Below are 67,587 nucleotides of genomic sequence, written 5' to 3'. Positions count from 1 at the left end.
CCTGTGCACAGGCTGGTCCTCGGGCCGGAGGGGAGGAGCCGGGGCTGCAGGCCACCTGCGATCCACCACCCCCGGACTGAGGCTTTCTCGCTGTCCCGAGGGGGGTCCGCGTGAGAAAGGGCGAAAGCGAGGCCCAAACCCACGGTCTGCAGCCGTCTCACCACCCCACGGGCTCTGGGGGGAGGACCGGACAGGGTGGCCTGGGGTGATCTCCGCTGCCGCCAGGACCAAAGTCCTGCGGGGCCGGCGAGCAGGGTCACGGAGGCGGGAGGGGACGGCGCTCCCTCTGCCCCATAACTCCTCTTTCTCACCTCGAGGCGGGGCCCCTGCATCAGGGTGTTTTCCGCTGCGGTTCTGGATGTCTTCCCGGGGAAGAACCAGGGAAGGGGCAGTGATGCAACCCCCGCCCCCCCCCAGCAGGACAGGCGGGGCTGCTTGGGTGGGTCCCGGCCCCTAAAGGGATTGGTCCGGCTGCAGAGGTGGCCCTGACAGGCCGACGGGCCGGGACCGGCACTCTGCTCCCTAAGGACCTGGGTGCGAGCCGCGCTGAACCTCCCCACCCCAGCAGCCGGTGCCCCCTCCCTGCCCGCCTGGGTCGGGAGCTGGGGCTCCACCCGCATCCCTGTCACTGTCACCGCAGCGACGCTCCTGCTCCGTCACAAGGCGGCCTCGCGGAGATCTTCCTGCCCCGCTGCTGCCCACGATGCTCGTGGCTCCGCTCGCGCCCCCCACGTTGGCATCGCATCAGCGGGGAACGTCCCGATGGCCGCCGCCTGGTGTGGGCCCTGCGGGGCCAGGGGCGCAGCCGCCTAGTGGAGCCGGTCGGGAGTCGGGGGGGCGCACGGCTCATCCACCCCGTCCTCCTGCGCTTCCCACCAGCTGGCGTGGGGCGAGGCCGCAGGCAGGGCCAGGCAGCCGAGGGGGCACGGCGGCGACAGTGCGCAGATCTGCAGGGCCCAGCTGCCGTGTGCACGCCCATGTGCGCCCGTGCGTGTGTCTCGCTGGCACAGCGGGTTCTCGGGGACTCAGCCCGACACTAAACAGCTTTGCTGGAACTGCTCCATGTACCGGCTCTTCCAGGGACACAGCCCCAGGCGGGACCAGCGGCAGGGATGCCATTTCCTCTTCCAGATACTCACCGTCTGGAGGTCACCCCCCTGGCAGGGGAAGGGACACTTTGCAGTTTGAGGCCAGAGGAAAAGGACGCCCGTTTGGCTAGACTCCTCTGTGGGGAGAGGCTGATGGGAAAGGGAACTTAGAGGGTGGGAGGGGGGAGTGAGGAGAAGGAGGAGTCCTTCCTCCCCTGCCCTCACTCTGTGTGTGTGTGTGTATGTGTGTGTGTGTGTGTGTGAGAGAGAGAGACACACACACGGCTCTCCCGGCCCAGGTCATCTTCCCAATCCTCCCATTTGGCCACCAGCAGCCCAAGACCACTTGCTTCTTTGGGGTTTTTTTCTGTTCTTTTACATATAGCAGCTTCTGGGGAAATACAGTCCCATGGTGGGGTGTCCAGAGGGCAGTCTCTGGCATGTTTTCCATCTCCCCTCCTCAGCTACTGGGGTACCTACGGGGACCAGATCCTGGGGGACCTTGCGGTGAGAACCGTGCCCAGGCAGGGAATGCTGTCGTCACCTGCCCCCTTCTCTCCCCCTAGCAACGCTGCTTATGTGTCCAGGACCCTCTACAGCCATCGCGTGCGCACACTTCACCTGGGCGTCCCCGCCACCGGGTAAAGCCCTCCGCTCCAGCCTTTTGTTATTATTGTTATTTATTTATTCCTGAGAGACGCAGAGAGAGGCAGGGACCCAGGCAGAGGGAGACACAGGCTCCCTGCGGGGAGCCCGACACGGGACTCTATCCCGGGACCCCTGGGTCACGACCGACCCGAAGGCAGACACTCAACGGCTGAGGTGGCCGGGGCCCCATTCCAGCCCTTCTGTGAGAATGCCCCGGAGCCCTGGCTTCTGCCTCTGAGGGCTGAAACAGGTACAGGTGGTGAAAGGAGAAGAGGCAAACCTTACCCAGCCCATTGCTCAAAAACCAGTAGTGACTTAAGGGGATTCACGTGGGTGGAGTAAAACCTTCAAAGACAGGAGAGAATTTAATATGTCCGCGACTTCGAGGAAAGCTAGTTGAAAATATGACAGGATGCAGCGCTTCTGCGATGCATTGATTTCTGCCTCTGACCGCCCTTCTCCATGGGCCAGGAGCGTGGGGTCTGCCCCCGGCCCTGATGTCTCAGTGCCATTCTGTCTTCTGCCCTTTTTCCTGCTTTGGTTCAACCCCTCAAGTCTTCCCAGTAGTTGGTATCTCACCAAGAGCCTTGGTGGAAAAAGGAGAAGAAGTAGGGGGAGTCTAGGGCCATCCTACGAGCAAGGTTTCTGGAGGCGGAGGAGTACCGGAGGGCTCCGTGTCAGCAGCCAGGAGCTAGATGGCACTTTAGAGAGGTGATGCCTGGGGTTGCCTGGGGTTGAAGAGTCCAAGCTCCCGTAGCAAAATTCAAAGTCTGCCTCAACACAAGGCAAAGCTTGGGAAGGGTCTCTCTCTCCCATCTGCCTCCTGTTTGCCATCCCACAGCGGGAGGCTGACGCCCCAAAAAAGTCCAGAACTGGGCAGCCTGGGGTGGCTCACAGGGGGTCAAACGCAGGGCGCGGGAAGGAGCCAGCAGGAGGGGAGATTGTCCTAGTAGGAATGACCGCGGCGCCCACCTGTCCTCCGCTCATTCTCCCTACCCATGTGTTCGAGCGGCACGTACCTTCATCAAGTCCTATGGCAATAGCCCCGGGATGCCACCCTCCTACGTCTGGGGAAATCCCAAGCCACAGAACAGAGATCCCAGGGGCAGAGCTAGCCCTGGGCAAGGCCGAGGAGCAGGCTCCCTGCCCCACAGTGCCCTCTGTAACAGGAGCCCGCCTCCAGGCCTGCAGCCAGCCAGCCCCAGGGCCCTGGACAAGACGCTGCTGGACGCTGTCCGGGGCCTCAATCCCCCGCCACCATCGTTCATGCACGTCAGCAGGACACACTGACCCCGCGCCGCCAATAAGACACTCGGGAGAGACCGACAGAGGAGAGGGCCACGATTTAGGAACCAAGGAGCCATGATTTTAGTCTTTTGGTTTTACAAACTGTGAGGCTATCTTGAGAAGCCTCCACCAAGAGCCCAAAGCTGCCTAAAGAAGTTAGTGTCCCACTAAGGTACCAGCTGGGTCTATGGTGCTAAAGAAGGTTCTCCCTCCAAGACCCATTCCATCCCACAATATGAATAAAAACTTACAAATAGGGATCCCTGGGTGGCGCAGTGGTTTGGCGCTTGCCTTTGGCCCAGGGCACGATCCTGGAGACCCGGGATCGAATCCTACGTCGGGCTCCCGGTGCATGGAGCCTGTTTCTCCCTCTGCCTATGTCTCTGCCTCTCTCTCTGTCTCTCTGTGACTACCATAAATAAATAAAAATTTAAAAAAAAAAAACTTACAAATAGGGCAGCCCGGGTGGCTCAGTGGTTGAGCGGCTGCCTTCGGCCCAGGGCATGATCCTGGGGTCCCAGGATCGAGTCCCGCGTCGGGCTCCCTGCATGGAGCCTGCTTCTCCCTCTGCCTGCGTCTCTGCCTCTCTCTCTCTCTCTTTCTCTGTGTGTGTCTCTCATGAATAAATAAGTAAAATCTTAAAAAAAAAAAACTTACAAATGCCTGAGGCTAATACCTGATAACATGCTTGATTCCTATTTATAAAACTAATTTCCCAGACCTAGACGAGCTCATTCTTGCTCTCAAATATATTCAAGGAGAGGAATTCATCTTTCTATTTGAATCCCAAACACTCTATCTTCCATCCCAAAATTTCTTTTTTTTTTAATAACTGGGATTTTTTAAAAGCTCTATGCTTTTTTTTTTTTAATTTTTATTTATTTATGATAGTCACACACACACAGAGAGAGAGAGAGAGAGGCAGAGACCTAGGCAGAGGGAGAAGCAGGCTCCATGCACCGGGAGCCCAACGTGGGATTCGATCCCCGGTCTCCAGGATCGCGCCCTGGGCCAAAGGCAGGCACCAAACCGCTGCGCCACCCAGGGATCCCTCATCCCAAAATTTCTGATTGTAAACATCCAGGTCTTAGTGAATCTTCAACCTATTTATGGGTCTATCCTTCGTCACTGAAAAAAAGTGTTAATCAGCACTTTCTACTTAGTAAGTCACCAGAAAGCTCCTCTTTTCCCAAGTGCACATAATCCCAATTCTTTTAGGAGATCCCTGGGTGGCTCAGAGGTTTGGCACCTGCCTTTGGCCCAGGGCACGATCCTGGAGTTTGGGGATCGAGTCCCGCATCGTGCTCCCTGCATGGAGCCTGCTTCTCCCTCCTCCTGTGTCTCTGCCTCTCTCTCTCTCTTTCTCTATCATAAATAAATACATTAATCTTTAAAAAAAAAATCCCAATTCTTTTTATCTTTTGACCCAAGTCTTACTTTATAGCCTTTGGTTGTCTCTTTGGTTTACCCCTGCATCAATTTATTTATTCATTTGGCAAATGCCGAGTGTCCACCCTATTCTAAGCAGGAGAATTTAGGGAGGTTATACGGCAATGAATAGAACATGATGAAAATCCCTTGGCCTCATGGAGTTTGTATTCTAAAGGAAGGAGTCAAGCCATGAGCACAGAACTATGGGATTACACAGTGGTAAGTGCTATGAAGAGAAATAAAACCGGGAAGGGGGCTAGAAAGTGCTGGAAGAGTGCAATTCTAAGTAGGGTTGTCAGGAAAGCCTCCCCGAAAAAAGAAAACAAGTTGAACAAAGACTTAAAGATTACGAGGCTGAGGAGCAAGCTCCAGCTGACGGATGAGCTTCGCAGGCAGGAGCACCCAGTGTGAGGACCTGGAGGGGTCGGTGCACAGTCAGCGATTGGGGAGAAACAGGCCACTGCTGCTGGAGCAGAGCCGACAAGGTGAGAGGCAGGCAGTGAGATCGAAGCAGTAAGTGGGGCAGGCGGAGAGGGTCACGGAGGGTCTCCAGGCCTCCCGCTCTCGCTTTCACTCGGAACAGGAAGACAGGGAGGGTCTTGAGCAACAGGGTGACAGCGTCCGGCTTCTCCGGGAACATGGTTCCCTCGGCTGCTGTGCTGGGAGCTGCCTCTGAGTGGAGGCTCGTAGGAGAGGACACAGCAGCTCCTGCGGTAACCCCGGGGAGGCTCCTGGCTACGTCCAGGGGGGCAGCACTGCAAGAAAGAAGAAATGGGATCTGGGATATACGTGAAGACAAGGTCCGTGCGACTTGATGACCTGGCGGAGAGGAGAAGAGGTGTCCGAGACACCAGGGCGCTTTTGACGCGAGCAACTGGGACGGGGTTGTCATTCACTGACTGACATAGGGAGGTCTACCGCCGGAGGAAGGGGAGAAACAAGGTTGTTTTGTGTGTGTTAAGTTTGAGACGTCTATTAGGCACCCAGGTTGAGATGCCCATCGACAGCTAGATGTTCAGAGCAGAAGTCTAGGTTAGAGCTAAAAAATTGGGAGTCATCCACCTTGAAATGGTTTTTATATTTATTATTTTATTTATTTATTTACTTATTTATTTATTTATTATTTAGAAATGGTTTTAATGTATGAAAGTGGATAAAATCACTGAATGTATGTGTGTAAATAGAGGAGTGGTCCAAGGACCAAACCCTAGTTTGGGGAAAATGAGGAGATAACAGCAAACCAGACGAAGAAAGAGTGGTCGGTAAAGTAAGAGGCGAAACAGAGAGCATGGTCTAGAGCCAGGTAAAGAAAATGTCTCAGGAGGGAGCGTGAGACGCCATGGACTGGCTGTGTGGGGTGCGCGGGGAGCGCCGTGGGGCAGCTGTGTCAAGCCCCTGGGGACGGTGCGGAGAGCGGCCTTAGCAGGGAGCCGGGGCAGAGAATTGGAAAGGACAGTTTGAAAATGTCTAAAATGTCTTGTTAAAAGTGGAGTGGAGCTTTACTTTACTTTAAAAAGCTTTTAAAGTAAAGTGGAGCAGAAAAACAGGAAGCCACTGAAAGCCACGAGGAGCCCACGTCTGTAAGATGAGGACGATGATGGTGTATCCATGTGCTGAGAGGAAGATCTAGGAAAGAAAGGGAAATGGTGACTCTTCAGAAAAGGAGAGAAAACTGTTCAGAGGTGTCCTGAAGGACACCTGCAGGGATGGGATTGACCATAGAAGTTGTTGGACGGGAGTATGGACAGGTTTTTTTTTTTTTAAGATTTTATTTATTTATTCATGAGAAACAGAGAGAGAGGCAGAGACCCAGGCAGAGGGAGAGGCAGGCTCCCTGCAGGGCAGGGGGCCCAAGGCGGGACTCCATCCCAGGACCCTGGAATCAGGACCTGAGCGGAAGGCTGACGTTTGGCTGCTTAGCCACGCAGGCGCCCAGGACAGGGTGTTGATAGCGGTCTCTCAACCTTGACACCACTGCCGTCAGGGCCTAGGGAATTCTGTGCGGGGAGCTATTCTCTACCCTGCAGGGCCCTTTGGGGCCTCCCCAGCCCCTCCCAGCAGCCCCGCCTGCCTCCCAGATGTGACAACAGCCGTCCTCTGCGGAGCCAGATGGAGCCCAGCTGAGCGGGTAGCCGGGTAGCCGGAGGTAGTACCAGGATGCTGCTAGGGCAGCCGAGGGCAGCAAGTACTGGAAGGTGGTTAGATGTCGCGGGGAGGGCCCGTCTGTGCTCTGGCTGCTTCTATTTTCTCACCAAAATAGGAGCTGAAGGAAGCGTGAGGATCGGAGCAGATACAGGAGATTTGAGGGGCCAGAAGGTATAAAACAAGTATTGAGAAGAGGGAGAGGGATCCCTGGGTGGCGCAGTGGTTTGGCGCCTGCCTTTGGCCCAGGACGCGATCCTGGAGACCCGGTATCGAATCCCACGTCGGGCTCCTGGAGCATGGAGCCTGCTTCTCCCTCTGCCTGTGTCTCTGCCTCTCTCTCTCTGTCTCTGTGTGTGTGTGTGTGTGACTATCATAAATAAATAAATAAATAAAATAAATAAATAAATAAATAATAAATAAAAGAGAAGAGGGAGAGTGAGAGGGCTAGGGACCAGCTGAGGATGATGGATTTAAGCATGAGGCGGGGCCTGGCGCATAGCCCCTCCAGCGGTGCGGCCCCAGGAATTGAGCCCGGGGAGACTCGGGGCAGGACCAGAGCAGGGGGCAGCGGAGGCGAGGTGCCCGCTGTGAAGGCTCAGGACTGGGATTCAGCTGGAGTCAAATGAAGACACGCAGGCGATGAGGCCAGCGGAGGGGAGGCCCACAGACTGGAGGGCCCAACCAAGAGACAAGCTGCTGGATCCAGCGCAGTAAGGGGAGAGCTGGAAAGACAGCGGATGTCGGACATGGGGATACGGAGGAGCCGCGGTCTAGACCAGGACCGAGGGCACAAGTGCCGCCGTCAGGGTGCAGGCCGAGGTCCAGGGAGGGGCACGAGCCGAGACCAGAGCGCAGAGGACAGGGACCCCCGCGGGTCCTAGGATGGAGACCTGACAGGCAGGGATGGTGGCCCTTGACCTCAGAGACCCTTAGGACCCGGGTCCCTAAGCTGTGTGGTCAGGAGGTGTGGGCCCAGACTGAACTCAGCTGGGGGGGTGGGGTGGACAGCCACCACCCAGGGCCAGCGGTACGGCGGGGGCGGGGACGGGGGCAAGACAGCAGCCCCAGCAGAGGCCGTGGGAGCAGCGCAGTCCTGGGGCCCAGGCTCGCAGCAGGGCGGGGCGGGGGCTCAGGCAGTAGAGCGGCTGTGTGCCTTCACTCCGTCCCCGCATGTGATCCCGGGGGTCTCCCAGCCCTGCGGGGAGCCTGCCTCTCCCTCTGCCACTCGCCCGGTCGGTCTCTACCTGTCAAATAAATAAAATCTTAAATAAATTTGAAAAAGAAAAAGACAAGACGTGGAGGAGAGAGATGACTTTACTGATCGCCAGCTTGTAGCTCCAGGTTGCACAGGATTCCAGGAGGAAGAAGGGGTGGAGAGGGTCACTGGAGCGCAGCGCTAGGAGGGAACGCGGTCACTGGGGACTTGTAACAGACAGGCGAGGTAAAGGGCAGGAGGACCCGCGAGCCAGCAGCCGGGGGCTCGGGGGACCCTGCAGGCCTGCGTGTGGGTGCTGGGAGCACAGTCCTGCTGGAGGCACAAGCCAGTAGCCTGCGAGCTGGCTCAGGCTGCCCCGCGGGAGTTCTGGGCTCCTACAGCAACGCAGCGCCGTGAGCAACACAAGCGGACAGCCCAGAGTGAGGCACGCCTGGCCACGGGTTAGGGCACCACGGTTACAGTTCTCAGAGGACAGAGCCTCAGGCCGAGCTCCATAGCCGCACCCCTGCTCTGGCCCTCCCCCCTGAGCTCCCCAGCCGCACCCCTGCTCTGGCCCTCCCCACTGAGCTCCCCAGCCGCACCCCTACTCTGCCCCTCCCCACTGAGCTGCCCAGCTACACCCCTGCTCTGGCACTCCCCCCTGAGCTCCCCAGCCGCACCCCTGCTCTGGCCCTACCCCCTGAGCTCCCCAGCCACACCCCTGCTCTGGCCCTCCCCACTGAGCTGCCCAGCCACACCCCTGCTCTGGCCCTCCCCCCTGAGCTCCCCAGCCACACCCCTGCTCTTGCCCTCCCCACTGAGCTCCCCAGCCACACCCCTACTCTGCCCCTCCTCCCTGAGCTCCTCAGCTACACCCCTGCTCTGGCCCTCCCCCCTGAGTTCCCCAGCCACACCCCTGCTATGGCCCTCCCCCTGAGGTCCCCAGCCGCACCCCTGCTCTGGCCCTCCCCCGAGCTCCCCAGCTGCACCCCTGCTCTGGCCCTCCCCACTGAGCTCCCCAGACGCACCCCTGCTCTGGCCCTCCCCAGTGAGCTCCCTAGCTGCACCCCTGCTCTGGCCCTCCCCACTGAGCTCCCCAGCCGCATCCCTGCTCTGGTCCTCCCCCCTGAGCTCCCCAGCCACACCCCTGTGCATGCAGCTGCGGCCCTGCTCTGGCCCTCCTTTCTCCCTGTCCACACGGCCCATCAACAAGAGTTTAGCCGGTGCCGACTCCAGATCACTCCTCGTTCACACGAGCCAGTTACTAACATACAAAACCAGAAATATTTTATTGCGGAGTCAACTTGAGGTTCAGATGATGCGGGCCAGGAGTGCCCAGGCCGGGACGGAGAGCAGGCCTGGCTCCCGCAGGCTCCCGGAGGCTGCTATCTGCTCCCTGTTAGTCCCTCCAGGTCACTTCCACTTCATCTGTCCGGTACCTGTGAAGCAGCACAGAAGGCTCGCTGGACACCTTGCCCTGAGAGCCCCCCATTCCCCTGCCCCCATGATTCTGGGCCCTCCGCCAGCTGATTTCTGCCTCCCTCCCACATAACCCACTGCCCCCCCCAGGAGGGTATCCACCTCTGCGTGATCCCAGAGTCACTGAGGGGGGTCCTGTGCCCTGCCCGAAACATCTCCCAGCCGGCCTGGGCTATCATGGCCCCGTTGTCAATGCAGAATCTGGGAAGGAAACGAGACATGGAATTTGGGAACTAAGGGTAGAAAATCACAGTATTGGAGAAAAAAAAGAAGAAACCAACACAGGGGAAGGGCCTTCACCTCTCGTCTGTGGCAAAAAGCCGGGCTCCACGTTCCTGGCACATGGTCTCCATCATCTCCTGTAGCCTCAAATTACCTACGAGGAGGGAGGGTTAGGGCTGGCTCGGCTTCAGCCCTTTCTGCGAGGTCCGGCTGTAGCTCAGGCGTGTGACTCACAAAAATGAAGCAGGCGTTCAGGGGGCAAGGGCTGGGAAGCAGAAACTTGTCATTTCCCCAGACCCTTAGATTTAGGGAGGAGGATGCTAACGCCCAGGAGTAGGAAAGAGGAGCGTGGCTGGACGATACATACAGCCCACACCTCCCACGATGAGGGCCTCCTGAGAGCCACAGTGTGCCATGGCTCGCTCTGTGATCTCGACCAGCATGGCAAACACTGTCTCCTGCGGGGCACAGAGAAGGTGAGGACGGGGTCTCAGCATCGTTCTGCTACATACAAGTCCCCCCACGCCCAATGCTCCATCCCATTACCTGCAGAGAGAAACACAAATCCTCAGGCGTGCACTCGCCTGTGGCCAGCATGCGCTGGGCGGCATCCTACGAGCAAAGGAAACACAGGTGAGACAGGGAACTGCGGTCTGGGGATGACCAGACAGCAAGGCTCAGGGCACCTGGAGGGCTGCGGCTCACCCCAACCCAGCGTAGCGGCACGTCCACCCCACGCCCGGCCTCTCACTGGCACTACGCTGAGCGACGGCCACAGGCATTGGGGCTCCAGTTACAGCCTGCCCTGGCCCCACCGCCCCCCCAGCCCCTCACTCGGCTTCGCTTTCCTCCGTGATGCTTGTCACCACCGGACCCTTTTTATGTTATTACTACCCTCCCCCACCAGCTCCTCTGTCTCTGTCTCACACACGCGCACACGAGAATTAGGCTACTGCCCAGAACATCGCCGGGCACACAGAAGACATTTAATAAATACTCGCTAAACGGATTTACTCAGCATCCAGCGTAGACCAGAACCACACTCTATGCAAGAGAGACGATGGTGAACCAAACGTACGCCTCGTTAAAGAGCAGGACAGCGCTGTCCTCACCTGCCCCACACTCACCTCTATGAAAGACAGGATCCCCGAGAACGAGACGTCCATCCCCTTTACGGTATAGGGCAGCTCAACCAGCTTCTTGCCTCTACGTGGGAGTGAGCGTTTGAGACTTCAAAGCCTTCAAAGCCACCCAACCTCCTTAACGCTCCTAGGGGAATCCTGGAAGCCCTACAGCCAGCCTCCTCCCACCTTAAGGCCCTTACCGCTTTGCCATCTGCTCGATATTGTAGCCTGGACTTGGGTCATTGGAAATCTAGCAGAGGGAAAAAGAGGATGGAATCAGATATCCAGGAAGCCTAAGAAGCTAACTTCCTCCATTCTCCTTCCGCTTCCACGGCTCCCCAGAAACCCACCCGCACCTTCTGTTTCCCCAGCCCCAGTTGCTCACCTTCAGCACTCGAGCAAAACGATCCAGACAATTCCCCACGGCGATGTCGATGGTTTCCCCAAAGATGCGGTAGCGACGTTCTGAGTATGCGATCACCTAAGGGTGAGGAGGGTGTCCGTGAAACCTCACGTCTGTAAAGAGGAGTATTTGGCTTCGGGGAGGAGCATAGCAGAGAATCAACGGGCCTTGGCAGCTTCCCGTAAGAGACAGAACAAAAACACTCACCCGCACCCTGCAGAGGGACTTTCTCACACTCTCCTCTCAAAAGCCTGGGAATCTAAGGATTCCCAGAGCAGATTCCTAACCTACAGAAGGCAGCCTCGGCCCGGGCAGAAGCCACTCTCATCTCGAATACGTCTTCTAGCTTGGAGGTTCCTAGTATGTCCTTTAAAGACCTCTGGATAGGGATCCCTGGGTGGCGCAGCAGTTTAGCGCCTGCCTTTGGCCCAGGGCGCGATCCTGGAGACCCGGGATCGAATCCCACGTCGGGCTCCCGGTGCATGGAGCCTGCTTCTCCCTCTGCCTATGTCTCTGCCTCTCTCTCTCTCTCTCTCTGTGACTATCATAAATAAATAAAAAATAAAATAAAGACCTCTGGACAGCATGGACTAGGAATGGGCTTTCGAGCCAGCGGGCAGGGAACCAGCCCTTCTAGGTCATCCTACCTGGGCAGTGCCATTTGGAAACCAGACGAGTAGCAGAGTTCAAAAACTGGAAAACCCCATGTAGGGTCACGCTCACGGGACGCCCAGCTCTACGTGGTCATCAGCTTACGTTCATTCTGCACATCTGACCGACTTTTACCGCAGAGAATATTTACCGCCCACTGACCCGAACGCTTCCAACAGTGGGCGCTTCCTCAGGACCCTAAGAAGTCCCTTTCCCTTTCTAGTGCTAAGGGTCTCCCTCCACTCCGGGGTAGACCGCACTCTGCTGTTAAAAGGCTGGCCACGGAAGGGGAAGGAAACAAACCCTGCCTCTCTGCGCCTGTGGTCTGCTGTCTCCCCAACCGTTTTCCCTCGTTTTCCCACCCACACAGGTCTTAAGAGGTCAGAGGATGAGCAAACCATCACCGCTCCTCTTCCTTACCTGCTACTTTCCACGAGCCAAGTCCCTAATTTTGTGAGTCATCCTTCAGACCCCAGCCAGCTATATGCCTTCTATCTATAAAAGTTCCCACATCATTTTCATGGGAAGTGGTGCTTCATCCTAAGTATCCTAACTATTTTGCAAAATGAAATTCTGAGCCTTTCGTAAGCTGGGGACGAGGACTTTTTCTGACAGTAACCCCAACAGGTGTTCTGCAGGAAAGGAAGGCTGGCGTTCTCCAATCACCACCACAAAAGGTTCTGTAAGATACCCCGAGCCACTTTGCCTTCCCCTATAAACCTACAAAGCCTTCTGCTACTTGTAAAGCATTCTTGAAATTACCTATGTTTGCACACTCTTGGGAGAACAACTTCTTTATTTACCCCCAAGAACGCAGACAAAACATGCAATTATCATAAAGAAACAAATCATGGTGCCCCTTAGCTGTTTTTTTTTCCCCTTAGTTTTAACTGCTAAGACACAGAGAAAAGATAAGTTCCAAAATAATAAAAGTAAAAACCCTTTTGTTACTTTATTTTTTTCTTTTGTTAGTTTAAAGGCCTCAATCCTTCCTATTCTTTTTTGAAATTGGAAAGTTCTCTTTAGCGCCACATGTCTAAGAATCATCTAACACGGTGACCATCTCACCCACATCTGCAAGGACGCCAACTTTTTTTTGTGGTTTTCCAGCACGTGAGGTTTTAGGTTCAGATGAGGGATGACATGGGAGCTGCTGGCACAGTGCCCTGGAAACGAGGGGGGCAGGAAGGAGTCCTCCAAGTACCTGCGTGTTTCCTCCGCTGACATATAGCACAGTCGGGCTGGTGGCTCCGGTGATGAGGCGACCCATCTCAATGTGGCCTATACAGTGGTTGACGCCCAGCAATGGCTTGTTCCACAGCTGGGCCACGGTACGGGCCACAACAGCCACGGAAACCAGCGGGGCACCCATGCCAGGGCCTAGGGGAACAAAAACGAGAGTCAGGTTCCTAAGGACGCTGGGAAAAATAGAGCCGGGAAAATGAGGGATGTGAGAGGTGGGGCAGGGGTCGAGGGGGGTGGGTGGGCAGAGTCGGGCTGGACCTAGCCAGGTCCCAGGTGTGTATTTCCGCTGTCAGCTGCTCTCCCAGCTGTACCTTTGGTGTAGGCAATGCAGTCGATCTCCTGGGACGTCAGTCCAGCCTCCGTGAGCGCCTCCTGTAGCAGGTCCAGGATAACCGCCCGGTGATGCCTAGCAGTATCCCCTGGAAGGAACCCTAGGGATAGACATAGGCCACAGATTACGGGGTTTTCCTACAGCAAAGGTAGGCGGAAGCCAAACGCAGGGGTTTCAGTAGCTACGACACTGAATAAAAGAAATTGTCGCCCTGCCTCCCCCCTCCCCCCAAGAAAAAAAAAAAGAAAGAAATTGTCTCTAAAATGGAGTCAGGAGGCCAAGAGGGGAGGCTTTCATATCCAGCCGCTCCCTCTCAACTGCAGACCCCAATGGCAAGAGGAATACCTTGCATCCCCGACAGGAAGAAGCCTCTAACTCCACACCCCAGCAAGAGGAAAACATTTTCCAGCCAATGAAAAGCAACTGCACTTGATACTCTCAGTTTATCTCAATGCACTTTATAAGGTTTTTTTTTTTAAGTCTTATTTATTTAAATAATCTCTATTTAACTCAACACGGGACTCCAACTCATGACCTCGAGATCAAGAGTCACACACTTCTGACCGAGCCAGGCAATTGCCCCATCAATGACCTTTTTATAATCACAGTCCCTCCCAACGACCCCGTCCTCCCTGTAAAAGATCAGTCCTTCTGCTTGTTCTCTGGACTTGCCTATGGTCTTGCCACAGCTTCCCGGATCCAAACTGCCATCCTCTACTACTCCTGAATAAACCCATTTTACCGGGAAAACAGAGGGCTGTGTGGCTTTTAGTGTCTACAAAGCATGGGAAAAGTCCCTTCCACTTCCCTCAAGCATCCTGTCTTCCAGGTTCTCGGATGCACGCTCTTGAGCCCCCAGCGAGGCCGACCAGCTCTCAGGAAGGCCCTTCTTCAAACCCAACTCCTACGCCGCCTTCAGGACTCCGTTCCAGTGGCGCCTACCTACCTCCTGCCCTTTGGTGACCTTCTCTGCGGCCCTACAGGCCCCACGCGACCACGTCGTCATCCTTCACGCAACATTAGAGAGATTACAATCAGAGCATCATAAAACGCTGGCTACCCTAACTCCGTGCTCCCAGGGCCAAAACTACCCCGAAGAGCAGAGCGAACGCAGAACAAAGTCCTGTTTCCTAGCGAGCCCCCCACCCCTAGTGCCCCCAGGGCACTTCAGAGAGGCTTTCCAGGTACATGCACTAAACTCATCTTTTCCCATAGGTGCAGGAGTTTAAGGGAGAGCGAAGGACAACATGGAAACTTGGGAACAATGTTGGTTAAAAGTCGTGCTATGTTCAGTGCTCCTGTCCGCTCGAGACCCAACAATGAGGCGTTGCCATCTGCATCTTAAGAGCAGGAATCACTAATCCAAGCCACATGTTGATGACCGCGAATGCCCCTGCTCCTAACCCTCCCCGCCACCTGGGGGGGGAGCTGCCTGCCCGTGGCCCTGCCCATCACCCTGGCCATCGCCTGCTCTGCCCATCGCCCTGCCCATCACCCTGCCCATCGCCGGCCCTGCCCATCACCCTGCCCATCACTCTGCTTGCCCATCGCCCTGGCCATCGCCCACCCTGCCCATCGCCCGGCCCATCGCCTGCCCTGCCCATCCCCCACCCTGCCCATCGCCCTGCCCATCGCCCGCCCTGCCCATCCCCCTGCCCATCCTCCTGCCCATCACCCCACCTGCCCATCGCCCTGCCCATCGCCCGCCCTGCCCATCCCCCTGCCCATCCCCCCGCCTGCCCATCCTCCTGCCCATCGCCCTGCCTATCACCCTGCCTGCCCATCGCCCTGCCTGCCCATCGCCGGCCCTGCCCATCACTCTGCCCGTCGCCCCGCCCACCACTCCGCCCCCCGCCCCGCCCGGTGTGGCTCCCGCGGCGACCGTGGAGCGGCACCCACCTCCCCGCCCGGCCCGGCCCGGCCGCGGGGCCCGCGCGCACCTGTGCCCGGGGGCGTGACGTAGGTCCGCCGCGGGTTCGCCAGCACCGCGCCGTCGCGCACCACCCCCACGCCGACCTTGTTGGCGCTGCCCTCCAGGCCCAGCACCGCCGGCATGGCCGCGCCTGCGCGGAGCCCCGGGGCGCACGCGGCCGGAAACCGAGGCCCCCTAGGGACCCGCCCTCCCAGCTGCCTGGCCCGGAGCGCGCCCGCTCCTCCCAGTGTGGCCCCGCCCCGCTTCCCGCCGCGGCCCGCCCCCTTCCCCCCACCTCCTCCCTCCCCGCGGGCTTCCTCCGCTCCCTTCTGCTTCCCCCGGGCGGCGGGAGGCGCGCGTCCGGCACATCCGTGAACAGCCCCGGGTGGAAGGCGGGGGCCTCGGCGGGGGCGGGGCCTCGGCGTCACGTGTCCCCGACGGCCCAATCACCCACAGTCCCCGCCCGAGGCCGGCCGGCCCGGCTCACGTGACCGTCCGGGTCGCCCACGTGGGGGCCGAGCGCGCCCCAGTCTTTGTGTCGGGCGAGGAGCACCGGGCCGCGGCCCGAGCAGGTCAGCCGCGGGGTGGCCACGGGGGCGCCCGGGCCCTAGCTCCAGGTCTCGATCGGCCGGAAGGCAGCGCTCGCGCGGACGGCCCCGGGGGTCCGGGATGCTCGGGATGCTCGGGCTCGGCGGCTCGGGGCTCCGCGGCCTGCGGCGCGGGGGATGGGGAAGGGCGCCGGGAGCGGGCCGGCGGGGGGGCCGGCCTCGCCCTCGCGCTCACCCGGTGCACGATGCCGTTTCGCCTGCAGGTCACGCGGTGCAGACCCTGCTCCGGTGGGCGGCGCGGGACGCGCTCAGGAGGCCGTGGGGCTCAGTGATGCCGAAGCGGGGGAAGAAGGCAGCCGCGGCGGAGGACGGCGAGCAGCCCGGGCCGGGTAAGAGCCCGTGCAGGCGGCGGGCCGTCGGGCCCCTCGGCGGACGGAGGTTGGCGCAGCGGGTGCAGAGGCCGCAGCCCCGCAGCGTCTCGGCGGGGCCCGGCGGGGTCGGGGCATCCAGCCCCTCGGCGGGGCCCCGCCCAGCGCCCGTTCCTCGTTTGTTCTTTATCTTTAAGAGCCGGAAACCAAAAAGAGCAAGACTGCAGCCAAGAAAAGCGAAAAAGAGGCAGCCGGGGAGGGGCCGGCCCTGTACGAGGACCCCCCGGATCAGAAGACGGCGCCCAGCGGCAAGTCGGCCACCCTCAAGATCTGCTCTTGGAACGTGGACGGGCTTCGAGCCTGGATCAAGAAGAAGGGTCTCGACGTAAGTTGGACTCTCGGAGGAGGACGTCCGCGCTCTGCGCCGTCGGGGCTCGCGGCTGCGCTCCCTTTCGGCCCCAGCGGCGGGTCTCGCCTGCTGCCTGCAGTTTACTTGTTGTGGGAGCGTTGAAAGGCGCGGCGTCGCCGATTTGGGACTGTCCCAGGGGCCGGGTGTCGCGCGCCAAGGCTCCGCCTCCCGGCAGGTTGCAAAACCTATTTCCTGGGCTGGCTGCGTTCCATCTCCAGCGTCTTCTCCAGTTAACTACTGCGTAGCGGTGCCGGGCTGCGTCGGCTGGGCGTCAGGGGTTGGAGCTCTGCCTCTAGTTCACTTAAGATTTTAAAAGTACTGCTTACACAGCCTAGGTGGCCATCCACTATGAAACAGGCTCCTCGGTGTTGCCTGTAACCGTGCCCTTTATCTCTCTCCGTTAGTTGCCAGTTAATGAATTTGCTTAAATATCATGCTTACTAGACTTTAAAAAAACCTTTGAGAGTGCGTACAAGCAGGGGTGGGGGGGCGTAGAAGGGGACGGACAACGTGGGGCCCCTCCCAGGACCGTGACACCTGAGCTGAGGGCAGATGCTGAGCACCCAGGTGCAGGGCTTGCTAGTCTTCCTGTTTAAGTGTAGGGACTCGGTGGCTCTAGGACTTGGCACTGGGTTCTCAGTAAACGTCTCAACTGACAGTTTTACTACTACTCATCTCGCTTACAGTGGGTAAAGGAAGAGGCGCCAGATATCCTCTGCCTCCAGGAGACAAAGTGTTCGGAGAACAAACTACCCACTGAACTTCAGGAGCTACCTGGACTGCCCCACCAGTACTGGTCGGCTCCGTCAGACAAGGAGGGGTACAGCGGTGTGGGCCTGCTGTCCCGCCAGTGCCCGCTCAAAGTCTCCTATGGCATCGGTGAGACCCTGCGGATGCCTAGTCCCTGAGCTCTTCCAGACCAACCACCAGTACCCCACTCTGGCCCCTGATCGGGATTCCTTGGCTTTTCCTTTTCTCTAACTTCTCAATGATGATTGTTTCCTCCCTCGTGCAGGTGAGGAGGAGCACGATCAGGAAGGCAGAGTGATTGTGGCCGAGTTTGACACGTTCGTGCTGGTGACCGCCTATGTGCCTAACGCAGGCCGAGGTCTGGTGCGCTTGGAGTACCGGCAGCGCTGGGATGAAGCCTTCCGCAAGTTTCTGAAGGGCTTGGCTTCCCGCAAGCCTCTCGTGCTATGTGGGGACCTCAACGTGGCTCACGAAGAAATCGACCTGCGTAACCCCAAGGGAAACAAGAAGAATGCCGGCTTCACTCCCCAAGAACGCCAAGGCTTTGGGGAATTACTGCAGGCTGTGCCGCTGGCTGATAGTTTCCGGCACCTCTACCCCAACACGGCCTACGCATATACCTTTTGGACCTACATGATGAATGCTCGATCCAAAAATGTCGGTTGGCGCCTTGACTACTTCTTGTTGTCTCACTCTCTCTTACCTGCATTGTGTGACAGCAAGATCCGTTCCAAGGCCCTGGGCAGTGACCACTGTCCTATCACCTTATACCTAGCGCTGTGACATGCTCCCAAATGACTGGAAGTCTGGGAAATAAGCCCTCCCTCCCCAAGCTAGCTTTAAAACTTTTTAAAAACTGCTCTCTAGACATATCTGCACTGTATTTCCCTTCTAAAAACACAAATCTTTCAACCAGGCTCCTCGTGATGCTTTCTTTTAACACCCCCCCCCCCCAATTTTTTTGCCTTGTTTTTACGTTAAGCAAAAGCTACTGATGACTTCCTTTGAACTGTCCACATGAAAATAAAGAGCCATAGTTTCAGCCTCGCGTTCTTTGTATTTGACCCCTTGGTGGGGCTACAAACTGCCTTCGTCTTTTCACATATAAAGATAAACAACTGGAAAAGGATAGTCACGACCTTCTTTATTTACAAGCACAGGATGACTCCCTAGCCTCCCCCAAGACAGAGCAACCCTACCCAGCCCAGTTCAACACCGCAACTAGGGAGTAAGGTTGGAAGGAGGAATTAAGGGAAATAACAGGACTAGGGGAACGTATCCCACATTAAATAATTATATACACATCAGTTCCTGTAGTTCTGTACAGAGCAGCGGCTGACCCCACCCCCCTAGGACACCGGAATGGGGGGAGAGGAGACTGAGGGTACTGAGGCCAGAGCCAGCCCCTGGTGAAGTGCAATAGCAGCAGCAAGGTCCTAATGGTGCACAAGAGGGAGGGAACCCCCAGGGCTACCCACCCCCACCCTGCCCTGGAATGTTTAAGGGACAGGAATGGCTCTCGGAGCATATTAGGAAGGACAAGGCTAGGACCCTCTTTCAGGACCCAGGTTTAGGGGCAACGTCCTGCCTGCTACACCCTAAACACAGCAGCCCTTGGAGGAAAGCAGATGGCCAGCAGTGGTCTTCCCCACCCCTCCAAACCTAGGTGAGGGCCTGGTTCCTTCCTACCTCTCCCCAGGGAAAAGGAAGGCAGCTGCTTGGCTCCCCTCATAGAGGCCAAGGGAGCCTTTGACCATGGTTCCCTTTGTAGTGTCACTGTCCCCACCAGGGAGGGGCCAGGCACAGTCTGTGGGTCATCGTGGAGCTCAGGAGAAGTTCTGGACAGGGTGGCTGACCTTCATACAGGCCCAGTAGAGGGCCCGGCCCAAACACAACACAGCCAACAGGATGACGAACGCCCAGGATGCGTAGATGCCTCCATATCGCCGTGCGTGCTTCCACGTACCAAACTGAGGAAGGAGGAGGGAGATGGAATTACTGTTGCTCTCTCACCACTTTCTAGAAACACTGGTAAGAGAATGGAAACTTCAATCCCTGGTTCCCTATCCATGTGTATCCAACTTCGAGGAACCTCCTTAAAGACCCAGTTGTTGCTCCCTCCTCTACAAAGATACATTAAGTCCCAGACACCCAGGGACTTACATGAAGTCCCGGATACAATCCCAGACACCTATCAGTTCTTCTTAGCGTCTGACAAGTGAGCAACTTTTAACCCACGTCTCTACTGCCCTATCTTCTGCACAAAGAAGACGGCTGGCTTTTACTCCTTTTTTTAAAAATATTTTATTTATTTATTCATGAGAGACACAGAGAGAGAAGCAGAGACATAGGCAAAGGGAGAAACAGGCTCCTTGCAGGGAGCCTCACGTGGGACTCGATCCCAGAACTCCAGGATCACACACTAGGCCAAAGGCAGATGCTCAACTGCTGAGCCACCCAGGCGTCCCTGGCTTTTACTCCTATAGTAATAGTCAAGTTTATCAGTTACCTGCCAATTTCAGCTCACCTACACGTTAAAACAAAACAAAACCACCAAAACTCCATTTCATTTTTAGGGTAGCCATTACCCAAATCTTACGCTACAGGGAGGAGGCTGAAGAATGAAACGGGTTGGGTCAAGGTTACTCACAGCAAGGCCAGTGGCAGTGACGGCCAAGAGTAAGCCAAGCAAGAAACAGCAGATACATCTCTTTCGTGGATATCTGCGCCCAATAGATGACCTGTGGGGAGGCAAACAAATGGACACTTGCCACGGCCCTGCAGGTTGTCCTGTACCTGTTCCCATGTTACACAGCCACTAGTTCAACAATGTCACTCTCCCATCACTTACACTTTCCTGCAGTGAGGGCAACGGGCCAAGGTTCGGTCTGTGAACTCTGTCCACTATGGAGAACAAAAAAAAGGGAAGCCAATTAATAGAAGCAGCAGCATGTCCAGTGAAGGCCCTGTGGCAGGGGAGGGCAGGAAATGGGAACAGAAGAGAAATCAGAGGAGACCTCCTAAGGACTCATTATTATAACTCAAATACGTTCACCATTACTTCTATTTCTCCCTCTCCGTCCAAGGCTTCCCAATACTCCTCCTCACCAGGAAAGTATTCTTGCAGTGTCCACAGATGACCCTGACACCCACAGGTTGTGGTTCTGGACTCAGAGGTCCTGGATGCACAGGCCCCAGGTTGATGATTCTTTTGCTGTAAAGAAAAAAATGACGTCGTGTAAGTAACGTTTAAGAGTACTACGGGTCCTCGCACCTTCCACTCCCTCTACTCTCTACACATAACATACTCCGCCTCCCCCCAACCCTACCCCCAGGGAATCTTGAGAAACGGCACTGCTTAAACTTCAGATCTCTAATTTCCCTTTTATCCCCCGATAATTCACCCAGTCCCCTAGACCCTCTATTTCCCTAAAGGACACCATTTCATCCCGGTGAGAGAAGACAAATGTGGCTACAACATCCTAAGGCCACACTACTCTGCAGCTTTTCCTCCTCCTGGATAAACACCAGGCTCTCTTACCTTTGTGTTCTCTGCAAACAATCATCCTTTCTAAGGCTTTCCAATTTTTCCCCACTGATGCCCTTCCCTCCCCACCCCACCTTACACCTCTTACCAGTAGGGCCGAGGGCAGGCAATCCGCTGGGAAGTCACTTTGCAGATAAGGAGACAGTTACACGGGCACCGGACGTATTTTTTCCCTGGAGGTGCATTCTTAATTGGCTAGACAACAAGGACGACATCGGTAAGCAAACCTCGAATTCCAATCCCTTCCACTTCCTCCAAAAAAAAACCTTCCGAGGAGAAATCAGAGAGATGAGATCTCAGCTAGAACAGAATAACGGAGAAAACCCGAGCGCGTGAGAGCGGGCTGAGCATCCGGGATGGGGATCAAGGTGCGGGATGCTGAACTGGCTTTGGCGGGCGGCGTCCGGGGAACGGCGAGGAGACTCCTGAAACTGAAGAGACTCCTGAAACTGAAACTCAGGTTTCGTGGCCAGCCCTCGGCTGAGGCCCGGCGGCCGGGCTCTAGAGTCGAGGACCAGAAAGAGGATCTAGGAAACGGGGCCCGATTCGCAGATGCGCGTAACTCACAGTGGCTTCATTGCAGACGCCACATTTGACTACATGCTGATGCATCTTGCCTTCCACGTTGATGAGAGACTGGCAGACGCGACAGGTGATCATCGGGGCACTCCCGCTGTCCGGGCTGGTCAGGGGCGAGTAGGGGGGCGGGTCCTCGCCGGGCAGCACAGCTGGGTGTCCCTCGGGGAACGAGGGGAACGCTGCACAGGAAAGGGGGGGTTGGGGGGCACCAGCTGCAGGCCCCCCCCCTCCGACGGGCCCCGCAAGCCCTCCCCCCCGGGGGCCGCAGCGCCACCGGGCGCAGGTGCCCCCGCCCCCGCCTGCACCTGGCGCTGGGGTCCCGCCCCGCCCCCGCACCTGGCGCTGGGGTCCCGCCCCGCCCCCGCCCGCACCGGGCACAGGTGCCCCCGCCCGCACCTGGTGCCGGGCCCCGCCTCCGGCGCCGAGGCCCCGGCCCCGCCCCGCCCGGCCCCGCCCGCTCCCGCTCCCGGCGGCCCCCGGGGGCGCCCCGGGCCCACCCCGGCTTACCCTGGGGCGGGGCATGTTTACCGGCTCCGTACGGCGGCGCGGAGGGCGCCAGGCCGCCCCCGGGCCCGGCCCCACTCCCGCCCGGCCCCACGAGCCCGTTGCCGCCGGCGCCCCCGTCGACGGGCTCGGAGAGCAGCGGGGATCGCTCTCCGTCTGCCGCCATGGCCGCCGCCGCCTCCGGCCCAGGATCCGGGTCCGGCCGCCGCCGCCGCCGCTACCGGGTCCCCAGGGCGCCTGCGCGCCCGCTCGCCCCGCGACCAGCGGCCTACCCCGCCCGAGGCCGCCCCGCAGGCACGTGACGAGCCGGCCCCACCCCGGCCGCGCCGTAATTCGCGGCGACGAATCCATGCTGCGTCCGGCCGAGGCGGCTCTGCTTCTCCATTGGGGCGCGTCGCGCTGACGTCATCCGTCACATGACCTCCCGGAGGCCGCGCGGCCCGCAACGCCCGCACGTGACGAGAGGCGCTGCGAGCCATTGGCAGCGTGGCCATCGCGCTACCGCCAGCCCAGGGGGCGGGGCCGGGCCGCGGCGGGCGCGGGTCACGTGCTCAGGACGCCGCGCGTCCGCAGTTACGCTCCCGCGCGGGGGCCTTCAGCCCGGCTCCTCATTGGGCCAGAGGCACGGCTGCGGGGCCCCCCGCCTCTGCCGCCGGGCTTGGCCTCCTATTGGCTGGCCTCCGGTCACGTCACGAACGCGAAGACGGGGGCGTGGCTTCAGGAGCGGGCGGGGGACAGGTGGCCCGGGCGGCTGCATGCGGAACGTGCGCGGCGGCGGGCGCTCTCGCTGTTCTCTCGGGCTGCGGGTTCTCTTGGCCCCTGTGTAGCGGGACCCACTCGCGGGTGCGGCCGAGCCCCAGGCGCGGCCCCTGCTGCCCGAGGTCACGGCGACGGCCCGGGAACCGCGCCAGCAGGCCGGGCGGCCGCGCCGCTTCCCGCCCTGACCCCGCTGCGCCCCCGCCGCCCTGGCACCTCCGCACGCCCCTCCCGCCGGGGCCCAGGCTGCGCGGCCCTGGACGCCGCGCCTCGTCCCGGGAGGCTCCGGCTGGCGGCCGCCTCCTGCGGAACCCCCAGCTGCTGCTCCGCTTTTTTGGGTTTTTTTGGGTGTGTTTTTTTTTCCTTTTTTTTTTTTTTTTTGCAAAAAATGGAAACCCTCCAGATTTTTTTTTTTCCCGCTTGGGGAGAGTAGTTACAGACACACTTTGTTTCCCTGCGCTTGGCTTTATTGCTCCTCGCAGGTATTGCGGTTTGGTTGGGGTTTTTTGGTTTTTGGGGTTTTTGTTTTGTTTTGTTTTGTTTTTGCAAATTGAAGGTTGTGGCGACCCCGTTTCAAGCAGATTATTCAGCGCCCTTTTCCCAACAGCATTTGTTCACTTAGGGTCTGAGTCACGTTTTGGTCATTCTTACAATATTTCAAACTTTCCCATTAATTTTTTTCCCCCATTATTATCCTTGCACTGGTTGAGGTGACCCGTGAGCTGTCACTGCAACTTACCAAAAGCTCTGGTGATTGTTGAGACCTTTTTTTTTTTTTTTTCACCAGGTGGGAAATTTTGTTCCATGGTTGGATGCCTCATGCAAACCATCCCTTCCAAAAGCAATACTAATAAATCACGACGTTACGAAATTTTCAAAACTATGAGTAAGCCTCATTACGGAAATAACCTTGGGTCAGGATACCAAGGGCTCCTTCCTTCTCAGCTCCTCCTTAGGTGGAAACGGATCCTAGGAATTTAAAGTTACTTTTTTACGCTCCTTCTTGAATGCATGTTTGAGTTGGTTTCACCTCCTTTGGATTCTTTCTATCTCCAACTAAGCATGTTCCAAAAATAAATCACATTTACATTTTCTTTACTGCATTATGAGGACAAAGTACATATATTTGGGGTTTTTTTTATTACTATTAATGGTTTAGCATTTTTCAGCAGTATTTAAGTAAGATGTGTACTTTTGCCCAGACATAATGCCATTGCACACTTGATAAGCTACAGTTGTGTAAATATATATTTTATATGCATTGGGAAACCAAAAAACTCATTTGTATCACTTTGTTGTGATATTCTCCTTGTTTCAGTGGCCTGGAACTGAATCCGCGGTATTTCTGAGGGATACCTGTACTAATGTAGGTCTTTTCATAAAAGCAGAGGCCTAACTTGACCTTGCAAAAAAACGAGGGGATACCTGCAATTTTCAAACCTCTCAAAGTGCCCTACTAAATGGTTACCAAGGCAGAGATAAATGTGTAGGATTCTCCCCCTTAGGGGGAACTTTTTTCTTTGTTCTTTCAACTTTGTTGGGTGTTTCGAGGTACAGCAGGGTCAAAAATCAAGGTGAATGACCCATTGTTATGTAAAGAACAATGTGGGAGGATTTCCTTAATTGTGTAAATATAGGGTGAGTAGGCTACTGTTCTGGGATTAATGATGGAGGATAGAATGAACGTGAGTCACCTTGAAGAGATCATCTTTGTTTTAAGTGTTACTAAAATAATTTCCTCTAATTATGCAAGTACTGATGAGAAGGACCCTGTTGCCGCAGGAAGAGGAAATACGGGGAAGTCCAGGAAGACCTTCCAGCTGAAGGTCCTGGTAAATGTCTGCTGGAGACCGATGGAACATTCTAGCTCAGGTCTGTTAAGTGTAGAGTCTCCTTGACTGAAAATAATACCGGAATGGCTGCCTTTTCCGGAAGAACCCTTGAGATGAGAGTTCTGCGTTAGCCCCAGAAACCAGAGCACTCTGACGTCTCCTGGTAACCTCTGAACCCAACCTTTACGGGCAGTGTCCCCACCAGCCTCCTCTCCAGCCTCGTGTAGTCTCTACGGGAGCCTGAACCACACCTGGATTTTCCCCAAGTCATAGCTGAAATTGTAACTGCCTTCCATCTGGGAGGCAGCGAGGAATCCGGGGCTCACAAACGATTTAGCCAGAGGCCTCTCCACGGAGCCTAACATGGAAGGAAGAACAACCCACCCCAAGTATATGATGGTAAAGGAATTGCTGCTGACCTCGCACTTGTGGCTGCTGCAGGAGCTGGAGCCTTCACCTGGTCTGATTTTGAGACACAACTTTCCCAGGGCAGCTGCTACTTAGATGCTGGGTCCTACAGACACAAAACGGGGAAAGGTTTGTATGTCCACAAGGGGACAGGTCAGTCTGCTGCTCCTTCTGCTGTTTCTGGTACAGCAATGCAAGTGCTGTTCTAGAATGGAGCAGGGTAAAAAAAAAAAAAAAAAAAAGAATGGAGCAGGGTTTATTAATATGTACCGTGGTTACACTTACACTCCAAAACCTTCTTTTATGACTGTCCACCTTCACTCAAGCCATACTTGGTATCTCTTAGATCTGCTTTTGTCTTTTTTTTTTTTTTTTTTTTTGAGACAAGCAGAGAGACAGAGCGTATGCATAAGTGGGGAGGGGAGGCAGAGGGAGAAGCAGGCTCCCCACTGGGCAGGGAGCCTCTGGCGAGGCTTGATCCCAGATCCTGACCTGAGCTGAGGACAAACCCTTAACCAGCTGAGCCACCCAGGTGAAAACTTTGTTAACAGAATCAGGCAGTGGTCCCGTGTGGCCTGTGGGCTTTAGTTTGCCAAGCCCTGGCCTAGAGGATGAGCTAAAGGATACAGAGGATGAACTGTAGGTTGGGAGATAAGGGCGGGATGAAGTTCCAGAATGTGATGATGAAGTTCTCGAAGAGGAAATGGGCAGGAGGTCCCAGTAGTTTTCATGACCTTGAATTCCAGCTGACGCAGGGAATCCTCTTCCTGCCTCAGATAGTCTTGGGTTGTCAACAATAGAGCACAGCTGGGGTCACACCAAGCACGAAAGGGCAGGACTCAGAAAGAAATACCTACGGTCTGCTGGAAGAAGGGCTCCTTACTCATGGATCTGATCTGCTGGAGGGACGGGATATTATTCAAGGGAGGAGAAAGGGATCAGAGGCCAGGCAGTAAGAGCAAAAAATATCCAAGCATCAGAGCTAGGGTGGCCTGAGGAAGTGAGACCATTAAAAGATACAAGCAGCAGCAGCCTTGGGGCTCCTGGGGGCTCATGGCTGTGGGGCTCCTGGGGGCTCACGGTCCAGGCCCTAGCGCCTGATGGGGCTGCTCTTTAGGCGGCTAGGGTGCAGCTTGCCTGGGTTGGGGGGTAGGTAGGATGTGATCATCGCTGTGGTCCTAAAAGTCTGCCAATTTAGGACTCTATGTTAGAGAAGGTCAGGCCCACCAATATGTTTCATAAAATGTATAAGCAGTGTCCACCACACAGAGGAATGTATGTTAGGAGTCCGGAGAGTTCCACTATTAACGGACTTCTAATAGAAGGGGATGCGTAGCTGGAAGAAAATACAGAAGAGAGGAACAGTTTTATGTGTCAGGAGTAAATAGATCATTTTGAAAAATTTATTTACAAAAGGAGCATCCTAGGTAAAAAAAAAAAAAAAAAAAAGCCTTTGAAGATTTCAGTTGCTTGACATGAGCCGATGACACTGTGTAGCCACTAATAGGGTCTTTGTCCATATTCCGTGCCCGGTGCTGAGACTGTTGAGATTATGGGAGGTCGGCATTGTTCTGCAGCCTGCGCGGTTCAAGGGACACATGGAGACTTCTAGTTTTTGGCTCTGGGTGCCACACCCTAAAGGATAAACCTGGATAAGGCTATGTCAAGAGGACAGTGGCCAAGGAGTGGAGAATACGTCCGTGATGTGCTACATAAGTGTGTTCGCCACGTAATTCATTGTCCAAACTGGGATGTGTTAGGAGAATGAAAGAGGGCTCTTAAGAAAAATTACCCCCAACCTGGACATCAGGCAGGAGAGTGACTGAGTATCCTTTTCCCAGCGTACTGGGACATTTACCCAAATAAATTTTCGTTTGCCGCGCGGCTTCATTGCAAATTCTGTTTGACGTTACGCGGTATCCCAAGTGGGCCTGCAGAGCCCCTCACCTCCCTCCTCGGCCCTACACGGCCCTACACGGATTCAGATAAGGTACCTACACAGTCAGTTGTGCCTCTTTATCTCCCCAGTGGTCCCAGGCAGAGTCTGTGAGTCTTGTGATCTGAATTTCCCACGTTGAGGTCCTGCTCTACTGGAGTGTTCTCTGTGCCCCGCTGGCCTCAGGACCTCACTTCCTGCTGTTGCTGGGTGAGTACTCAGTCTCTCTTGAAAATGGAAAGATTGGGGCACCTGGCTGGCTCGGATGGTTAAGCATCTGCCTTCACCTCAGGTCATGACCTCCAGGTCCTGAGGTCAAGCTCCATGTCAGGCTCCTGGCTCAGTGGGTAGCCTGCTTCTCCCTCGGCCTGGGCCTCGGCCTCTCCCCCTGCTAATGTGTTCTCTCGTTCTCTCTCTCTGTCTGTCTCTCTGTCTCAAATGAATAAATAAGAAAAAAAAAACTTTTAAAAAAATGGAAAGATTGCTTTCTGAGGCATACGCTGCTAGGCAGTCTTCTCCTGGAAATCTCGATGGTTTTTTTTTTTTTTTTTAAGATTTTATTTATTTATTCATGAAAGACACAGAGAGAGAGAGAGGCAGAGACATAGGCAGAGGGTAGAAGCCGGCTCCATGCAGGGAGCCCGATGTGGGACTCGATCCTGGGTCTTCAGGATCACGCCCTAGGCTGCAGGTGGCGCTAAACCGCTGAGCCACCCGGGCTTCCCTGGATGGTTTTATGTGTAAAAATTACTGGCCTTCATCCTGCAAAGTCCTGCCTGTCTGGACAATGTTGACCTGGGATGATTTAAAATGTAATTGGCCAACTTGGGGCTCTTTCAAGATTCCTAAATTAATCTGTGCAATCAGTGCAACCCGTGCAATCAAGAAAGGGTATAAGCCTAAACAGCAACCCAAATGGGAAGGCTATTTTAATTAGCATTTCAAGGCCTCAAAATGTTAATGACTCAAAACCTGCTTCCTTCCAGGACACTAGTTTCAAACCAAGGCAAATGCTCAATTGTCTCAGAGACTTTCTGAACTAGAAGAATCCCACGCTGCTCCACCCTTCCCTCCAGCTGCTTCAGCCCCTGTTTACCTGTGCACCATCCCTCCCTCCCCGGCCTGCTGAACTTCCCTTCTACGATGATTACCTGGAGCCTCTTCAGGACATACCCCTGTTAAAGTTAAGCCAGGAGACGACATTTTAGGACGCCTGGTGTCTCGTTCTTCTTGGACTAAAACTGAGCCCTGAGCTATTACCAAGGAGTTCCCCAACCCTAAGGAAAGCCCTGTTGGGTTTGCTAGAAAATTCTTGATTGTAGTCCAAATTTATAAGCCAGGATTCTCTGATCTTTATCAGCTCTTTCACATGTTCCTGGTGAAAGACTTGCCAGAGAATGGATGCAAAAAAGGGGACGGACAGATCCTCTATTGGACTTCCCCACAAAAAGGCTTTTGACATGAAAGAAGCCTCAAAATTAGCTAAAAGACCACAAAAAGATTCCTGCTGGTTTCCCCCATGCTATCGACCAGAAAATTTAAAAATCCAAAAATGTGTTCAAAGATCTGATGAATGTGTTTTTTATTATTTTGCAAGATTTGAGAAAAATTTTAAACAATTGTCCGGCATTGAAGAAGTTGACTATTATACTTCCACCCTTTTAAATTCTGCTTTTATTAAAGGTTTGAAAGAGAAACTTGAAACTCAAAACACTGCAACTTAACTGGGCTGCTAAGCAACCAACCCCCTGACCTAGTTAATTATTGCTGGGCAGCTCTTCCAGGCTATTCAAAACGATACAAAAAGGAAACCCACACAAGCCCTAAATATCCAAATATAAGCAACCTAGGTTATGTACCTGCAATTTAAAAAAAAAAATTTTTTTCAATTAAAAAAATTAAACTTTCCTACCGAAACTCTCCAGGCACATCACCCCCTAAGGGATTGCCACTACTGCCAAAAAGCCTGGACATTGGAAGAACTGTCTCAAATTTGAGAGGCTCTGACAGTTTGATTAGCCCCCAAATTTCACTGCATCTTTCCCAGGAAAACAAGCCACATTTCAACATTAGGGCCATTCTCGGCCCCCAAAGGGTTTTTGTTTATTTTTCCACCCTCCAGATTAAAATTTTGGAGGAGATGGGTTTCACTGTGGGAAATGAAGTGACCAGAGTCCCTGTAGACACCTAGACAACACTGCTTGTCCTTAACCCCACTGGCCCCCCCTACCCTCTGCCCCAGGGTACTGGAACTACTCAGATGGTAGCAGTTTCTAATATACCTATAACTAGTTTAAAATTATCACCAGTCCTCTTTCAGAGGGACTGAGTCCCTCTTCAAGGGACCCGCCAATTCCTTTTAGTCCTTCAGTGGTAATTCATCTTTTAGGAGATTTCCTTGAGGCCCCTGAGGCACACATATCTTTTTCCCAAAAGAGGAGAATATTTTTACATCTGAACCTGATGAAGATTTCTTGGTTACTATCTCTGTGTTCTTTATGGTTTGTTTGTGTTTGTTTTTGTTTTTTTTTTTTAAGATTTCTTTATTTTTAAGTAATCTCTACATTTAGTGTGGGGCTCCAACTTAAAACCCTGAGATGGGGCAGCCTGGGTGGCTCAGCCTTTTAGCGCCGCCTTCAGCCCAGGGCGCGATCCTAGAGACCGGGGATCGAGTCCTGCGTCCGGCTCCCTGCATGGAGCCTGCTTCTCCCTCTGCCTGTGTCTCTGCTTCTGTGTGTGTGTGTGTGTGTGTGTGTGTGTGTGTGTGTGTCTCATGAATAAATAAATAAAACCTTTAAATAAAAAATAAAGACAGCCTTCATGACCTCCCTGCATTGGGTCACCTAAACGGCAAGTTGCTTTTTCCTTTCTGTCCACCAAAGAAAGAGAAGTGCCCTAGGCGTACTTTCTCAGTGCTGTGGGGGTCAACACAGGTCCCCGGGATACTAGAGCCAACAGTTAGACCGGGCACTTCCCTCCTTGATGGAGGGCAACTGCAGCTACTGCCAACTTGCCACAATGCATAAAGGGCACCTGGTTAAGTGTCTGCTTTCAGCTCAGGTCATGGTCCCAGGGTCTTGGGACCCTGCCCCACACTGGGCTCCCTGCTCTCAGCCTGGCGCTCCCTGCCCAGCTCCTGCTGCTTGGGCTTGCTCTCTGTCAAGGCAGGAACAGCGATGGGCTCTGTCCTTACCATCTATGTGCCCTGCTCACTAGAAGCTTTGTTAGCTCTCCTCACACTCAGCTCTTACCTATACTGGCAGGGTTACCTACAAAATTCTTTTGCTCCCCACCCACCTATGGTCCCTGCAATGAGACCATCGCCCTTAAATCCTGTCACTCTTCCTCTGACAAGTGATGAAAACTCTCATGACCCTTTAATGCTGCCTAACCAACTCCTAATCCCTTGAATTGCTGAACAGGAAATGCCCCCTCAAGAATGCTGAATTAGGGGCACCTGGGTGGCTCAGTCCACAAAGTGTCCGATTCTTGATTTCTGCTCAGGTTGTGATCTCGGAGTTGTGAGACTGAGCCCCGCGTGGCCTCCACACTCGGCGTGGAGTCTGCTTATCCCTCTCCCTGTGCTCCTCCCCCCCACTCACACACACTGTCTCTCTCAAATAAATAAATACAATCCTTAAAAAGAAAAAAAAAAAAGAATGCTGAATTAACCTGGTTTACTGACAGATCCTACTTAAAGGTTGAAGCCAGTGACTACTGAGCCAGTGATGCTGTAACATCCTTAACTGAAACCCCTGAGGCTACAACCATACCAGAGGCCGCTTCTGCTCAGCAGGCAGGGCTCTCTGGCATGAACTAGAGCCTATTTTCTAGGTAAAGATAAAGCTGCTAACCTTTATACCAATAGTAGATAGGCCTTTGGTGTGCTCATGATTTTGGTATGCTCTGGAAATAAAGAGGTTTCCTGACTTCTGAACAGAAAACAAAATATAGTTCTTACAAATTAGATCTTGTATTTATTTGTTTACTTATTTATTTATTTATTTTAAAGATTTTATTTATTTATTCATGAGAGACACAGAGAGAGAAGCAGAGACACAGGCAGAGGGAGAAGCAGGCTCCCTGAGGGGAAGCGTGATGCGGGACTCGATCCCAGGACTTCTGGGATCATGACCTGAGTCAAAGGCAGATGCTCAACCACTGAGCCACCCAGGTGTCCCTATTTTTTTTTTTAAGATTTTATTTACTGGGATCCCTGGGTGGCGCAGCGGTTTGGCGCCTGCCTTTGGCCCAGGGCGCGATCCTGGAGACCCGGGATCGAATCCCACGTCGGGCTCCCGGTGCATGGAGCCTGCTCCTCCCTCTGCCTATGTCTCTGCCTCTCTCTCTCTCTCTGTGTGACTACCATAAAATTAAAAAAAAAAAGATTTTATTTACTTATTTGAGAGAGAGAAAGCATGACCCGGGGTAAGAGGAGGGACACAGGATGAAGCAGGCTCCCGCTGAGCTAGGAGTCCTGTGCTGGGCTTGATCCTAGTACCCTGGGATCATGACCTGAGCTGAAGGTAAACACTGAACCGGCTGAGCCACCCAGGCGTCTCATGTTAGATCTTTTTTTTTTCATATTAGATCTTTTAAATGCTTTCCAAACTGCCCAAATCTTTGGTGATTATTAAAATCCCAGGACATGCTATAGCAAACATAGGAAAAGCAAAGGAAATCATTTGGTTGATACAGCTACTAACTCAGCTGCTTTAAGTCAGCCCCTACCTTATTACTTATTACCTGCAAATTTCCATGTGTCCTGAATTTGCTGATGATCAAAAAGATAAAATAACAGAAGTCCAACCGTTAACTATTTGACAACATAGAAGGAAATGGGCATAACAAGGTTGTAAATTTGACCCCACATGAAATTTATGGAAAGGTCCTAACAATCAGTCCTCTCTCCCTGATTGTCTACAATATAGACATGTCCTGCAATATATACGTGATCTAACACATTAGAATGGTGATAAGAGGGGCAGCCCGGGTGGCTCAGCGGTTCACCACCTGCCATCGGCCCAGGGCATAACCCTAGGGTCCTGGAATCGAGTCCTGCATCGGGCTCCCCGCATGGAGCCTGCTTCTCCCTCTGCCTGTGTCTCTGTGTCTCTCATGAATAGATAAATAAAGTCTTTTTAAAAAAATAGAAAAGCCTCCTAAATGGTCATCTCTGCCTACCATAGACCTACAACTAAGAATTTCCAGAAAACTTAACCTATTCCAAGTCACTCTTCGAGACTTAGACCGGAAGCCACCACCTGGTGTAGAGCGCTTTCCCAGGAGTCAGGACCAGACCAGTTATGGATCCTTCTCCTAGAGATAACACTCTGTTTAACCCTTCGGTTTCCCTTCATCACCTAAAGCTCTTTAATTTACTCTAATTGCATTATTGTTTGCCATTTCCCAAAACAAAACACCCCACAGATGCCAATTATTGCAGTGATAAGAGGAAGACAATTAAGCTGGTTGAAATACTTAGATTATTGTCCTCTTGTTGGAATCCTTATGATCTTTGCTCTCTCACACAAAGTTGGGGGGAAAATCTCTCCTTTGGCTAAACAAACATTCCTACTACTGTCGTGACTTCTGGCTCTTAAACTGATGCCACTATTACCCTCCTTTAAATTAGGTTCTTTTCAGGCACCTAGGTGGCTCAGTTGATTAAGTGTCTGCTTTTGGCTTACTTAGGTCATGATCCCAGGGTCCTGGAATAAGTCTTGCATTGGGCTCCTTGCTCAGTGGGGAGTCTGCTTCTCCCTCTGCCCTGCCCCCTGCTCCTGCTTGCGCTCTCTTTCTCTCTCTCAAATAAATAAATAAAATCTTTTTAAAATAGGACAGCCAGGGTGGCTCAGTGGTTTAGCGCCTGCCTTCAGCCCAAGGCCTGATCCTGGAGACCCGGAATCGAGTCCCACGTCAGGCTCCCTGCAGGGAGCCTGCTTCTCCCTCTGCCTGTGTCTCTGCCTCTCCCTCTCTCTCTGCCTCTATGAATGAATAAATTATTCATTTATTATTCATTCATAGAGGCAGAGAGAGAGGGAGAGGCAGAGACACAGGCAGAGGGAGAAGCAGGCTCCATGCAACAATCCTGATGTGGGACTCGATCCCTAGTCTCCAGGACCACACCCCGGGCTGCAGGCAGCGCTAAACCGCTGCGCCACCAGGGCTGCCCAAAAAATCTTTTTAAAATATTAGTTTCAAAAAAAAAAATAAAAATAAAATATTAGTTTTTTTCCTTTCTCTCCCTTAAAGAGATGATTTTCCTGACTTAATGCCTCCTCCCTGTTTTCTCCCTGAGGAAACACAGTCATATAAACATCCTAGAGTCTAGCACAGGTAGGAAATCCTCACAATTGTTGGATCTGCCACCATCAAGCAACTACCGGCTATGGAAGATACAATACACCTTTGGTCATCCATGGTTACAACCTCTGGTCACTCTTAAACTTCCTAAATCAAACAACCTCTTCTGATTTTACTCACTGTGTTAAAACAGTCTTACTTCCTTGCTTTACCCTAACCCCTGCCCAAGAAATGACCTGGTCAACACCTCTCACGGAAAAACTCACTCTCCCACCCTGTTCTAAACTTCATCAAGAACTACCTGCTGGAAAAAATAAATAAATAAATAAATAAATAAATAAATAAATAAATAATAAATTAATAAATAAAATAAAATAAAACTACCTGCCGCTTACACTTGACTCATAAAAACACATCGGAGCCTAACTGGTTTTCCAATAGACACTTCTGGCCGTGAGTTTTTCTTTTCTTTTCTTTCTTTCTTTTTTTTTTTGTAAGATTTTCCTACGCAAAAGGTTCTTTCAACTAAGTTTGCTATCAAAAGAAGCATTTACCCGCTGCTTAAACAAAACAGATTTGATTGTCTCCTGTCTTACCTCCCATACCCACGGTGAGTCTATGGATAATCAGACATGAAAAGGAATATTTACCCTCCCACAGGTTGTATTTTTGTCCATGCCTGTAGGCAACCTTGGACATTTGACTGCCTGGATAATGTAGTTTTTGAATGTTGGTGAAGTCTGAAGCCAATGGCCAGGAAATAATTCTTGAGACCTCTTTGGTGCAAAAAAGGTGCTTTTTTTTAAAGATTTATTTATTGAGAGGGGGGGGCGGGGCAGAAGCAGGCTCCACGCAGGAAGCCCAAAGTGGGACTCAATCCCAGGTCTCCAGGATCACACCCCAGGCTGCAGGCGGCGCTAAACCACTGCACCACCGGGGCTGCCCTAAAAAGGCGCTTTTGTGAAAGCAGGGACAGGACCCTTGGGCAGGAAGAGCTGCTACACTGGGGTTGTGAGGAATGGCTGATTCTATACTCAGGAGTCGGGAGGTAAGGAAAAAGTGAGATGTCCAAAAGGACTTTGATGTGCTAAGGGAGGCTCTCAGGATGCTGGAGGCCTACCTATTGTCAAGCTGGATTGTTTTTCCTTCTAGTAAGGCATTAACATGAAGACAGTTGCGAGCTTCCTGGAGGAATGTCCTACTCTCCTTGTCAATGGGCTGCGGGTCAATAAAGACATTTAATTGTTTACCTTCCCTTTGGCCTCTGTTTCCTCAAGGGAAGGGAGAGTGATATTAGGGCTCCAGGAAATTGAATTCTGTTTTTCTGGGAGTTAGGCTATTGATAAGAAGGCTTTTCCTTGTAATAAGACATTGGAAAATGATAGAGACTCCTGTCTTGCGGGACTGTGATCTCTATTAGTTAACCATTTGTTTTTCCCTTCCCTTAGGTTTAGGGCAGCCAATAATGCCTGAGGAATGTCACACATATCCCACCTTGGCGGGGGAGGGGGGCGGTGCAGGGTGTCAGCTTGTGCTTTGTCCTCAGCTTGCCTTCAGCTCCCTCATCGTAGACAGTCAGAGAAGGACAGGACACTGTCTCCTAAAAACTCCAGTTTCTCCACTGTATTTCACTTGGTCACAGGGATCTCTCCTGCCCTAAATACTCACCACAGAAGCAAGCAAGCTCCATCCTTTATCAATGACCACCCAGGTGACGACTCCTCCAAACAAGAAGACAGTTGTTAGGGACAATCTCAGGACTGTGACCTCCCACAGGGTACAGGATGTATCCTTCATCACAGGATGAAGGAATGGATTTCCTTAGAACTGGGGATCTTTTTTTTCTGGGAGGATCTGCTACAAATGAGGCCACGATTAGGAATCTGTCCTGGACTGTTAATAAAACGGCCAGGTCCATGGCGAGGGCCATAGAGTGCAATGGTCTCTAGGTTCTCGGGCGTGAGTCGTGCTAGGCGGCAGAGGCCTTTGGGCTACTTGCTCCGGGAGTCTGGGTCACCCCGGGACTTCCTGCTGCACCTGGTAACACTTCACAGACAGGCTCAGTGGAAAACCACCGGAGTGCTTAAACTTGCCCTTATTAAAAGGAGTTTCTTTGAGCTCTAGAAGTCGATTTAGCTTTTAAGCTTTCAGACGTTTTCAGTGGAGCCCCCACAGGACGTGGAGCCCATGCAGGATCCGGATTACAAAATTTATTATTGTACTTATGTTCTCCTTTTTTATTATAATCAAATTACTGATGCTCTGTGTTTTTTCGCCGTTGCTTGGCCAAAGGCTTCGCATGACCTTCCGCATCTGTGACCTTTGCCTTCCCTCCTCTGCGGGATGTGGTTTGTAGGAAGGGGTCTTCGAGCCTGGTGGACCCAGATGGCCTGAGGGCGAGCACGAGGGTCAAGGGGGGCAGCACGGGGCGATCCCTGCGGGGGGAGGACGGAGCCCGACGATGCCCGGAGCCCCAGGGCAGCGGGGCCTCGCACCTGCGGCGGGGCTGTGGGCGGCTCCTGGGCACTGGCGGTCCCGGGGCGCAGGTGGACGTCCAGCGGGGACCACGGCCCTGAGCCAGCCCTGAGCCAGCCGTCACCTTGCGAGGCGGCTCGTGTCAGCCTGCGCGGATGCCCCTCCTGGTTTCCGGCCCCTCCTGGTCCCCGTCCCCTCCGGCCCCTCCGCGGGGCGCTCGCTCCGCCGCCCCCGAGTCTCCCGGGTCTGCGCTCGCTCCCCTCCGCTGTGCACGCTGTGCACGCGGGCGCCGCCTCGGGCTCCGGCTCCGGCTCCGTTTTTCGGCCCCGGCGGCGGTGGCTGCTGTGGCCGCGAGCGGGAGCGGGAGCGGGCCTCGGGCTGCAGCGGCGCAGGGGCTTCCGCGGGGGAAGGCGGGGGGGGGGGGGGTGTTGGGAGGAGGCAGGGGGAGGGAGGGAGGGAGAGGAGGAAGGAGGGGGAGGAGAAAGGAGGGGGGAGGGAGGGAGAGGAAGCAGGGGGAGGGAGGGACGGGGAGGGGAGGAAGCAGGGGGAGGGAGGGAGAGGGAGGAGGAAGGAGGGGGAGGGGAGGAGGCAGGAGGGAGGAGGGAGAAGGAGGGGAGAGGAGGGCGGGGCGGGGCGGGGCGGGGCTCTGGGGCCGGGGCGCTGGGCCCTGCGCCCTGCGGGAACCCCGAGAGCGCGGCGGCGGCACCATGGAGAGCGGGTGAGGCGGCGGCGCGGGGAGCGAGACCCGGGGGGGGGCGCGCGGGGGGCGGGGGCGGGTGCGCAGGCGTCGGGGGCGCCTCAGCCCTACCCGGCCCCCCTCCCCTCCCCTTCCCTCCGGGGCCGGGAGCGCCGCCGGCTCTCGCAGGCCGGAGTTCAGGATCCGCCCCGGCCGCGGAGCCCACTGACACGCTTTTTTTTAAGGAAGTTAAGATCCGGGGCGCCCGCCTGCGGCCCAGGGCGTGACCCCGGGGTCCGGGACCGAGCCCCGCGTCCGCCCCGGGGGGGGGCTCCTCCTCGGCCCGGGTCTCCCGCCCGCGTGTCTGACGGGAGGGCGCGGACGGTCTTTAGGAACAAAACGTGCGGTTTTAGGTTTGAGCGCGCGGGAGGGGGCGGAGCGAGGACCGAGCCCCGCGCAGCAGGTCGGGGCGGGAGGGGGGGGAGCGCGCAGGGGTGTGGGGGGCTGGGGCCCAAGGAGGACGGCGTTGCTGGCCCGCTGGGTGCCATCTGGGTGACCCCCCGCGGTCCCTCCCCCTGCATGATCCACCCCCCTCCCCCCTCCCTGGACCCTCCATGGTGCCCCCCCTCCACACTCCGTGGTCCTCCCTCTGTGGTCCACCCCCCTCCCTGATCCCCCACTCCGTGGTCCCCACTCACCCCCCTGTGGTCCACACCCCCTCCCTGCCCCCCCATCCTAGTCCCCTCCCAGTGGCCTCCCCCTCCTTGACCCCCCCCGTAGTCCCTACCCCCGTGGCCCCCCCTGTGGTCCACACCCCTTCCCTGCCCCCCCGTGGTCCTTCTCCCCCCCCCCCCCCCCGCCCGGTCTCCCCCCCAGTTCCCCCCAGCGTGTGGGGTGCGGAGCAGGGGTGGGAGAGGGCGGGGCGCACGTCCTGGCAGGGCAGGGCGGGGCGGGGGTAGGGCAGGGGCGGGGCTGGGCGCCCGGGCTGTGTCGGTGGGGTCAAGGCCCTGGGGCGCCCCCCTCCAGAAGCACCCCCTCCCAGGGCACCCCTGGCACGGGCGGGCGGGGGGAAGACTTTGAAACAGGTTATTGGCTTGAAAAGATACAACTGAGACTAGAAGCCAGGGTGAGTTGTGCTTTCCTCTAGGCCAGAAATTCCTAAACCTGTTTGTTTTTTAAAGCTGGTTTTTAATCAGAATTACCTAAAACGCTTTTGTGAAAAATAGAGCCTGGGGGCCCTTGGGGGGCTCAGCAGTGGAGCATCTGCCTTCAGCCCAGGGCGTGACCCTGGGGTCCCACCTCCGGCTCCCTGCAGGGAGCCTGCTTCTCCCTCTGCCTGGGTCTCTGCCTCTTTCCATGTCCCTCATGAATAAATAAAATGTTAAAAAAAAAAAAGGAAATTGGATTTATCCCTGCCCTCAGGTTAGTCTTAACTACATTTTGAGTATCTTAGTGATGGAAGGAGTAGGAGGATTGCGTTGGGTTTGTCGCTGCCCTAAATAGGTCTTAATCCTTAGACCCACCCTTTCCTCCTTGATTTGATTATTCCACTGTACTCCTCTGTGGGCTCTGGTCCCTTCCTCTCTTGTGCAGAGGTATCAAACCTGCCACTGAGGGCGCCTGGGTGGTTCAGCTGGTTGAGCGGCTGCAGGGGGCGGGGAATGTGTGTCCTGGGATGAGTCCCGAGTCCTGAGCCGGGGCCCCTGCTCAGCCAGGAGCCTGCTTCTCCCTCTCCCTCTGCCGCCTTCCTGCTTACGGCCCGCGTGCTCGCTCTGTGTCCAACAAACCTGCCAGTGGTAGTAAAACAGAAGTAGGGCTGGGGGATGGAAACGTAAGTGTCATTAACTTTTGCAGGACCCTGGAATGCGGAGGGAGTTTCCTGGGGCCTTTGGGTGGGTGTGATGCATGAAAGGGAGTGAGGGGGGGGGCTAGTGCGGCCTCTCCAAGAGCAGCGATGTGGGCCTCGGCAGCTCTGCGGCTAGCTTCGGTGACCCTGGCCACCCGGCACAGCCACCAGGCCTTCGTGCACTGAGGGTCATGAGTCTGCGACGCCCTTGGAAGGGGAGAGAAACTTCCTTGGTTTTTCCTCTTCTCCTAGATTTACGTATGAAGACTATCAGAACACCGCCAAGTGGCTTTTGTGCCGCACCAAGCACCGGCCTCAGGTGGCGGTCATCTGTGGGTCCGGGTTGGGAAATCTGGCGGACAGACTGACGGAGGCCCAGAGCTTTGACTACAGCGAGATACCAAACTTCCCCCGTAGTACAGGTATGGCTGGGCGGGGCCGCGCTCGGGCTGCGGGTCCCTGGGACCGAGGGAGGCAGCGCCTGCCCACACACAGGCCGTCCTCTGCAGCCGTTCACTGGGGACAGTGGCTTTGGGGAAGACCAGCCCTCCAGGAGCTGGGGGGACTGCAGAAGGAAACTCCCGCGGGAGTGATTTCACAGTAGACGGGGCGTGTGCGTGGGGGGTACCACGCGGTGACAGGCTTCCGTGCTGCCTTGGTCACGACCCCCAGAAAGCTCCACAGCACCTGGCCCACCTGCTCCCCGCCCCACCACGAGGTTGCCGCATCCACGCGGCCCCTCTCCCCGCTTTCGGCTGCAGATTAGACAGGTACAGTGGTGCCTGCAGCCCCGACAGTCTGGCAAGCCCTGCCCCGCGTCTTCCTGCCCTTTGCAGCCCCCCCTCCCCTGCTCCAGCTCCTGCCCCAGGACAAGGCACCCGCTGGTGCTGAGCAGCAAAAGAACACACGGGCTGCCGTGTTCCTGCTGACAAAAGACACATAATGTGTGACTAGGCGAGACCTGATGCTACTGACCCTTTGGAGGGGGAGAGGAGCAGACGTCTTGGACGCTCCGCAGGTAGCATATCAGCATCCCAGGAGTGGCCGGGACAGGCTAAGGCTCCCCCCGAAAAGAGGCAGGTGGGGGAACCTGGTGTATGCAACACTTGGTCACGGGGCAGGACCTTGAGTCCCATGTTGGGGTGGAGTTTACTTAAAACTGGGGAGAGGGGGAGAGGCCCTGCCTTCAACTTAGGAGCAAGAAAAACAACCATGTGGGGCAACACCCAAGTCCTCACTGCTAATAGGAGATGGACTTTTGAGCAGGTAAAGTTGCCCCTAGGTGACCCAGCCCCCTGCAGGATGCCGGGGTGTCGAGATCCGCTCCTGCCCGTCCCCCTTTCACTCTGAGAGACTAGACTGGAGTGAAAGCCATAAACAAGGTTGAGTCGGAGCCTGTTACATATAAGAAATCAGATTAGCCTCCCGGGTTTAGGGGTCCCTTGTGGGCGAGCCCCGGAGCAGCCCTGCACTTCCCTTTGCTGCTCTGGGTGTTGGCTCAGTCTTCTCCGTTTCCCGACCTTTTTCTATTTATGGCCTCTGAAAGCGTGCTTTCACCTAGGGTTCGTGAACCTTAAACTAATGACCTTAGCCAGTTCTCGGCCGGGGGTGGGGGTGGACCATGGAAGGCATGAGGGCCAGGTAAAATACGGGCAGAGGTAGTTTATTTGGTTTACTTATTAATTCTCAGATAACTGGCTTCAATTACTTTATTCTGTACACTTCCACCATCCTAACTCCTTTCTCTATAGAGCTAAAACTTTGCACAGTTGTTTTTCAAACACTTTGGAGCAAGATGGGGCGACCAGAGCAGGGAGGTGACAATGGGGGTCGGGAAAAGAAATATTAAAGAGAAGGAGGGCCAGGCGCCCAGGTGGCTCAGAGCCATGGACCCTGGTTTCAGCTCAGGTCTGATCTCAAGGTCGTGAGCTACGAGCCCAGTGCCTCCTGGCCGTCGATGCACAGTCTGCCTAAGGCCGATCAATCGATCGAATCTCTAAGAAGAGACAGAGCGAGGGCAAAATTTTCTAAGAGGGATAGCAATGACCCTGGCTTCATTCCATCCTACCCCCCACCCAAGGGCGCCGTACTTCAGTGATTAGTAGATTAACTTTTAAACTTTATCAACTTTTTTTTTTTTAAAGATTTTATTTATTTATGGGAAACAGAGAGAGAGGCAGAGACACAGGCAGAGGGAGAAGCAGGCTCCCTGCAGGGAGCCCGACTCGGACTCGATCCCAGGACCCCGGGGTCATGACCTGAGCCAAAGGCAGACGCTCAACCACTGAGCCACCCAGGCGTCCCATAGGGGAATTTTTTTTATAAATTTCTTTTTTTTTTTAATTTTTATTTATTTATGATAGTCACACAGAGAGAGAGAGAGAGAGAGGCAGAGACACAGACACAGGCAGAGGGAGAAGCAGGCTCCACGCAGGGAGCCCGATGTGGGACTCGATCCCGGGTCTCCAGGATCATGCCCTAGGCCAAAGGCAGGCGCCAAACCGCTGCGCCACCCAGGGATCCCCCCCCCCCTTTTTTTTTTTTTAAGATTTTATTTATTCATTCATGAGAGACACAGAGAGAGAGAGACAGAGACACAGGCAGAGGGAGAAGCAGGCTCCATGCAGGGAGCCTGACGTGGGACTCGATCCCTGGTCTCCAGGATCACGCCCTGGGCCAAAGGTGGTGCTAAACTGCTGAGCCACCCGGGCTGCCCTAGAAATATATATTTTTTAGAATAAAGACCTGAGCAGGGAGCCCTATGCGGGACTCCATCCCAGTCCCCCAGCAGACACTTAACCAACAGAGCCACCCGGGTGTCCCTCAACCTATTTTTTTTTTTTTTTTAAATACTCAGGGTTTCCTAACTCTCATTTCCGCTGTATTACTGGTAATTTTTTTTTATAAGGTCTTTTGTCTCTGGTCCCTCAACTCTTCCTCTTGATTTTGGTTCCTCTCTCTCACCACCCATTCCCCTGGGGATGGGTGGCCAAGGCCATCAGAGGAGAAATGCCAGATAGGGAGGCGGTAATAGCGGCTATTATGTCCGCGTGGGGAGCGGACCCACACCCCTGCGGGCCCCACCGGGGGCCTGTATTCCCACAGTCGTCCTGTGGGTCCAGACTCAGCACCTTTGCCCGCTGTTCAGTAGCCTCTTTAGGGAGCTAGAATATACCACGAGCTCCCTTTCAAGAGTGAGGAGGCACGTGGTCTAGTGAGGGTAACTGGTAAGAATATACATTGTGAGCGACATCCCGGGGGCTCAGCGGTTTAGCACCACCTTCGGCCCAGGGCGTGACCCGGGGTCCCGGGATCGAGTCCTGTGTCGGACTCCCCACATGGAACCTGCTTCTCCCTCTGCCTGTGTCTCTCTGCCTCTCTCTCTGTGTCTCTCATGAATAAATAAATACAATCTTTAAGAAAAAAAAATATACATTTTGAGAATCTTAAGTTCTTGGAAAAGTGATCTAGGATGACTACATTCACTGCAACTATTATTGCTCACTTGTTCTGTTTTTACTCACTTTTATTCTCTGTAGTATGGCTTTCTCATTCTTTTCAAGTTTCTTTAAAAAAACCTTTCCTCCTTTCCTTTGATACTTTGTTCACACAGAACATCCATATTCTCATAGCCTCGCTCATAGGATGTACTTATACTTAGTAGGCTTATGATTGATTTTTTTTTTCTAGCATTTAAAAAAGATTTTATTTATGCATGAGAGGCAGAGGGAGAAGCAGGCCCCGTGCAGGGAGCCCGATGCGGGACTCGATCCCGAGACCCCGGGGTCACGCCCTGGGCCGGAGGCAGGCACTCAACCGCTGAGCCACCCGGGCTGCCCTGATTGATTTATTTCTGCCTCCACCAGATTTCAGCTTTCTGGACGAGATCATGTGTTGCTTGTCTGCATTATACCTCACACGTTGAGCACAATGAGTTGGCTCATAGTGGTGCTCCGTGCACATGTCCCATGAAAGCATCACCCCATTTTTTTCTCCTCTGTTTTGCATCCAGTGCCGGGTCATGCTGGTCGGCTGGTGTTTGGGTTCCTGAATGGCAAAGTCTGCGTGATGATGCAGGGCAGGTTCCACATGTATGAAGGCTACTCGCTCTCAAAGGTGAATTGGGGGCGTCAGCCTGGAAGGTTGCGGAAGGGGGGCAGAGAGGTCTCAGTCTTGTTTTATCTCTGAGCTACCTGGGCTATGTAGATTTGGGCCCCCTCCTTTTTCTTCTCCCGTGATAGACACCTTGCACAGCCGTGTGGCTGAATTGGTGAGATTTTAAAAAACCCTTTGTGATCTTTTATCGTGTGCCTATAAGGTGACGTTCCCCGTGAGAGTTTTCTTCCTCATGGGTGTGGACACTCTCGTGGTCACCAATGCAGCTGGAGGACTCAACCGTGAGTTTGAGGTTGGAGATATTATGCTGATCCGTGATCACATCAACCTACCAGGCTTCAGTGGTTGGAACCCCCTTCAAGGGCCCAATGATGAAAGGTGCGTATCTGTCTGTTGAATTGAATTTAACTTCATTATTTTCTTATAGCTGGATAGGGTCTAAGGACGTGGGTGGGAGTTAGGAGAGAGCTCATGTGGTTCCAGTAACCTGAGATTGCAATCTGTGCCCTAGGTTCGGAGTCCGTTTCCTTGCCATGTCTGATGCCTATGACCGGGACATGAGGCAGAAGGCTCACAGTACCTGGAAACAGATGGGGGAGCAGAGAGAGCTGAAGGAAGGCACCTATGTGATGGTGACAGGCCCCAGCTATGAGACCGTGGCCGAGTGTTCCCTGTTGCAGCAGCTGGGGGCAGATGCTGTTGGTGAGACGGGGGACACGGCTGGAGGGCTGAGACGGAGGGACCTACCAAACAGGGATGGAAGGGGGTAAAAGATATGAGACCTAGGTGGCAGTCTGAGAGAGTGTCTGACTCAGGGAAGATTGAGTTAAACTGTTCTGGGGTTTTTTTTTAAAAAAAGATTTTATCTATTTATTCATGAGAGAGAGACAGAGAGAGGCAGAGACACAGGCAGAGGGAGAAGCAGGCTCCCTGCGAGGGGGGGGGGGGGGCAATGCAGGGCTTGATCCCGGGACCCCGGGGTCACGCCCTGGGCCAGAGGCTGATGCTCAACCGCTGAGCCCCCCCGGGCCTCCCTCCATGACTGTTTCTAAAGATTATCCTAAAAAATATATATTATTAATAGCCACTCTCTGTACCTGGAAGATGGAACTGCATCATTAGAACTGACTTCGAAATGACCAGAAACAGGTCTAGAAATAACGGTAACGTTTGTAAGAAGTGTGTAAGGCCCTCCAGGCCCTCCGAGGCCCCACACTTGCTTAAGCAATACAGAGAAACCTAAGCTGGGCAGGAAACGAGCCGCTTCTGTGGAGGACTTTTTTGAGCCGTTAAATGGCCAGTGGGGTCACGAGTGGAGATGAGGCCAAAAGCTGAAGAGTCGTTCGAGGATCCTGACGGTGGTTTCCCTTTCTCCTCATCAGGCATGAGCACGGTGCCAGAAGTCATAGTCGCGAGGCACTGTGGACTCCGGGTGTTTGGCTTCTCTCTCATCACTAACAAAGTCATCCTGGATTATGAAACCCGGGAGAGGGTGAATCATGAGGAAGTGCTAGAGGCGGGGAAACAAGCTGCACGAAAACTGGAACAGTTTGTCTCCCTTCTCATGACCAGTATCCCGCCTCCTGGCAAAGCCGGCTAACTGGCCGTGCAGCGCCTGGCCTCCCGCTATGGGATCCAGCGCTACTACCTACTTGGGCCCTTGCGGGGTCCCGTGCCTCTGTCCTTAAGTAGTAGGAGAAAGGAGAGGAGGATCCCCGTCTTTCGCCCTCCCCGTTGCTGTCACCCCCCTTCTTCTCTGAGAGCTAGCGCCGAGGCCTGCCTCGCACACGCCCGGGCTGGTGAGCCTGTTGAGCTTGGCGCGGTAGCTACTGCTGCCCTTTAGAGATTGTGCTTTCACATTCCCGGGCCCGTGGTGCCCCCTGCAAAGCACCAGAGCCCGCACAAGGGCCGGTCCAGCCCGATACCTCGTGGGCTTTAATATCACTGTATTCCGAGAATAAAAAGAAGGATGAAATGGCATCTTCATTTTTGTGCCGTTTGGGGTGAGACGAGGGGCCCAGGCCCAGGTTGGCGGGAAAGACTGAGGTGACCCGTGTGGTGTGACGGCTTCTGACACTGGCCGCGGGGGGCTGGGAAGAGGTGGTGTCGGAACACATGGAAGAGCGGCCAAGCCAGGGAGGAGACCTCTGGATGTTGGGAGCTGAAGGAGGGGCTGACGTCTGACACCAGAAGGAGGAGGGGAAGCCCACTGTACCCCACCTCACTGTTGCGCCTCTGTCCTCCGTGTCCCCGTCTGCGCTCCCGTGGAACCTGACTTGATTCCCTGACCTCAGCTGTTCCCTGGGTGCTACTGCCTCCTTAAGCCCCGACGGTATTTCCTGTCGGGGTCTGCCCCTCTGGACCCTCACCTCCCCGTAGTTCTCAGCACCCCTCAGCACCCCTCTTTCCTTCTCTCTCTCTCCGCCACCAGCCACCCCCCAGATCAGAGTCCTGCCAGCCCAGGCCAGTCTGGCCCCTTGGCTCTTCCCTCCTCCTCTTTGAGCGCCTCCTTCCCTCCTGTTGCTTCCTCCTGGGTTCTAACCCTCCTCCTCACTTGTCCCTCGAGCCTCCCTGTGACCCCGTTGGGGCATTGCCCTTGGCCCGCTCACTGTGCTGTTACCTGGCTGTTACCTGCGCGGAGCAGTTTGCTGCAGAACCACACCATCTTCGCCTTTTGAGAAAAGATCAAGTTGGATGAGCCACTCACTACGATATGTCAGTTGTCCATTGGAAATTTCGAAAACCTCTCAAATCATCCTTGGTTTGGTAAATGACCTGTCAACCTGAGCCCAGCACAAGGAAAAAAGCTTCTGGAGTGGCCCCTGTCCCCACTCTTTGTTTTGTCATTTGTTTGTACTTCCACCAGCTCTAAAACCCTACGTGGGGGGATCTCCGGGGGGCTTAGTGGTTGAGCTTCTGCCTTCAGCCCAGGGGTCCCCCCCGGGGTCCCGGGATCAAGTCTCACGTCGGGCTCCCTGCAGGGAGCCTGCTTCTCCCTCTGCCTGTGTCTGTGCCTCTCTCTCTCTTTATTATTTATGAATAAATAAATAAAATCTTAAATAAATAAATAGAAAAATAGATAAATCCCTATGTGGACCCTTAGGCATTCTGCTAGCATCTGTCATGTGCCCATTAGAGAGCTGGTTTAGAGGGAAATAGTATGTGTCCTTTAAATAATATACGGCTTTAACTTGTTCATCTAAGGAGACAGTTTATAAACATTTTCTTAAATCAAGTTAATGAATTCTATAACTCAGCCAAGAAAAAGTTAAATTGGGAGTATGGCAATGGTCCTCTCAACCGCCCTTCAATCTTGAGACGCATACATGAAACCACTAACTTAATGTAAGCTGGTATAGAACATATATGAGTTCCACAGAATGGAGCCCAAAGGATAAGCCAGTTGTATATACTGTACCTTGAGGATTGAGTCGTGGGATTCCATCCTGGGGCTCCAGGATCACACCCTGGGCCGAAGGCAGACGCTCAACTGCTGAGCCACCCAGGCATCCCTAAATGTTATTTTATTTTATTTTATTTTTTTAAACAAAAATGCATTTAGTGCCTTAATTCAAGAGTCTGAAGTTTTTTTAATTCTAAGTTAAAGTATGAAAAATGAGATTTACACAAGTGTTTCTTATTATATTCATGTTGGGACTTTAAATATGCCCCCGTGGTGACAGAAAACGAACATTGTTCACAGTAACTACTATAAACTAGGGTGTGATAAGGATAGCAGGTGTAGGCACATAATATCTAATCGTAAGTAATGAGTACTCTGCATTCAGGTAGAGTACTAGGTTCAAGGTGTAGGAGTTGAAGGGAGGAAACCTGAACACAGAGTGCTTTCCGTTTCATTTTTCAATAAAGAAGCAGCTTTATTGAGATAATTCACATGTATTAAAATTCATTTAAGAGAAATAATTCAATGGTGTCTAGTAGAGATAGATAACATATCAGGTAACAGAATGGTGCTTAGTAGCACTGATAACAGATAAGTGCAGTCATCCCCACTTTTAGGTGAATTTTAGAATATTTTCTTCAACTCAAAGGGAAATCTTGTACTTATTTACTCTGCTCCCAACACAACCTAGCCCCAAGCAGCCACTAATCTATTTTCAGCTCCATAGATAGAACTCCCATGGACTTTCAAATAAAGGGAATCCTATATGGGATCATATGGCCTTTCTATCTGGCTTTTCTCACTTAGCATGTTTTCAAGATTCACCCAAGTTTTTTTTTTTTTTTTTTTTTTAAGATTTTATTTTTTTATTCATGAGAGACACAGAGAGAGAGAGAGGCAGAGACACAGGCAGAGGGAGAAGCATGCTCCATGCAGGGAGCCCAACATGGGACTCGATCCCAGGTCTCCAGGATCACACCCCAGGCTGCAGGCATCACTAAACCACTGTACCACCAGAGCTGCCCAAGATTCACCCAAGTTGTAGCATGTTATCCGTGCTTCGTTCTTATGACCAAGTAAGACTCCACTGCATGGAAAACACTGTGTTTGGGGATGCCCGGGTGGCTCAGCGGTTAGCGCCACCTTCAGCCCAGGATGTGACCCTGGAGACCCGGGATCGAGTCCCACATCGGGCTCCCTGCATGGATCCTGCTTCTCCCTCTGCCTGTGTCTCTGACTCTCTCTGTCTCTCCGTTTCTCTCATGAATAAATTAAAAAAAAAAAAAGAAAGAAAGAAACACTGTGTTTTATCAACTCTTCAAAGTGTCAACCAATTGGATCAGTTTAGGTGAGCAAGAGAATAAAAGCAGAAAGTCAAGGGGTATAGGTCTGGGGATACTCTCCAGGGAAGGGTAGTTCTTGAAAACAGACCGTGATGAGTCTACTGCTCTCTAGAGAGGCCTGCAAAATGGGTCGATTTTCTTACATCTCAGGACAGGTGTCAGAACACACTGCCCTGGCCCTATCATGGTCATCTTCATCAACACCAATAATGATCATTAATCATGTACTTTGTATAGAACATTGTCCTAAAAGCCATACAATAAATTGGTAAAAAGACAAGGGCTTCCAATCTAAGCAGGAGACCAGATACATCTGAATCAGGGACACCTGTGTGGCTCAGTTAAGCGTCTGCCTTTGGCTCAGGTCATGATCCCAGGGACCTGGAATCGAGCCCTGCGTCAGGCTCCCTGCTCAGCCTCTGCTGCTTCCCCTGCTTGTGCTCTCTCACTCTTTTCTCTGTCAAATAAATTTAAAAAAAATAAAAGCTGAATCCGTTGTGCCCTCTAGACCTACTTTTAGTCTTTTCCTATGTTGTCATCATTTGGAAAATTTTTGGAAAAGGAACATGTGAAAAGTAGTATATGCCAAGTGCCAATGATAACATGTGCTGCAGGGATTCAAAGAGAACCAGCGTGGCTGGGAGGGGGAGGGCACCGTGAAACTTGGATTAGGCCTTGCAGGAAAAATACGACAGAAGGCACCCCAAGCAGGCAAATTCAGGAATGTTTGACCACCGAGCAGAATAAAATGGCAAAATTGAAGAATTTGTGAATGGGAGCAGTGGGAGATAAGGTGGATGGGACTGGATTGTTCAGGGGTGTGATTCCAGGCTGGGTGAGATCCACCTTCTCTAGGCAAAATGGCCAACCATGGAAGGCTTTTTAAGTAGGGTTGATGGGGATTCCTGGGTAGCTCAGCCGTTTAGGGCCTGCTCTTGGCCCAGGGCGTGATCCTGGAGACCCGGGGTTGAGTCCCACATCGGGCTCCCTGCATAGAGCCTGTGTCTCTCTGCCTCTCTGTGTGTGTCTCTCATGAATAAATAAATAAAATCTTAAAAAAAAAAAAATAGGTAGGGACTGATGAGTGAAAATCACACTACTGTTTTGATGGATAGAAGTCAGACTGGAAAAAAAAAGAGAAGTCAGACTGGAAGCAGAAATGGTTGCTTCGGTGTTAGAAACACTTTCACCCCAAATTAGCTAAATACAATAGCATAATTGGTGGTATTAAGTATTTAATTTTTAATCAGGTTGGTTTTTTGTAGTGCTTAAAAGAATACAGTGTTATAAAATATAAAGGCAAAAGTACAAGCAACTTAGAAATGAAAATATAGGGCAGCCCGGGTGATTCAGCGGTTGAGCGCTGCCTTCAGCCTGGGGTGTGATCCTGGAGACCCTGGATGAGTCCCGCATCGGGCTCCCTGCTGGGAGCCTGCTTCTCCCTCTGCCTGTGTCTCTGCGCCCCCCCCCCCCCGCCCCCGTGTCTCTCATGAATAAATAAATAAAATCTTAAAAAAAAAAAGAAAATATACACTGAAGTCAAGTTAGTGGTTTTCTTTTCTTTTTTTTTTTTTAGATTAAAAGTTTGAACATAGTTAAAAACCTAAGTGACGTAAGATGTGCACAGTGAAGTTTCAGTTCCATCCTGTTCTCCATCTGCCTTTCTTCCCCACCCCACTGGAAACCCCCTAATAGTTTCTAGTGCATTCTTCCTGGATCTATTAAAAAAATTAACAAATGCAGATACATATTTCTTATTTTGGCCCCTTATAATCCATGGAAGTCCATACATTATGTGCGTTGTTATGCATCTTACTAGTTTTTTTTACGTCTTGGAGGGCTTTTGCATCCTTAGTGTGCTTCCTGGATGACTTAGGTCAGTGCTGTCAAGGGCACATGTCTGTCACCTCAGGGTTTGTAGAAGCGAGGAAGAACATGGCCTTACTGAGTTTTAGCCGCTTCCCGGTCCATTTGCTGCTTGCCATTAGGATAGAGACAGAGACACCACTACCTGCTGTCCCTTTAAAACAAGAGGGTGGTAGAGAACAGAACTGTTTCCTCTGCACAGTGCCCTCTGTCTAAATCTGATTTGGCTTGGATTTTCATTCCTTTTTCCTTTGTAAACTGGCATCTGCTTTTTGTGACTCCTTTGTGTTTCTAAAGGACATCTTCTGAACAAACACTGGCTCTCTGCCTGGTTTTTCTGTTGTTGTACACTTGGACTTTAATGGAAATGGAAAATTTCCAGACCTTAATCTTTTTTTTCCAGATTTTTAGTTTTGGACTCAATAAGATGTGATATTGTTTGGAATGAGTCCTTATTCTCCGGTTTTTAGGTCAACCCCCCCCCCCCACCTGTGCCCCAACACTCCATTTGTTTTTCAAATTCACTTCCATTCTGAGTTGTTTTTTTTTTTTTTAGGAAGTTTACTGTCTCATTTGCCAATCTCTCTTTTTTTCTTGTTTTCTTTCTCTTCTCTGTTATTCATGTTTTTTTTTTTATGCCATTTTGTTTGTTGGCTATTTGATTTTCACCGTAGTCTTCCTTTTTCCTATTTTATTTTGGACGATTTCTACCAAGCTCCTGTTAATAATTTTACAACAAAAGATTAATAGAAATTGGAGTGCCTGGGTGGTTCAGTTGATGAAGTGTCCGACACTGGATTTTGGCTCAGGTCATGATCACAGGGTTGTGAGGCCGAGCCCAGTGCTGGGCGTGGAGTCTGCTTAGGATTCTCTCTCTCCCTCAGAAGAAAAACAAAACAAAACAAAAACAGGGGTGCCTGGGGGACTCAGTGGTTGAACATCTGCCTTTGGCCCAGGATCCTGGGATCGAGTCCCACGTCAGGCTCCCCTCAGGGAGCCTGCTTTTCCCTCTGCCTGTGTCTCTGCCTCTCTCTCTGTATGTCTCTCATGAATACATAAAATCTTAGAAAAGAAAAACAAAAACTTTAGTATGAATATAGTACTACTCTATGTATAGTACTATCTGTTCTAGTTCTATCAATACAACCATCGAAAGGTGTCTAAGGTCAGTTCCAGCTCACAATAGCTCACTGCTCCCTGCCCTCAGATAATTATATGCAGTCACTATCATCATTAGTATACCACCAAGTCCATCAAACAAAGTATGGAAATAATTTAATTGCTGTCAGCGATCAAGTTGATATTTGGCACGGTGGTGTTTATGATACACATGTTTTCAGTGGAAAGGTCCTCGCTCTGAACACCCATAGGTAGGATGTGAGTGCCTGAGCACCTGAGCTTGGGGGCCAGGAGAAAGTCATTGCCTTGGATGCTTACTTTGCCGGCTCTCCCACCTCCCTCACAGGTGGGTAAGAACCTCTAGTGTTTAAAAAAAACAAGAATGGGGGCAGCCCCAGTGGTGCAGCGGTTTAGTGCTGCTGCCTGCAGCCCAGGGTGTGATCCTGGGGACCCGGGATCGAGTCCCACATTGGGCTCCTTGCATGGAGCCTGCTTCTCCCTCTACCTGTGTCTCTGCCTCTTTCTCTCTGTGTCTCTCATGAATAAATTAAAAATATACATATATATAAAAGAAACAAGAATGGAATTATGGTAGGAGTAATTTTGGGTATTTTCTGCTGATCTGTCATTCTTTATGGCTGTCCAGCTTCTGAAATATTTCCTACCTCCTGACTCTTCACCAAGACAGCTGTATGGCCGGTCTAAGGACTTGTTAGCGGGATTCCCAGAGATCGAGGAAACTGATCCCTGTTTTGGTTCCACAATACTTGATGGAGGAATGTTCGTAGACCAGGATCCACTAGCCTGGAGAGCCCAAGAGGGCTGCCTTCCACGACCAAACCACATCTGGCAGTAGTGGTGTGTATGTGCAACCCTCAGACACGTGAGGTGCCTCCAGCCACGGAGGGGCTCCTGGCGTAGTCACACCTGTGTATGAGTACAACGAGGCGGGCCGGAGACATCCTGCTGTGTCTCCATAGAGTCTAATGTGACCCTCACTTAGCGTTTTCAGTAACAATGCACTGTTCTGCTAAAGGCATTGGATTCACGATGTTTGTAGTCCTGTCTGAGTTGGAAAATGTGTTCATCTCTCTGATTGAGTTATTTTGTGCCCTTTGGATAAATAATCCCACTCATTTTTCCATCAAGGACTGTCGGTGTCAGGTCTTGGTGTCAATCCATACCTTGTATTGACATTTATCACCATCATGGCCACTCAGAGATAATCATAACTTCTACCTGACAACCCTGGATTGCATCTGTTTGTGCATTTTTTCTCCATCTGTTTTGAACTTTGTCCTTTTGATAATCAAGTGTATTAAGCCAGAGATGCTGCGATATGTGTGTGTGGGTGTGTACCTTGCACGTGTGTGCATATGCATCTGTATGCAAAAACCAAAATTATCAACTTATAAGCTATCGTCTGCCCATAAAACCTTGAAGAAGCTTGAGGCTTTTCAACGTCTCAGACAGGGCACTCTTCACATGTATTCTTCTGGGTTGCAGGGGAAGAAATGAACACATGAGGGAGGCATGTTTATTCATTTACTTAATAAATGTTCCAGGGACTAGGGAACAGAGAGGAACAGGGCAATGTTCCGGCCTTCACGGAGCTTACACTGGGGGATTTAGTTTACAAATAAATACAAATGTAAAAAAAACTCTAAGGAAATGGTAAACGTTAAGAAGAAATAAAGTGAGGGAATGGATAGCAATAGAGGAAGGAATACCATTCCACACTCTGCAGGACATCTGTAATAAGGCAGACGTTAATGAATGTTGGCGAGACAGAAACGGGAACTCTCGTGTATTGCTCATGGGATCGTAAAATGTTGTTGCCACTTTCTCAGAAATTTAAGCTAAAACTACCATAGGACCCAGCAATTTATGTCTGAGTATCTACCAAAGAGAAATAAAAACATTCACCCAGGGATGCCTGCCTGCCTCGGTTGGTAGAGCTTGATCTTGAGGTTGTGAGTTCAAGCCCCACACTGGGTGTAGAGATTCCTTAAAAATAAAATCTTAAAAAAGTAAAAAAAACCTCACTATATCCACATAAAGCCTTCCACACAAATGTTCACAGCAACATTACTTATAATAATCAAAAAATGAAATAACCGGTAAACAATATATATCCATATAATGGAATATTATTCATCTACAAAAAGAAACAAACCACTGACACCTGTTATGTCATGAATGAACCTCAAGAACATGCTAAGTAAAATAATTCAGATAAAAAAGAACGTGCATGCTATGATTCTATTTATGTGAAATGTCTGGAAAAGACAGACCTGTAGAGACAGAAAGTAGATGAGTGGTTTCCTGGGGCTCATCGTGGAAATGGAAATGAGATGGGTATAAGGGATCTTATTTAGGGTGTGAAAATGTCCCAGAACCGATTTATGGTGATGGGTGCATCGCTGAGAAAAGTACTAAAAGCCATTGAATTGTATACTTGAAATGGGTGCATTTTATGATATGTAAAATATACTTCGGTAGGTTATTTTTTTTTCTTCTTTTTTTTTTAAATAAAGTAATAAAGGAATGAGAGAGTGGGTTAGTGCAGGGAAGGCCTTCCTGGGGAGCTGGCATTTGACCAGAAGCCTGGATAAATGAGGGAGCCAGCGATGCAATGATTAGGGAAGAGTGTAGACGCATAAAGTTTCCAAGGAGACTTAGCAATTTAGGTGGAGCAAGAAGGCCACGGTATTCGAGTAGAGTGAACAACAGGAATTATGGGAAGTAAGGTTGAAGATGTAGGCAGGTATTGTAGGGCATGGTATGAAGTTCAGGTTTTCGTTTGAGCATGATGGCACTTTGAAAGGATTTTTAACTGGTTTACCTTAAAAAAAACAAAAAAACAAAACAAAACAAAAAACCCCAAAACCCTCACTACCTGCTTCGTAGAAAATCAGTGGTATGGGGCAAAAATGGAAGTAGGGAGACCCGAAAGGGGACTACTGCAGTAGACAAGGCTAAGAGTTGGCTTTGACTTGTACCTAGGGTGGTGATGAAGCTGGTAGGAGGAGGTCGGATTCTGGAGATATTTTGGAGATGGAGCAGATAGGACTTGTTAGTTTATTAGAAGTTGAGTGTGATAAAAAGGGAAGAATCAAGAATTGCTCCTAAGTTTTTGGCCTGATATATTGGGTAAATGGAATTGCCCTCTACTGAGATGAAACCCTTATTATTATTATTATTATTATTTTTGAGAGATGAGACCCTTAAAAGTGGAGCAGTTTGGGTGGGTAATCAAGAGTTTGCTTTTACAGCTGTTAAGTTGGTCTAACAGCCTCCAGCTGTTAAGTTGGTCTAGACCTCCTAGGACACGAGGGGTATTCAGTTGGATAAAAGAGTCTGGAATCAAAGAAGGATGTAGGCTAGATAAAGAACTTTGGAAGTCATTGGCATACAGATGGCATTAAAGCAAATCATCTAGATCCCATATAGGAACAGAAATCAAGGTGAGGGGAAAGATCCAGCAAATAGCTGAGAATGATCATTAGTAAAGAAGTAGGAAAATCAGAAGTAGGATGTCTTAGAGGGCAAGTGAAGAGAGCGGTCAAGGTCACTGCTTGACAAGGAGTCTCAGGGCAGCAACGGTGGTTGGACGGGACATCAGAAGGAATGAGAGACGAGGAAGTAGAGACAACATGTACTACCTCTGAGCAATTTTCCTATGTAGGGAAGTGCTTGGCTGGAGGAAGGATGTGGGGTCAAGGAAAGGGGCTTAAAATGTTTATTTTTTATTTATTTTTTAAAGATTATTTATTTATTTATTCATGATAGACAGAGAGAGAGAGAGAGAGAGGCAGAGACACAGGCAGAGGAAGAAGCAGGCTCCATGCAAGGAGCCCGATACGGGATTCGATTCCGGGACTCCAGGATCACACCCTGGGCCAAAGGCAGGCACTAAACCGCTGAGCCACCCAGGGATCCCCAGGGTTTAAACTCTGGGAAACGAACTAGGGGTGGTGGAAGGGGAGGAGGGCGGGTGTTGGAGGGGAATGGGTGACGGGCACTGAGGCGGACACTTGACGGGATGAGCACTGGGTGTTTTTCTGTATGTTGGTAAATTGAACACCAATAAAAATTAATTAAAAAAAATGAAATAAAATAAAATAAAATTTAACATATCAAAAACCAAAAAAAAAAAAAAATGCTTTCCTGCTACAAATGCTGATAATCATATGCTCCTTTAGCGAGTCAAGATCACTGATTACAGATCATGACAAATATTATAATGAAAAATTTCAAATATTGCAGAAATTACCAAAATGTGATGTGGAGACATGAAATGAGCAAATGCTATTGAAAAAAAAAAAGGCACCAAAAGATTTCTTTGATGCAGGATTGCTACAAACCTTCAATTTGTAAAAAAAAAAATGCAGTATCTGCGAAGCACAAAAAAAAAAAAAAGGGATCCCTGGGTGGCTCAGCGGTTTAGCACCTGCCTTTGGCCCAGGGCGTGATCCTGGAGTCCAGGGATCGAGTCCCGGGATCGAGTCCCGCGTCAGGCTCCTGGCACGAGCCTGCTTCTCCCTCTGCCTGTGTCTCTGCCTCTCTCTCTCTCTCTCTTTCTCTCATGAATAAATAAATAAAATCTTTAAAAATAAAAAAAAAATAAAAATAAAAACTTGAATAATGTGGCCAGGTTTTGAGATGTGGAGGGAAGGGAGCAGTTATAAAGCTGGTTGAGTATGGAGGAAACGCCAGTACAGAGGGAAGTTGTGGTTATTATTTTGATGCTTTTTTTTTTTTTAATGAGGTTGGGCCATTGTTATTATAAATAGACTGAATCCCCTGGAGTAACCGCTGCCATAATTGTTCTAAAAAAACCATCAATGCTGGATGTCCAAAGTGTGTAGCCAAATTTTAAGGAAAAAAAAAAAAAAAAGCTAGTAGAAAAGGACCTAATCTATGGTGAGAGGGAGGAAAATACCCCAACTACGGCTGGATCTTTTTTTTTTTTTTTTTTTTTTTTATGGCTGGATCTTTAATGTGAGTAACTACAGCGTGTGATGCGTACACAGTACCTTGCAGCCTACAGAAGATTTTGCATTCTTTGGCTTTTTTCCTTTTGGTATTTATAGAGCCCATTTAGCAAGTATCACTAATGTTATTTTCATTTTCACTTTTCAGATGAAAAAAGAGAGGCTTAGAGAAATGTCACCTGACTTCTCCACCATCACCTAGCTAAGGAATGGTTGGTTAATGGAGGACTCAGACTCAGGACTTTCCATATCTGTGCATCTACAGAGAGTGACGTGGGGGGTATTGTGTGAAAACATCACCTGTTTAGATTGGATATGAGAGGTCTGAGAGGAGTTAAGCTTGATGTCAAATTGGAGATGAAATTTGGGCAGAGAGGAGCAGTCTCCTACCGTCTGAAAAGGATTATTGATGCCGATGTAGAAGAATCAAATTTATGCTGTGCAGCTTTGGAGAGTTAAGCCGAGCACAGGGAGAGAGACTCCACTCAGTGAAGACCCCACAGAAAAGAAATCGTTGAGTTGAATTCTTGAAATGTTGAAGCAGGGGCCAGCAGAGTATCTGGCAAGCCTGGAGAGGGAAATCTTCCATCTAAACACCTCTAAAATTCTATTCAAATGAAGTCACTTTGAACAATAGGGCTTGCTTGCAAAAAGCTTGAGTAGTGCCCTTTCCCCGCATTCCAGTTACCTGGAGGGAAGGGGGAGGTTACTTGGTACTTTCATGTTGCAATGACCACATATCCACGCGTGTGCATTTCCGCTTGACCTGCTCCAGGAGGGGAGCTGCGGGGTAGGAGAGCGAGCTCGGGAGAGGCGGGAGCTGATCCCAGACGAGAATGGGAGCAATTCCGGCGGGTAGACCAGGCGGGTAGACCAACCCTTTGCCTTAGTTGAGAAACCTTGGGCGGCACACCAAGAGGCATTCACCAGGGGACTGACGCAGAGAGGGTGGGTGGAGGGAGTGCTCCCGGGCCCCTTGGTGGTTTATGTGGTTTATGGGTGGGCGTTATGAGCCCCCGGGCGTCCCAATATAAAGAACAGAGGAGCAGTCAGCGGTGAAAGAAGCCATTTGTTCCAGGAGAGCAGTTTAGAGGAAGGAGGTTTGTGTGGGCAGTGGCGTATGAGCAAAGCGTTTGTGTGGAAGCAGGTTACGGAGCCAGTGATGCGCATGGGAGCACTCCTGAGAAACAGGGTCTGGAGGGAGCTTGCCTGGCCGGTCTGGGTGCGGGGTGACAGCAGGGGTCTGGTGCGGTGAGGAGGGCCACAGGGGTAGAAGGAAGAGTCCTTGCTGTGGCCTTTAAAAATAGATGAACAGTTCTGGGGCCCCTGGATGGCTTAGTCGATTGAGTGTCTAGCTCTTGATCTCAGCTCAGGTCTTTTATTGATTTTTAATTTTTTTAGATTTTATCTATTTATTCATTAGAGACACCCAGAAAGAGAGAAGCAGAGGGAGAAGCAGAGCCCATTGGCGGAGTGTGGGGGGACTGAGGTCTTGATCTTGAGTTCATGAGTTTTAGCCCTGTGTAAAGAAAATAGATATACAGTTTTAAAATAATTTTATTTTTAATCTTTATTTTATTATTAAAAATAATTTTTTAAAGACTTTATTTATTTATTCATGAGAGACACAGAGAGAGAGAGAGAGGCAGAGACACAGGCAGAGGGAGAAGCAGGCTCCGTGCAGGGAGCCTGATGTGGGACTTGATCCCAGGACTCCAGGATCACACCCTGGGCCAAAGGCAGGCACTAAACCACTGAGCCACCCAGGGATTTCCCTAAAAATAATTTTTAATTAAGATTTTATTTATTTTTTTGAGAGAGCGAGGGAGAGAGAAAGAGTTCGGGGGGTGGGGGGAGGGAAAGGGGAAGGAGGGAGATTCTTAGACAGAATCTCAGCACGGAGCTCATGTGGGGCTCGATTTCAGGACCCTGAGATCATGACCTGAACCGAAATCAAGAGTCAGTCACTCAACTGACCAAGCCACCTAGATACCCCTAAAAATAAATTTTAAATAAAAATAAATAAAATTAGAATCTTACATAAGGCACCTGGGTGGCTCAGCGGTTGAGCATCTCTACCTGACTCAGGGCGTGACCCCAGGTCCTGGGATGGAGCCCAGCATTGGGGTCCCTGTAGGGAGCCTGCTTCTCCCTCTGCCTGTGGCTCTGGCTCCGTGTCTCATGAATAAGTAAATAAAATCTTTAAAGATAAATAAATAAAAATAATATCTTACATGTTTACAAAAACAATACAGATTAATGTAGAACAATTGGACAATATAAAGAACAAGAGGAAGAAAAAGGAACCCTTCAGCCCAAGATAGGCACTGTTACCAGTTTTGTGTACTTACAATGATGTGATATGTTTCTTGGGAATTTTAACATTCACTTGTCCCCAGTTTTTTACTTTGAAAACCTTCAAGCCTATAGAGAAGTTGAAAAAATAACGTGATGAGTGTCTTCCACCATCAGTTGTTAGGATCATACCACAGCTGTACTTCTTTTTTCCTGAGACATTTGAAAGTAAGTTGTTGCTGATACTATATCAGTTCACTTTTAAAAATTTTTTATTATGATAGTCACACAGAGAGAGAGAGAGAGAGAGAGAGGCAGAGACCCAGGCAGAGGGAGAAGCAGACTCCCCCGGGGAGCCCGATGCAGACTCGATCCCAGGACCCTGGGGTCACACCCTGGGCCAAAGGTAGACGCTCCACCGCTGAGCCCCCGGGCGTCCCATTATTTCAGAAATCTTAATGAAAGCCACAAGTTTATTGTAAATAAGACTGCAACACGATAACAAAAACTAAGTTTATTTCAATAGTATCAATGCATTGAGGCAACCCTGGTTATCTCCTTCTTATTGGAAACTCTTTGGTAAGTTTTGTTGTTGTTGTTGTTTTTTTAATCCAAATGGGAAGATTAAATTGTGGTTACTTGTAAATGTCATGACAAGATCTCAAAATTTTTGGTGCCATCTTAGAATTCGGTCAGGTTAGATCAGCATTTGGTAAATAGGAACCACCAATTGTGAAATCAAACTCCTAATCTATCCAAACGCCTAATCTGTCAAGGGTGGGTTCTGAGAACCCACACACTCCAGCTTTGGGGATCAAAATGCAGGCTCAGGCACGCACAGTGATCTGAGCATCCCCACAACTGAAGTTCAGGGGATCAAACTGTATTCTCTTTGCTTTCACCTGAATTGGAGTTGTGTTGTCGTCGTTCACTGTAGACCGTTTCATGAACTGCCTTTAATCCTTTCTGGGAACAAGGTAAAGTATAAAAGGATACAAACTAGCAGGCTTGCAAATATACTTTTTAATTTAAATTCAATTAATTAATACATAATGTATCATTAGTTTCAGAGGTAGGGTTTACTGCTTCATCAGTTGCAGGTAATACCCGGGACTGGGGCGCTGGGGGCTCAGCGGAGGGGCGGCTGCCTTGGGCCCAGGGCAGGACCCGGGGGTCCCCTGCTTCTCCTGTGTCTCTGCTTCTCTCTGTGTCTCTCATGAATAAATAAATAAAATCTTGTGTCTGTGTCTGTGCCTGTGTCTCTGCCTCTCTCTGTGTCTCTCATGAATAAATAAATAAAATCTTAAACAAACAAACACCAGGGCTCGTAGCCTCAGGCGCCCTCATTCAGTTACCCCATTGCCTGCCCGCCGCCCCCCAACCCTCAGTTGGTTTCCTATGATTGAGAAAGACTCTCTTCCCGTTTGCCTCCTTCTCTGGCTTCATCTTATTTTATTTTTTCCTCCCTTCCCCGACGATTCTTTGTTTTGTTTCTTAAATTCCACATGAGTGAAATCATATAATTGTGTTTCTCTGACTTATTTTGCTGAGCAAAGTACCCTCTAGTTCCGTCCATGTCGTTGCAAATGGTAAAATCTCGTTTTCCTTTTTTCTTTCCTTGTGTGGCTGAGTAATAGCGCATGCAAGTGTATTTTAAGAAGGAGACTGGGGTCGGGGCTGGAAGGGGAAAGAGAAATTCGGAGTCTTGGACTTGCTTCCTCAGCAGCCACCGCGGCTTAGGGCCCGGGCGCTCCTCGGTCCTTAGGCTGGAGTCGCGCTGGTTCCTGTCACCCCGGCCTGACCGAACCCCAGGGCCACCTGCCGCCCCTGCCAACCCCGCGACCAGCTCCTCGAGGCCTGTTGTCTTACGTCCTTGGCGGTTCATCTTTATTTCCCACGGTACAGATTTTTCAGTGCAGCTCTTGTTTATAGTTTCCTTTTGGAAGCAGTTGGTATGCGTCAGTCCCGCCAGACAGAAAAACGTCAGGTGTGCAGACACCACCGTGTGTGGACCCGTGAGAGCCGGGGACAGGCCCCGAGGACAGGCCCTGACAACAGGATAACAGGCCCCGAGGGGGCGAGAGGGCAGTTGTGGTGCCTCGCGGCCACAGGGCCTTTGCAGCGGCCTCTGTGATCTCTTCTCTAAGCAAGAGAAGTAGGTGCGACTTTGCGAGTGTGGCCTCAAGGGACTCCAGGGGACTGGGAATAGGAAGACGTGTCCCTGACCACGGGAAGGCCAGAAACCGTCAGTTTAGCAGATGAATCTCCCTTGGCTCCGGGGCTTTCTGCCAGTTGAATGAAGTGTGGACCCACTGGAACTTGTTGCACTGCCTCAGGGTGAGGTGTCACGCAAGGACAGTCGTCTGAGGGTTCAGTCCCTGCTCCGCGTAGTTGGGGGGCTGGTGTCGTGCGGCCATTCGGCAGGAGGCCAAATGCTGTCCCCGTCGCTCACTGGCCGCACGTTCCTGGGTGTCTCCCAGCAGGTTCCGCGTGGACGGGGGTGGGGTGGGGGGGTGGGAATCACCCATGGTGGCCCCTGGGCCCACAGCGCTCCGTGGCTCCTGGGGATGGACCGGTACGTTGGTGTCAGGGAACCACACCAAGTAGCTAGTGACTCGAGCCCAGTTAAGTGTGTGAAGCCTTTTGGGGGTAATTTCATTAAAAACCCCCAAAAGCAGGGAAAGCAGATGAATGTTAAGGGGTGGGTCCCCCCAGCAGAGGCTTGCACAGTGTGCTCCACTGGCAGGGGGAGCTCTGGGGACCGCGACACAAGCAGGCCTCCCAGCCCCGCGTCCTGGGGCGACGCTTACCTGCGTGGCAGTGGCACTGGCCGCGCAGCCCTGCCGACCCCAGGAGGACCTGAAGGAGAGGGGCGCCGTCCTTCCCTGGGCTCCCTCCCTCCTGGGACAGGCTGGGTCCCTCGGGGGCAGAGGGCATGACGGGGCAGGGAGTGACACGGGGACCCAGAGTTTCCCACCTGCTGGCACACCGCTCTGGTCTGCAGCACCCCCCACCCCAGAACATTCCATCCCATGCTGCTCTCGGCAATGTCCGAGACTGTTGGGTAGAGGACCAGGTGGGTGAAGGTGAGGTCAGGCTGAGGTCAGGCTGGAGGTCAGGCTGAGGTCGGGGTAAGGTCACACTGAGGTCAGGGTGAGGGGCTGAGATCGGGCTAAGATCAGGCTGAGGTCGGGGTGAGGTCAGACTGAGGTTGGGGTGAAGTCAGACTGAGGTCAGGCTGAGGGCGGGCTGAGGTCAGGTCAGGCTGAGGTCAAGGTGAGGTCAGGGTGAGGGGATTAGGTCAGGGCGAGGTCAGACTGAGGTCAGGCGGAGGTTAGGCTGAGGTCGCCGCCCTGGGTGCTCCCGAGCAACGGGCGCATGCACAGCCAGGGGGGCAGCCAGGTGCTCGGGGGGCCTCAGGGCAGGGGCGCAAAGCCCAGACCACCCCCACTGCCCGACTCGCTCACCCCTCATTCCCGTGCCCCCATCCCCCGCACCCTCTGACTGCTCCGCATGGTTGGCTGCCCCTTAGGGCGACTCTTTCGATCTCTTTCTGTGGCAAAGCTCCCAAGGCCGCAGCTGGGTGGCGGCAGCACAGTTAGCCCCGCACCCAGGCCTGGTACGGGCTTTGGCGGCAGCTTCCCGGCTGCTCCCTCTTGTGGGTGCCCGGGCCTCCCAGCCCCCGCCTCCCAGCCCTCCAGAGTCAGGCCGGCCCGGCTGTACCCCTCCGGGAAATAGTGCTGCCCACCGTCTTCGTGCCAGACCCTGTGCTGAGCATGGAGGGCAGGGGACGGGTAGGAAGTTCTCAGTGTGATGGCAAAGGAAGAGAGCGGGGGCAAGACCGTCAGTGCGGCCTGGTTATTACGTCCTTGCTGGACACTGCTCCTTTTACCGCACATCCCTCTCAACCTGCTTGGTGAATCTAGAGCCATATGTTATTGACAAGGCCACCAAGTTCACTTCTTTACAGAAGTTTTCCTTCTTCTTCCAGAAGAATCTCAGATCGGGATTTTAAAAGCCTCTATTATTCGCTACCTTGCGTTTAGAAAGAGCAAGCCGGGGGAAACCCTCCGCCAGGTTACCCACTGTGCCTATGCATTGGGGCAAATGCCTTTTTCTCAAGGTCCCCAGGATTTCCTAGAGTTCCCAGCCTGCGAGAGCCTACCATCCTCATCTGCCTCAGAACTGGGATCCTGTCAACCAGGTCCTAAGCAGCCTTTCCCGAGAGGATTTTGTAGACCTCATCACAGTGGATCAAACAAGCATCATTCTCAAAAGTGACTCCTGGGCAAGGCCTTGCTTGCAGACCCTTTCTCCAGTATATCCCAGTAAGGAGGAGGACAAAAGCTTACTGAACTCACGCAAATAACTACGCGCTGTTGAACAGTAAGAAGACTTCCTAAGCTTCTGACTTCTTGGGATGGTGAGTGAGTGACAATCACACACCCTTTCAGGACGTTTATTTCAGGGGCGCCGGGGTGGCTCAACTGGCTCAGTGTCTGCCTGTGGCTCGGGTGCTGATCTCAGGCTCCTGGGGGGGCTCCCACCCGCGTCACCCCTTGCTCAGCCGAGTCCACTCCTCCCTCTGCCCTCCCTCCTACTCCCGTGCACTCTCCCTCTCTCAAATCAGAAAATAAAAACTTTAAAAAAAAAAAAGAATGTTTATTTCAGTTTAAAAAAAACCAGAATCTAGTAACTTGTTTTAGATCACAGAGAGTTTGAGAAGAAAAAAGCCTTATTCTGATATTCAGAATAGAACATTAAAACAACATTGAAGTAGAACATTAAAACAATATTCTTTTTTTTTTTAAGATTTAATTTATTTGTTCTTGAGAGACACAGAGAGAGAGGCAGAGACAGGCAGTGGGAGAAGCAGGCTCCCTGCAGGGAGCCTGACGCGGGGACTCGATCCCGGGACCCTCGGGTCATGCCCTGGGCCAAAGGCAGCCGCTCCCCCGCTGAGCCCCCCGGGTGTCCCTAAAACAATATTCTAAACAAATTTCCCTCATCAATTCCTCCAGTCCCATACAATTAACTCTTTTTTTTTTTTAAGATTTAATTTATGTATTTGACAGAGAGACAGCACAAGCAAGGGGAGCAACAGAGGGAGAAGCAGGCTCCCCTCTGAGCAGCGAGCCCCAACTAATTCTTGTCCTGCTGGATCTTGAGTAGCAGTTCCATGAAGCTGTCTGCTTATTGACTAAAAAAAGTTCTGGAAATCTTGGCTCAGTCTGTGGTTTTGGTATGAAAATTGTCTAAATGATGTTAACTCAAAAACGTGTCCTTAAGAATTTATCCTTTAGGGGCCCCTGGGTGGCTCAGTGGTTGAGCGGCTGCCTTGGGCTCAGGTCATGACCTCAGGTCCTGGGATCGAGCCCCACTTTGGGCTCCCTGCTCAGCGCGGAGTCTGCTTCTCCCCCTCACTCTGCCCCTTTCCTCCCTCCCACCACTCATGCTGTGTCTTTCTCAAATAAATAAATAAATAAAATCTTTAAAATAAATTTAGACAATATGTCTTTAAAGACGATTAAATCTATTCCAAAGAAGTCACTGAATGTTACTTATGCTGATTGATAAAAATGAATTAACGTCATTTTTATAGAAAAGGCAACCCAGGGCAGCCTGGGTGGCTCCGCGGTTTAGCACGTGCCTTCGGCTCAGGGTGTGACCCCGGGGTCCTGGAATCGAGTCCCTGCAAGGAGCCTGCTTCTCCCTCTGCCTGTGTCTCTGCCTCTCTCTCTGTGTCTCATAAATAAGTAAATAAAATCTTAAAAAAATAAAGAAAAGAAGAAGAAAAGGCAACGCAGAATGTTCGTGAGCGGGCATCTTTCCTAGCAGAGGAGTGGGATGTTAGACGTGATTTGGGGGAGCTCATTCTGTAGACTTTGTTGGTTCTGGGAGTTCCTGTTGTACCAGGGCGGGGGTGGTTGTGGTCTGTGAACTGATCATATGTCATTAGCAAAACTCCTCCGACATCACGGAAAGTGCCAAAATCATTGAGTCAGAAAGAACACGACAGCGCCATGAGTGCCCAGAGGGTCGCCTACCAGCTGGGAGCAGGGCCTGCACAAGACAAGCCCAAGGCGGGGGGACTGCAGCAGTGAGAGGGCAAGACTGGCAGTAAGGACCTGGCCGAGGTCTGAGGGGTCGAGTTCTATGGATGGTGAGTGGGTTTACGTGAACCCATTTTACTCATTTTTAAAAAGATTTTATGTATTCACGAGACACACACTGAGAGGGGCAGAGACCCAGGCAGAGGGAGAAGCAGGCCCCCAGGCGGGACTTGATCCCGGGGACCCTGGGGTCACACCCTGGCCAGAAGGCAGCCCTCGGCCCCGAGCCCCTGGGGAGCCTGTGGATTTTTTTATGACTGTTACTGGTGAAGGTTCTCAGTAGTCACTGGGACTGCATCTTGGATGGATGGTCCTAAAGGTGTCGTGGGCTCGGGGGTGTCCCGGCTCCTCCAGCGCCGTGGAAGGGCCGCTGCTGGGGCAGCTCCAGGGCGGGGCCTCTGGGCCGGGGGAGCAGCAGGCAGAGCCGGGCGCCCTCAAGGCCGTGGGCCCTTGTCCAGGAGAGAGCGGGTTCTAGCGCGGCCCCGTCTGTGGGGCCCCCGGGGAACTTCAAGCCTCCCGGGACCAGGGGGACGCCGAGCCTCCTCCTCACAGGGTCAGCTCGGGGGTGCCGCTTGCCGCTCCCGATCCAGCCGGGCCAGCTTCGGGCAGAGTTGAACCCCGAGGCTGTTGCGGGGACACAGGCCCCACGTCGTGGCCGTGCAGGGAAGGGTGGCCACCCCCACGGCCCGGCCCATACTGCCTCTGTGGGACCCAGGAAATTTAACAAAAATCCCCTACCCCTGGACACGCAGAGCAGGACTAACTCCATATTGTGCTGCACCCACCACCTCCTGTATGACCCCCACATGACCTGCTTATTGCTTACGGCGCTGCCCACCCTAGTCAAGCCACTGGGCACACCCTTACCAGATTCGGCTCAGAACAATGTAACCCCGCCTCGTGTCCACCAAAACTGCGCTCCAGTTCCTACCAGAGTGATAGGCCAGCTCAAATGGTCACTATAGGGTGAATCGTGATTCAGTTGGCCACCTGCATGCAGACCAACATGACTGGGCAACTTTCTATGTGTGTTACAATCCCACTGGCCATGGGCCCCTATAAAGCTGCTGCACCTCTTACCTCGGGGTCCAAGTCCCTGCTCCGCTGTGTCGGGTGCACTTGGACCCAAGCTCGAGCTTGTAAATAAACCCACGTGTGTTTGCATCGGTGTCGGCTCCTTGGTGGTTTCTCAGATTCGCAATCTTGGGCACAACACCTCAGATGAACTGACAGCCCGGGGTGACCCTCGGGTGGCCCTAGGGGTCCTGGAGCCTCCAATGACCTGGGCTGGGGGCACAGCCCCAACAGGCCCTGGGGACCCTGGGGACCGAGGGGACCGTGGGGTGCGAGGAGCCTGAGCATCCAGTTCCGTGTTCCGGGCCGTCCCTCCTCCCTTCTCTCGTTCCCCTGCCTCTTGTCCTAGGGGCAGCCGTCCCTTTCCTGCCCCAAGGGGTGACTCGCATGGGCCCAACACGTGTTCCAGGGGCTCGTCTTCAGAGTCCAAGCCCTCAGACGTCATTGCTCCCACAATTCCCACCCTTCACTCCTTCATCATTGGTTTTCTTCTCCACTTAGCCTTTATTATTTTTAAAAGATAGTTTATTCATTTGACAGAGAGAGAGAGAGCGCACAGTAGGGGAGCAGGTCAGGGACAGGGAGAGGGAGAAGCCGGGACCGGGCCCGGGGTCCTGACCGGAGCCCAAGGTACGCGCTTAACCCACTGAGGCCCCCGCGCCCTCTGCTTAGTTCTTATTATCGATAAACAAGCGGTTGTTTTCTTTTCTGAAAAGCAAACACAACAAAGTAGAAACCCCCTTGTCCTGAGCCCTGTGCTCGTTCGGTCTCCCCCCTTGTTTACCTGCCCAGACGCCGATGCCCCCAGACGCGAGCCTCCTTCTAGAGGGGGGTCCTGTGCGTGCATCCGCACTGCTGTGTACAACGTCTGTCATGAGCCCTGAGACTTACAACTAGTTTTTATTTTGCAAAAATCACTGGTCACAGGCCGCAGCTAAGAACACACGGAGGACCCAGGGACCCTCCCGGGCCTCCTGTAGCCCTGCACCTCGCGCTGGCATGCTGTATGCGCGGTGTTGGCGTAGGCCCATGTGCAGGTCTGTGCCGTCTTATACGTGCGGACTCGTGCAACCGCCACTGCAGTCAGGGTACAGAGCTGCTTCATTACCACGAAGGTTTCCCTTTGGGGGCCACTGGCTGGCTCGGTGGGTAGAGCACATGACCCCGGACGTTGTGGGCATTCTGCTGGATGCATGGCGATGCCCCCACTGCAGGTCCCTGCAGTGCTGTCCCCTGGGTTCTGCACCTGAGCTGATCTGACCTTGGACCCTCCATTCTATCTCCTCAGCTCAGGGGGTCCTCCTCTCTGTGCCTCCTGGTCTAGAAACTTCCCAGGGCGTAAGCTGGGGGAGCAACTCATCCCATTCGCTTCTCCTCCCTTGACCATCACGGCCCTTCGTTGCCTTTGTCCAGTCTTTTTTTTTTTTTGTCCAGTCATTGATCTCTCCTAAGTTCTGCTTCATTAGAAGCCGGGAGATCCAACGGCAGAACTGCCACTACTGATCTCTAGCACCTGAGATGCTAACCTCTTCCGGGCACTTTCTTTATTTGTAAGATAAAGCGTTGGTCTATATGGGCCTTAATTCCTTCTCTGAGATTCTAGATGTTGTTTGACTTCTGGGAGAAGCAGTGAGCAATGTTGGTAGCTGCAGCCCTAGTTTGTATCATTTCTTTTTCTTTTTCTTTTTTTTAAAAAGATTTTATTTAAAAAAAAAAAAAAAGATTTTATTTATTTATTCATGAGAGACACACAGAGAGAGGCAGAGACCCAGGCAGAGGGAGAAGCAGGCTCCATGCAGGGAGCCCGACGTGGGGCTCGATCACGGGCCTCGATCATGGGGCTCGATCATGGGGCTCCAGGATCATGCCCTGGACTGATGTCGGCGTTAAACCGCTGGGCCACCCAGGCTGCCCAAAATCTGGGTGTTCTGATGAGAATGTGGTCATTGGTTGGGTTGGAAAGAGGGAGAAGGGAGTGGAGGGCAGGGCTAGGCTTCGTAGGTTAAGTATGTGCATATCTATGATTGACTCAGATACTCCAACGTTCCAATTAAGTCACGATCCGATTCTAAAATGTAAAAAGCAGGGCAGCTCTGCTGGCACAGTGGTTTAGCGCCGCCTTTGGCCCAGGGTGTGATCCTGGAGTCCCGGAATTGAGTCCCACGTCGGGCTCCCTGCATGGAACCTGCTTCTCCCTCTGCCTGTGTCTCTGCCTTTCTCTCTCTGTGTGTCTCTATGAATAAATAAATAAAATCTTAAAAAAAAAAAAAAAAAGCTCGGGACAGTGGGTGTCAGTCAGAATGGGACACTTGATAAAACTGTCTGCAGGTTCCCAGGCTGGACACATTTCCTGCCCTGGACAGGTCTGTCTCAATGTCCAAATAGCTTTACTTCAAAGTGTTTGTGGGAGAAGAGAGAACTGAGTGACTGGTTATTCAGTGCTGGTGGGAGGACTGGAGGGAGGATGGGCTTAGGAATTAAGTCTGGGTTTAAGCGCGCACCGGGCAGCAGGAGCTAACCATTTTTCTACAGACCAGCATCCAGGGTACTTTTGAGAAAGAAGGAAACCCTGGGAGGGAAGAGCTTGGGGAACAGGAGGACACAGACGTCTTTGAAGCTACTTAGGTGTGGAGGAGGTAAGTCCCAGTAGTGTTGGGTGCCCCAGGGAACAATTGGGGGAAGTTCTTTTTCCTTAGAGAAATTTTTTGAGAAATTGAAATGTTTTCAACTTTATAGGAAAGTTACAACAATAGTACAAAGAATTTCTGAATGCCCTCTATCCAGATACATAATGAAAGAAACTTTCCTCCGCATTAAAAAAAAAAAAAACCCATTTTCTTTCTCTGTAAGCACATGTATATACATACATAGAATCTGTATTTTGAACCGTGTGAGGTGAGGCTGCATACAGCACGCCCCCGTTGTTTCTTAGTATTTCAGGGTTCTTTTTTTAAAGAATGAAGATATTGTATTTAGTTATCTATCTATCTATCTATCTATCTATTTATTTATTTACTTATGATAGTCACACACACACACACAGAGAGAGAGAGGCAGAGACACAGGCAGAGGGAGAAGCAGGCTCCATGCACCGGGAGCCCGACGTGGGATTCAATCCCGGGTCTCCAGGATCTCGCCCTGGGCCAAAGGCAGGCACTAA

General features: G+C 52.3%; 5 protein-coding genes across 6 annotated transcripts; 3 read left to right on the top strand and 2 right to left on the bottom strand.

Annotated features, from left to right (window-relative positions):
* Nucleotides 1-9,059: 9,059 nt before the first annotated feature.
* Nucleotides 9,060-15,397, bottom strand: LOC121481488 (O-sialoglycoprotein endopeptidase). The gene is made up of 11 exons (XM_041738874.1): nt 15,190-15,397; nt 13,230-13,349; nt 12,878-13,053; nt 11,005-11,100; nt 10,820-10,869; nt 10,623-10,701; nt 10,042-10,107; nt 9,863-9,953; nt 9,574-9,649; nt 9,376-9,474; nt 9,060-9,233 (listed from the first exon to the last, which is right to left on the bottom strand). Exons 1-11 carry the CDS (start codon nt 15,302-15,304, stop codon nt 9,194-9,196), a joined length of 1,008 nt encoding a protein of 335 aa, XP_041594808.1. The 5' UTR covers nt 15,305-15,397; the 3' UTR covers nt 9,060-9,193.
* Nucleotides 15,398-15,599: 202 nt separating this feature from the next.
* APEX1 (apurinic/apyrimidinic endodeoxyribonuclease 1) lies at nt 15,600-18,278 on the top strand. Its single transcript, XM_041738875.1, has 5 exons — nt 15,600-15,733; nt 15,973-16,098; nt 16,275-16,462; nt 17,173-17,365; nt 17,502-18,278. Exons 2-5 carry the CDS (start codon nt 16,041-16,043, stop codon nt 18,017-18,019), a joined length of 957 nt encoding a protein of 318 aa, XP_041594809.1. The 5' UTR covers nt 15,600-15,733; nt 15,973-16,040; the 3' UTR covers nt 18,020-18,278.
* Nucleotides 18,279-18,360: 82 nt separating this feature from the next.
* Nucleotides 18,361-22,190, bottom strand: PIP4P1 (phosphatidylinositol-4,5-bisphosphate 4-phosphatase 1). Its single transcript, XM_041738876.1, has 7 exons — nt 21,870-22,190; nt 21,351-21,541; nt 20,872-20,978; nt 20,345-20,450; nt 20,088-20,140; nt 19,887-19,977; nt 18,361-19,206 (listed from the first exon to the last, which is right to left on the bottom strand). The coding sequence occupies exons 1-7, from the start codon at nt 22,030-22,032 to the stop codon at nt 19,063-19,065; spliced, it is 855 nt and encodes a 284-aa protein (XP_041594810.1). The 5' UTR covers nt 22,033-22,190; the 3' UTR covers nt 18,361-19,062.
* LOC121481023 lies at nt 22,031-28,489 on the top strand. Its single transcript, XM_041737992.1, has 4 exons — nt 22,031-22,090; nt 22,332-23,508; nt 26,891-27,008; nt 27,785-28,489. The coding sequence occupies exons 1-2, from the start codon at nt 22,031-22,033 to the stop codon at nt 23,334-23,336; spliced, it is 1,065 nt and encodes a 354-aa protein (XP_041593926.1). The 3' UTR covers nt 23,337-23,508; nt 26,891-27,008; nt 27,785-28,489.
* Nucleotides 28,490-36,148: 7,659 nt separating this feature from the next.
* LOC121481458 (purine nucleoside phosphorylase) lies at nt 36,149-44,192 on the top strand. Of its 2 annotated transcripts, none has more exons than XM_041738837.1 (6): nt 36,149-36,297; nt 38,354-38,523; nt 42,114-42,217; nt 42,420-42,595; nt 42,729-42,919; nt 43,600-44,192. In XM_041738837.1, exons 1-6 carry the CDS (start codon nt 36,287-36,289, stop codon nt 43,815-43,817), a joined length of 870 nt encoding a protein of 289 aa, XP_041594771.1. In that variant the 5' UTR covers nt 36,149-36,286; the 3' UTR covers nt 43,818-44,192. The 2 variants fall into 2 exon arrangements, with proteins under 2 accessions (XP_041594771.1, XP_041594772.1); XM_041738838.1 differs by lacking the exon at nt 36,149-36,297 and adding an exon at nt 37,429-38,086.
* Nucleotides 44,193-67,587: the final 23,395 nt, after the last annotated feature.

Source organism: Vulpes lagopus, chromosome 23, assembly GCF_018345385.1.
Source record: "Vulpes lagopus strain Blue_001 chromosome 23, ASM1834538v1, whole genome shotgun sequence".
Classification (NCBI taxonomy): domain Eukaryota; kingdom Metazoa; phylum Chordata; class Mammalia; order Carnivora; family Canidae; genus Vulpes; species Vulpes lagopus.
The sequence above is the reverse complement of the archived record's forward strand: the minus strand, read 5'-3'. Positions and strand labels throughout refer to the sequence as shown.

Excerpts from the sequence above, each read along its gene's own strand:
- LOC121481458 (XM_041738837.1), top strand. Across the intron at positions 38,524-42,113 it reads AAACTTCCCCCGTAGTACAG|TGCCGGGTCATGCTGGTCGG; the intron begins GTATGGCTGGGC and ends TTTTGCATCCAG. Across the intron at positions 42,920-43,599 it reads GCTGGGGGCAGATGCTGTTG|GCATGAGCACGGTGCCAGAA; the intron begins GTGAGACGGGGG and ends TCTCCTCATCAG.
- LOC121481488 (XM_041738874.1), bottom strand. The coding sequence starts at position 15,304 with ATGCCGGCGGTGCTGGGCCTGGAGGGCAGCGCCAACAAGGTCGGCGTG. Across the intron at positions 11,101-12,877 it reads TCAGCGGAGGAAACACGCAG|GTGATCGCATACTCAGAACG; the intron begins GTACTTGGAGGA and ends CCTCACCCTTAG. Across the intron at positions 10,870-11,004 it reads GTTTTGCTCGAGTGCTGAAG|ATTTCCAATGACCCAAGTCC; the intron begins GTGAGCAACTGG and ends TCCCTCTGCTAG.
- PIP4P1 (XM_041738876.1), bottom strand. The coding sequence starts at position 22,032 with ATGGCGGCAGACGGAGAGCGATCCCCGCTGCTCTCCGAGCCCGTCGAC. Across the intron at positions 20,979-21,350 it reads GCGTCTGCAATGAAGCCACT|CCAATTAAGAATGCACCTCC; the intron begins GTGAGTTACGCG and ends CTTGTTGTCTAG. Across the intron at positions 20,451-20,871 it reads GCCTGCCCTCGGCCCTACTG|CAAAAGAATCATCAACCTGG; the intron begins GTAAGAGGTGTA and ends TTTTCTTTACAG.
- APEX1 (XM_041738875.1), top strand. The coding sequence starts at position 16,041 with ATGCCGAAGCGGGGGAAGAAGGCAGCCGCGGCGGAGGACGGCGAGCAG. Across the intron at positions 16,099-16,274 it reads CGGCGAGCAGCCCGGGCCGG|AGCCGGAAACCAAAAAGAGC; the intron begins GTAAGAGCCCGT and ends TTTATCTTTAAG. Across the intron at positions 16,463-17,172 it reads TCAAGAAGAAGGGTCTCGAC|TGGGTAAAGGAAGAGGCGCC; the intron begins GTAAGTTGGACT and ends TCTCGCTTACAG.
- LOC121481023 (XM_041737992.1), top strand. The coding sequence starts at position 22,031 with ATGGCCGCCGCCGCCTCCGGCCCAGGATCCGGGTCCGGCCGCCGCCGC. Across the intron at positions 22,091-22,331 it reads GCCGCCGCCGCCGCTACCGG|GCGCTGCGAGCCATTGGCAG; the intron begins GTCCCCAGGGCG and ends ACGTGACGAGAG.